Consider the following 70,911-nt stretch of genomic DNA (forward strand, 5'->3'; position numbering starts at 1 on the left):
CAGGAGGGAGATGATGTAGGCGATCTTGACCCTTTCAGTAGGGAAGTTGCTGGGTTGCAGCTCAAAGTGAATCTCACACTGATTGAGAAAACCTCGGCAGGTCTTGGGGTTCCCATCATACTTGGTGGGGACAGACAGATGAAGGCGAGGTGCAGCAGCCATTACAGGAGGATGAACTGGACTTGGAAGTTCTCTGACAGGCTCAGGGCCACTGAGAGTGGTCTGTAGCTTATCCAGCCGGGAAGACAGATCTTACAGACAATGAATCACTTGGCTCTGCGCAGCCTCTTGCTGATCCAAGCGAACAGCCAGTTGCTGTACAGGGCTGGATGGTGATGCTTGGCTTGCGGCTGGATCCATTTGGCTAGTGCTTACTGTCACACCAGGGGGCTTAGTCGGCAAGACTGAGACCTCTGGTGGGGACCTGGACCGGTACCTGAACCGGGGAGATTGGAGAGGACCCTTGCGCATGAACTGCGCGACAGTGCACCCAGAGCCAATAAGCAGTCAGAGGTAAAAGTACAACCAGATTTATTATGCAGAAGGTTGTAACGGTACAGGCAGTAAAGTATGCAGGAGTAATGACAGTTCATGCAGATTGCAATACTTTACAGATGTGATGGATGTGGCATCGATGGTGGAACATCGGATGGATATCGGATATGGAAGATGACTGTGGGTCCGGAATGACGGACGGGAGATGACTGTGGGTCCGGAATGACGGACGGAAGCAGAAGATCCGGAATATCGGACTAGCGATGAAACATCGATGGTGGATGATGCTGGAGCATCGGAAGGACCAGAGTCCCGGAGCTAGGTTTGGTCGCTGGGCTGAGAGGCAGGATCACAGGCGGTGGAATAACCTGGACTTCACAAGAGATGGAACAACCTGGAACACACTGCAGCATGGAAGACAACACCAGCAGAGAAATACACTTGCACGGAGACAAGGACAGCTGACCATACACTGGAGACAACTGAAGCACTAGCAATGGTTCTGAGAGCTCCCAGCATACTTATCCCCACTGGGTGGCCAGGATTGGCCGAGGAAGTATGACAGGGAGATCAGAACCAACAGGATTGGACAGCACAGACATGTGACTGGGAAGAACATGGCAGCCCCCATGTCTGCTATGGCGGGAAAGTGTGTTTGTGCACACCATGCTGGATACTGGGAGCAATGGCGGCGGACAGGTGGATTGCCGTGCACTGGGGACTGTCATTGGGAGACAGGACGCCGGCAGAGATGACGTCTGGACCGCAAGCTGAACCTGCGGAGGCACTTAGCCGGTAAGAAAGTCTGTCTGACAGCTCGGATCGTGACACTCTCGCTTTTACAGTTCCATTGTAGTGAGGATCTATTTCTATGTTATACTCATTGCTGATCGCCATGTCGCTTCTAGGTCCTCCCATGGCTGAAAATTGAGCATCAATCTTTATTCAGAGATATAAGCAAATGCAGTGGCTGTACATAAATCTATGTCACAGCTGGTTGTATTCAGATTACTACTGGAGGGGTCTAAGATCCACCACTTGTGTACGAAGATGCAACCATTTGGACACAGATTGGTCGATCATCAACCTTCTGAGTAACCTAACATAGTCAAACAGCATAGCCGTTGGAAGTAAGACACTGGGACCATGTATACTGCATAGAGGATCCCATTCACAAGGTGTAACATGTCTCTGAAGCGGTGGTGGCACGCCTGTTTTAGATAGAGATGTGCGGCGGCCACTTTTTCGGGTTTTGGTTTTGGATCTGGATCTCCCTTCGTGTTTTGGATCTGGATTGGTTTTGGCAAAACCACCCTTGTGGGTTTTGGATCTGGATTTTTATGAAAAAATGCTAAAAATGGCTAAAATAACAGAATTTGGGCCTGTTTTTGCCCCTAAAGTATTATTGACCTCAATAACATTAGTTTCCACTCATTTCTAGTCAATTTTGATCACTTCACAGCTCACAAAATTGTTTTCATTTACTGTAGTTGGACCAAAAGGGTATACCGAGGTAGCTGGATGACTAAGCTAAGCGACAGCAGTCGGCATCACATACATGTGGACCTTACACTTCCAACCTGGCAGAGCGGCACTGCAGGGGCAGACAGGGTGGCAGTTTAATAAACTATCCCAAAAAAAGAGAAATGCTCCAATACAAAGAGGTATCGGCCTTGTCATGACTGGTGGTAGCAGCTTCAGCACTTCTATCAGGTTGCTGATCTCCCACTATTTCCTCCTCCATCATCCTCCAAAAATGTGTTTTTATTTTATTTATTACTTTTATTTATTTTTCTTACTTTACACTGGACACAGCCTGTCACACTGGACACAGCCCCTTGGACACTGGACACTGCCCCTGGACACAGCCCCTGGACACTGCCCCTGGACACTGGTCACAGCCCATCATCCTGGACACAGCCCCTGGACAATGGGCACAGCCTCTGGATACATCTCCTGTACACTGGACACAGCCATCACACTGGACACAGCCCCTGGACAATGGACACAGCCTCTGGACACAGCTCCTGTACACTGGACACAGCCGTCACACTGGACACAGCCTCTGGACACCGCCCTTGGACACAGCTCCTGTACACTGGACACAGCCGTCACACTGGACACTGCCCCTGGACACAGCCCGTCACCCTGGACACAGCCCCTGGACAATGGACACAGCCCGTCACCCTGGACACAGCCTCTGGACAATGGACACAGCTCCTGTACACTGGACACGGGATGCAGTTAATTTGCCGGCGGTCGGGATCCCGGCGGTCGGAATCCCAACACTGGAATCCCGACCGCCGAAATCCCGAAACTTTCTCCCTCCGTGGGTGTCCACGACACCCATAGAGGGAGAATAAAATAGCGTGCCGAGCGTAGCGAGGCACCGGGCCCGCTGCGTGGCGAGCGCAGCGAGCCCGCAAGGGGGGGCGATCCATGTCCCCCCCTTGTCGGGATTTCGGCGGTCGGGATTCCAGTGTCGGGATTCCGACCGCCGGGATCCCGACCGCCGGCAAATCGGATCGGATCCCTGGACACAGCCATCACACTGAACACTGCCCCCTGACACAGCCCGTCACCCTGGACACAGCCCTTGGACAATGGACACAGCCCGTTACCCTGGACACAGCTCCTGTACACTGGATACAGCCGTCACACTGGACACTGCCCCTGGACACTGGACACAACCCCTGTACACTGGACACAGCCCCTGTACACTGGACACAACCCCTGTACACAGCCCCTGGACACTGGACACAACCCCTGTACACAGCCCCTGTACACTGGACACAGCCCCTGTACACTGGACACAACCCCTGTACACAGCCCCTGTACACTGGACACAGCCCCTGTACACTGGACACAGGCCCTGTCACACTGGACACAGGCCCTGTCACACTGGACACAACCCCTGTACACTGGACACTGCCCCTGGACACAGCTCCTGTACACAGCCCCTGTACACTGGACACAGCCCCTGTACACTGGACACAGCCCATGTCACACTGGACACAGGCCCTGTCACACTGGACACAACCCCTGTACACTGGAGACTGCCCCTGGACACAGCCCCTGGACACTGGACACAGCTCCTGTACACAGGACACAACCCCTGTACACTGGACACAACCCCTGTACACTGGACACAGCCCCTGTACACTGGACACAACCCCTGTACACTGGACACAAACCCTGTACACTGGACACAGACCCTGTCACACTGTACACAGGCCCTGTCACACTGGACACAAGCCCTGTCACACTGAACACAACCCCTGTACAGCCCCTTGTACACTGGCCACTGCAGCCCCTGTACACTTGTGTACAGCAGCCCCTGCAGACCCTAATCGAGTGAGCAGCAGCAAAATAATATATTATTATTATAGCACAGCACACAGCACAGAGCACAACCACCCTCTTCCCTCCCCTATGCTGGAGTAAAGATGGCGGGGCGCGCGTGCGTCTTATATAGAATCCAGATCCCGCGAGAATCCGACAGCGCGATGATGACGTTTTGCCTCGTTTTCGGTCCGGAATTTAGGCGGGAACTCCCGAGCCAGACTCGGATCGCGATATTCGGATCTGTCTGATCCCGGAGATCCGGACCCGCTCATCTCTAGTTTTAGAGTCAGCACTCCCTGTTTTGAGGTAATTTTTTAAATATGAAGGTACGACGTGAGACACCCTCTATTTTTTTCCTTTTTGCATTCTGAGTGCCTTTGAAAAATATGAAGTATTTCGGACAACTCCAACCTGCGCCCCAAGATGCTTAAAAAAACAGGAAAATTGCCTAAATTCTCAAGAATTTTATTACTTTTGAAAAATACAAATCATCTGAAGTTTGACTCATTTGGGGTATTAGCCATCCCAAAATGTATCTTATAACATAAAGGACAAGAGTTGACATACATAGTCAGACTAGAACGATAAAATATTACAATAGAAAGCTAATATGTTTGAGCCATGATATGGCGAAAAATCATTAAAATCACTTAAAGTCTACCAACAGCGCGTCTTTGGTACTGATTATTTTTGCTCATCGTGTGTATTGGACAACCAAAAAGAAGGTCTTGGAAGTATTTTTTCTTGTTTACCTGACTCGCTCTGCCGTCTTGGAAAAAACTTGAGCTTGTTTGAAGGCCCCAGTCTCATCCCACTTGCTTGGATCGCTGTCAAGAAATTCCACTGGCAAATCGTGCCTTTTGAAAAATTCTATTGAATTTGAGTCCACAAAGTCACTCATATTTCCGGACAAAATCTGAGGCACGTCTGGAACTATCGTTAGGCGCAATTCCTGGTAATTTCCACAGAATGGCGAAGGGCCAGTTTTTATCTCTTCACCACGTATTGCTGCCACCATTCTTCTTTTCATGTGTAGAGAGAAAGAACAGTCCAGCAAGAGCCAATGCTGCCCATTCATGTGTTAGGTACCAGAGATGATTGCTAAATTTCTTCACAGCTACTTTCGGGTGAACTACACCTTAAGCATCCAACGTTCGAAAGAATAGCAAATTGAGGTAAGGGGCAGCAATAGCAGATGGTGCAGTGAACCAGGCTTTTTTTTTATTATTGTGAATGGGTACTGAGTTTGAACCTTATGTACCAAGCTCCAAAAAGGGACGCTTTTTGGAGCTTGGTCCTAAAGGTTACCGGTATCTGGCCCTGATGGTGTTATGCGGGGTACACACCAGGACGACCCGCACATCGTGAGCGGGTCGCCAGTGTTTCTTCCGACCCGCTCACGATGTGCACCATGAGCGGGTCCGATCCGATGGCAACCCGCACCCGGGAGTATGGTCATTTCCAGATCCTACGTGCTGCAGGTAGGATCTGAATAACGACCGACCCGCGGGACCGCGCATCGGATCGGTCCACACCAGGATAGAAAAGGGCCCAATCACCACACAATCTACATCCAATCGGTCAGAATTGGATCTAGATTGATGGGATCGGACCCTTGTCGTCCTGGTGTGTACCCAGCATTAGTCGCTTTATGCCTATGGAGGCATTGTCTGAGGTGAAAGCTGTTATGATTTCTCTCCTGCAGTATTTGTCCAGCACTGAGGAGGTGCACATGGCGCAGTGCCAGTCACTGCGCAGGAGTCTTGCTAAAACACGACAGACTCTGCTAATGTGTCAGGAAGTATTTCACAGGGACAGTGCTCTATAGAAAGCATTGTCCCTGTAGAAATTGTTAGTAAATAGTGTGCGTGATCAATAAAAAAAGAAGGGCACGGGTTAGAGTTGTACTTCATATTTTGCATGGGCTCTCAGAATAGCAAAAGGATAAAAATAGATGGGTCCCATCGATTTTTCGGACCTTCGATTTTAAGGGACACCATACCACTGCCCCATTACTGCCAACAAACTGTAAAACACTTTGTGAATAAATCTTCACGGCAAACACCTGGTTTCTTCCATGGTGTAAGTAAGATCCTACAAAGTAGCACACTATTCTGATTCATTTGTTACTGCTCTAAGCCGTAGATGAAACCAGCAGCACATGCAAAGTCTGGTAAAAACGGCAAGATATATCCAGAATTGTGTGTTTGACTCATACTACTATCCCCCTGCTCAGCACAATTCCATTGTCAAACTCTGCACTGGCTTCCTATAATGTTCAATGTACAGTTCAAAATCCTAGACGTAAACTACAGTAAAAAGCTCTCAGCAATCTCCCTGCATCTATTTCCTAATCTCCGGGTGCTCTCCCAAATACTGTTCCTTCACTCTATACATTACCACCTCCTCTCTTACCTACACATTTGGTTACTCTCTTGGTGCGCCTTTTCATGGGTGCTTCCTTGCACCACCAGCCACACTTGTTCTGTCAGTGTAATGGAAAAGATATTTCAATCAAAAACTATTGTGGGTGGATGGTGTGTATCTTACGTATCTTAAGTTTAAATAACATCAACTATAACCAGTGGTGGCTCCTACCTCTTTGGTAGAGGGGGGCTGCCTCTGGCCGCAGGCACCCCTGTCACCGCCCGCCGCTTTCCTCCTTTCCTATGATTGCAGGTGCCAGGACTGGCACATGCGCAGTACAAACATATGTACTGCGCATGTGGCCAGCTTCTATGGGCTGCTTCGGCAACAGCCCATAGAAGGAATCTTGGTCCCGGCACCTGTACAATATAAGTTACAGGCACCGGGACCAGCGTGTGCACTGTACCGATATAGGTACTGCGCATTTGCCGTTTTTGCCCGGCAGCAAGGCGTCCCGGAGGAAGGGAACACCTCCCAATGGGACTGCCTTGGTGACTGGCAGGTTAGACTTCCAATAGGAAGTCACTGCCAGTCACAGTGATGCCAGAGCAGTCTCACAGACTGCATCTGGCTTCACTACAGTGGTGGATTTTACCTGGGGGGGGGGCTGCAGCACTGCAGCCCATAGGTAAAAACCGCCACTGACTATAACACAATTATGTGGCTATATGGACACATACTATGTACTGAACAATTCTTAATGTTCATAGACACCCCAGAAATGTTGCCAGCCCAAGCTAGGTCTATATTGAGCAATCTATATAAACACAGCATATGGCCCTTTATACAGGAAATGAGTTCCTCCCTTAATTGAAAACTGTCCATTCCTCTCATCATCCATGTCTGTCCCCTTCCTTGTGTGTATATATATATATATATATATATATATATATATATACACACACACACACACACACAACAGTAGATCATTGGGAGATCTCAAGCATACCTCGACTTCTGAGAGAGCAGGATATTTGTGGTGGTTAGAACATCATCATCCCCGCCACGCTCCTAGACGGTTTTCCCTCTATACCAGCTGCCAGCTGGCAGTACATGAGGTGGAGAAAGGGTTGTATTCATAATCACTTCTTACCACTTAATATTAATATAGCCAGTAAGCCTTAGATGCCTGGTCCATTGCAGTATACAGCAACAACATATTTCCAGGCCCTTAGTTCAGTGTTGTCACACTGATATCTCTAAGTTCAGAATATTATTTGATATTTATTTATTTATTTACAGTTTCTTATATAGCGCAGCAGATTCCGTTGCGCTTTACAATAGAAATGTAAGTTCTCATGAGCAGGGCCCTCGCCCCTCGTGTGCTTTTACTTCTCTATACGGGATACGGTCATTTGGTCTACTACATGTTGGTCGACAAGCATTAGGTCGACACCACTAGGTTGACATGAGGAAAGGTCAACATGGGTCTAGGTCGACAGGTCATTAGGTTGACACAACCATTAGGTCAACAGTGTCTAGGTCAACAGTCAAAAAGTCGATGGGGTTTTTTGACATGTGCCGACGAGCCTACCATCCACTAGGGCGTGGTGGGAGAATAAAATAGTGTGCCCTAAGCTTTGCGAGTGAAGCGAGCGATGGGAGGGGATGCGGTGCACTGGAAACTGTGTCCATTTTGACTGTTTCGAAATTCAATAAATTAAAATTAAATAAATAATACACAGCAAGATGGGGGGGGGGGAGACAGCAAGATTAAGGAACTTACTCAGTATCAATAAGGAGAGAGATCGAATAAAAGAATATCTAATGCTGGAAAAATAACAATGGAAACCTTAGAGTAGGTCAGGGTTGCCGACTTTCAAAAAATCTTCTCCGGGAAAAGCCCGGAGAGGAACCTTGCATTACGAGTTTTGGGGGTGGGGCTTAACTATGACGTCATTAAGCCCCACCCCCATTACAGCAAATAGCCGAAATAACTGAAATCCATGGAGGGGCGGGGCTAAAATGACACGATTGTGCCGTTTTAGCTCCGCCCCCTCCCCTGAGACCCGCGGATTGCAGCATATAAATGCCGCGATCGTGGGCTCAGTGGGGGTCTCCCTGATTCCGGGAGGGTTGCCCACCCTTCCGGGGGCCGGGAGGAAGGACCCGATTTTCGGGAGACTCCCGCAAATTCCGGGAGAGTCGGCAACCCTGGAGTAGGTCTTCTGTGATCCTCATTTTGAAAAGGTTAGGTGTACATTCTCTCTCTCTCTCTTTCTCTCTATATATATGAATACGGGGGATGGTGGCACTCGTATAGAAAAACACACCAGGCATGTTTTTTTTTTTAAGCCAACGTTTCAGAACCAAGTGGCCCCTTTATCAAGGTGCATGGAACAACGGATTGTTTCATGCACCTTGATAAAGGGGCCACTCGGCTCTGAAACTTCAAAAACCCATGCCTGGTGTGTTTTTCTATACGAGTGCCACCATCCCCTGTACTCTTACATTATGACAGCACCCCTGTCATCTGGAGGGCACCGTCTTATTTAACACTTTGTGCTTTACCGTTCTCGTAGAGTGCCGCATCACAAGATTTCTATCTAGATAGATAGATAGATAGATAGTCTTAAACTCATGCTCCATCTCCCATTATAAATTCTCGTGTATAGTGGATCTTTGTTTCTTACTTATCGATGATTCACACGTTTCATTGAATCCAAGCTATATTTACCGTTCAGCACATCACACAGCCCAGAACGCACACACATGAAACCAGTACTCGGTGTAATTCCCTAACAGTGACAATTTAGTAAAAATAATATAGTTAAGTTACCGTCAGCTGTACAGTATGGTACTTAAAAGAGAAAAAAAAAACACATTATTATTTCAGTACTGAGTCATAGGTCATATAAGCTTAATCCTGGTCACGGGCCGAAGCAGATTAAGGACCTCTGAATTAAAGAGTAATGTAAAACACATGTGAATGTGTGCTTTGTGTAGTGACAAACCTCTTATCTACGCACTACCTCGTATACTAGATATAGGATATGCGCTCACCGGCCGTGTTTCTGCCCTATGGACGTTAAAACATAACACACACATGAATGTTATATTATCAATAGAAAAGGGGAGAATTTTTATTAAAATGTTATTTACAACTACAGATATTTTTTTTGTGTCGTTGGGATTTACATTGTTTTTTCTGGGCACATTTTCCTTATCATCGGTGTTGATATATTAGTAAAATACAATAGAGAAAATGAAGGCTAAATTCTATGTGACAAAAATAGTTCTACAATACACTGGAGTGCAATGTTCTACTGTAGTTTCCACAGTTAATTATTAACCCTTTGAGTGCCAAATGATTTTGTCAAAATAGGTATGAAAATCGGCAAGCGAACATTTTTATTCATCATAATGACCTTTAGGGGGAAATTTACTAAAGGAAATTTGTAAAAAAATAGGTGTATTTGTATCCAGAAATACACTTATTTTTGACATTTACTATCCCGAAAATACGGCAATTCGTATTGATAGCACATCAATAAGAATTGCCGTATTTTCGGGATAGTAAATGTCAAAAATAAGTGTATTTCTGGATACAAATACACCTATTTTTTTACAAATTTCCTTTAGTAAATTTCCCCCTTATTGTCTACCTTACATAGTAAATATAATCTTTTTTTTTACACAACATTTTTTTATTTGAATTTATATAACAAATGTGAGCGACGCTGGCATTTATAGCGGATCTTTTGCGCATCTCTCACAGATTTTTACACTCAAAGGGTTAACATTATCGGCGCTCTTAAAAAGTGATTGAAGCAAAAATAACTTAAAAAAAATAATATCATAATACAGTTAGAAATAAAACGAAAGGTTTCACAAATGTTATCTGAAATAGCAGTCTATTTACTAAAGGTAGAAAACACATTCACCTGAGATAGGGGTGCTCTCCAGCAAGAAAGAGCATTGCCCTTATTACCTTCTTTAATTAACATTTATGACCACTATTCAATATTTTGTCAGCCAATAATAATGGTCTGGTAGCGCACATTTTAACCGATGGTCATAATTGGAGCTATCCAATTACATGCCGTTTTTATCGGCCAAAAAGGACCCGCAGTTGTGTGATAACACATGGGATCTGGGATAACTTCCCTATCCATGTGTTATCGTGGGCAGATGGCACTTATCTAATATTATGCTTCAGGTCCCTGAGGCACCACCCGAAGCATAGCCCTGATAAGTGCCATGTACTGGGGCTAATCGGATAGCCCCGGCCAAATCCATTAGCTGCGGCCTATGTGTTGAAATATAATTGTATCATTTTTAATATGTTTTTTGCTTTTTCACATCCGATCCAGACTTATTCATTTGTACTCTTTCTCCACAATCCAATTAAATGAAGGTTTTAACCCTGCCGAACAAATGTATATTCTTACGGTGAACATAGAGGGTGAAATTTAATAGGATGAGAGATTCAAAAAGTGAGAGATTTGGTAAGAAATCTCCATTTTTTTTTTAAAGCGGCAATCATTTACACTGCAATACCAGTTTGATTTTTAAGTGAAAATGATTGCCGCTTTAAAAAACCTGGAGATTTCTTACCAAAAACTCTCACTTTCTGAATCTCTCATTCTATTAAATTTCACCCATAGTGTGACTCAGTAATGTACACTAATGCACTCGCAGCTACGTTCCCTTATGCCGGGACTGTACGCAAAATATACAAACGTCTCAGCTGGCAGAATATGTATTCAGACACCCACCGGCGGTATAGCTAATCTCAGCAACTGTGTAGAAAGACACCGCGTCAATGCAGATCCTTTGATAATGGGTATTCCGAGTAACCCTATTTTTACACAGATTGGGCGCATGTACTGAGACATCAGAGCCACTATTATTGCGTATGGGATTGCAGAAGCAGGCAGCTACATTCCCTGGAAACGTCTGTTTTATGCCTGACTTTTCGCCACCGATCCCAAACGGTCCTTTCCTATCAGTCAGTTTGAAAAAGTGGGCAAGTACAATAACGGAGTCTGACGCATGCAAAATCGTCCGATAATCCTTCATCAGCAAAAACATCATCATAGTGTACAACTATATGACTCAGGCCTATAATCATTACTTTGTCTGTCAAAAAAATAAAATAACCCACAATAATCTACAAACTATGATACAACATAATATGTAAGGAGTTAACAAACCATTATATTCAGAATAGATTAATGCTTTGTTTTACATAGAAAGGGTCAGTGTCTCTTAAAGTGCCCACAGGCAGTATGATTATCGTGCTCAATTAGAACTTTTTAGCCCTGCCCCCTCCTAGGAGAGCTGCAAATCACAGCGTTTTAGTGGAAAAAGGGCAGGGCTTAATCATGTCAGCTTCTTCCCCTGCCATTTGGGGCTCCCTTCCGGGCTTCTCCCGAAGCAGCATTTAGCAAAGTAGGCAAGTATGAGTTCAAATAGATTGTAGTTCAAATCTTACCCAGTCCCCAGTGTACAGTCCAAATTGTATAGCACAAACTGTATGGCTCAAATCACACCTAACACAGATCTCACTGAGGGGTAGATTTATTACGCTCCGTGAAGTGATAAATTGTCTGGTTTTTATCACCGACCAATCAGCTCCTACTTGTTATTTTTCAAACCAAGCCTGTAACTTTACAGTTAGGAGCTGATTGGCCGGTGATAAAACACAGACACTTTATCACTTCACCGAGCTTAATAAATCTGCCCCTGTGTTTGGGCACCATTAGAACCAATACATTGAAAGCATTTCCTGAACTGCAGCCATTAGCAACCCGCAGTAACCTTGTAGCTGATTGGCTAAATATAATGACATTGCGTAAAGCACAGAAAGATGCTGTCATCAATGGGTAACAGGTATTGAAGCTGGTCTCTGTGGGGTTCAATTACAAAGATGGGAATTCTACTGAAGATAATTGTTACTATAGGCAACCAGATTCTAGCTATTATCTTCCAGAAGGTGCTAAATAAATAAGTAGATTGTAATTGGTTGCTATGGGAAACATCCCCATCTTCAATAGAACTCCATCTTAGTAATTAAACCCCCTATATATTTTACCAATGCCCCTCCAGCAATTGAGGACTTTTCAAATCTTGTCACTCCATTAGGACTTGTGAAGAACTAGATAAGAAGTTGGTTAAATAATTTAGGTGTAGATAAAACATTAGAAGTCTAAATGGCTGTCAGATGTGAGGCTTCGTGAATGTTCCTGTAAGCCCCAGGAAATCTATGTGTATTTCCTTCTTCATGTTTAGCTCTGTCATCTTGCAGCTGTCATTCATCATAATGGCAAAAGGACTGCAGATCGGTGAAGAAAGTGCACTTCTCCTAAAGACACAAGTGTGTGCTGCGCTTACCTGAGGGCTGATGAGGTCAATGTTAACGGAAACTGTTACACCAAAGTGTGATTTCAGGTGGCCCATAACAAGCTAATGAGAGGATAGGAGAGAAGTGAAGACTTTGACAAGTTTAGAAGGGGATCTATGGAGCCGTTGGTGAGGGAACAGTGACATCTGGTGGGGATTATGTGTCATTATGTTTCATACCAGTTTTCTGCTATTTTGGTTTTTACGCAAATAACGAGTTGCAAATGTTCCATTGTGCTGTGACCAAGAACTGCATACCCTCCAACATGACCCATTCCATTAGGTACAAAATGCTCTGTTTCTGGACTTCCCTGCCAGTGGCAGTTGCAGCTGTCAGGCTGCAGCACAGTTCAATATTCAAAAAGGGGAGCCACACCTAATGCCACTCCAAACATCACTGTCCTGGACATACTGGCAGTTGATGTGACCCCCCTCTTTGAATACTGGACTGTGCTGGAGTCCAAGCTCTGTAACTGCCACTGACAGGGAAGTCCAGGAACAGAGCATTTTGTACCTAATGGAATGGGTCATGTTGGAGGGTATGGAACTGGGGATTTCAGTGCTAGACTAATCATAAAGCAGCCAGGGTGCTTAGCTACATAGCCAGTGTGCGGTACACTGTGACCCACTGGCGCCCAGTTGTCAGTGATTGGATTTGCAATGCAATCTGGGTGTGATATTAGGATTATTACAGACAGGGCCTGGGCCTCTGAAAGAAAAATACAGCTGGAAATACAGACCAATCTGTAGGGCATAGGCTACAATGGTCTACTGCTATTTGTAGATGGTGGTAGCTGTGGGAACTAATATCGGTAAATATTGGTAAATCGGAAGCACCTGCGGGTGAGAATGGATGGATACCTGCTGCATACATCTAGATCGGGGTTGCCTACTTTTCAGCTGCCCTCTCTGGGAGAGCTAGCCAAAGAAGGGGGCGGAGCTGATGGACATGCCGTGAAGGGATCGTGACCAGGGGCGGAGCTGAAAAACTGTGCTGTATTTGAGGTTGTGGCTATTGCAAACTCGTCATTGTGGACACACCTAACGCATTGCAATGCGGGTATTTCAGGTAATGCAGAGCGGGGCCACAATGAGCTGTAATGGTTACCTTATATAGAAATATAATCTTTTTTTACACAACATTTTTTATTTGAATTTATATAACAAATGTGAGTGGGCATAAGTCAGCGGTGTTATGGAAAAATGCATATCCGGCAGGAAGCTGACGTCACACACCCTGGCCCTCCACTAAAATGCTCAGACATGCCTAGCGTTTTCCCGGACACTCCCAACGTTTTCCTAGGCACGCCTGCGTTATTCTTAGCACTCTCATGAAAAGGCCGGTTTCAACCCCCAGGTGCCTCCCTGTCAATCACCTTGCAAATGGCATGCGGATATAAAAAGTAGCAAGATTTTCTTGCGGCATGGCTTCGCGAATGCGTACTACTGGCTGTACGCACGTGCAGTGCATCGATAATTGTCCACCATGCGGATTTGTGGCCATGTGATCAGGTTTGAATAACTCCCACAATATGTGTCAGATACAGTGGATCATATACAGTGTCAGTTACAGTGTGCATCAGATACAGTGTGGGCCAGATACAGTGCAGGTCAGATACAGTGTGTATCAGACACAGTGCAGGATATGGGGTATATTCAATGCCAAACTGGCAAACTATGACGGCGAGAAGTGCCTATTACTCGCCATTATAGCCCGCCCTCAGTATTCAACCCACCCCTTACAGTTACCGTTTCCACCTCGCTGTTTCTAAAAGATGAGGTAGAAATAGCGAGTTCAGCTTTTAAAACAGCGAGGCTGGCTGCATTAGCGGCGAACCTCGCCGTTCGGGGGAATCCTCGCCAACAGAGGGCGGCAAGGATGTCCCCGGAACATAGAATAGGGCAAACGGCCATCTAGGGGGTTAAATGGCGAAGATGGCTTGTTTTCGGTGATCCTCGCCATAAAAAAAACCTCACCGCCTGCATTGAATATACCCCATAGTGTGGTTTCAATACAGTGCGGGTTGGATACAGTATTGGTTGGATACAGTGCAGGTTGGATACAATGCGGGATATAGAGCAGGTTGGAATAAATGGGAAACCGCTGATTGACTAAGAGCAGCGACATACGGCTCTCTCAGCCAATTAGCAGTCTCCCATTGATTTCAATGGGACTTTTGACATCTCCAGCCTGCCCTGTCCCCCACCGCTCCTTGCTCCGCTCTTTCCTACAGCAGTCAGGCACCTCCCCGCTCTGCAGACTAGGTGTGTGTCAGCAGAAGCCCCCACATTGAAGATGCACTAAGACGATTAATGCATTGCTGACACACTCCTATTTACAACTCTGACTAGCACCAACATATTTTGTTGTGTTTTACATTTGTGAACAAAAAAAGTATACAGAAAATGAGAGCAGGAAATAATAGACAGACAATGAGGTAGGAAGGTCCCTTCTGTAAGCTTACACAATATTACACAAATTAAGAACACAAAGTAGACAATTTAAGTAAGTAGTTAATGTGCGAAATTTAATAATGTTTGTGACCAGTGATAAAGCTTATTTACCACTAGTAGTAGTAAATGAGCCACTGCCCTTTGTAAACCGATGATGCCTCACAAATTTGTTCACCTCAGTGGCGTAACTACAAACATAGCGAGGCGGCGGCCTCCTCTTGCATCCAAAAAAAGGTCTGCTGTAAGGTGGCGGACATTTTGTGTCACTATAATATGCCCTTTCTTAGGCTTTATGTTTTTCTACAGGGATAAGGGATACCACCACCTGTCCAGTATTACCCGTACATCCGGTATTACCTGTACAGTCCAGCAATTAAGACCAGATTAAGAGTCTGGAGGGGTGACGTTGCCGGAGTATACCATGTTCGGGATTAGGCAGCGAGTAGCTGTAGTTACCACTCCAGACTCCGGATGCCGGTCTTAATTACCGGACAGTGTCTAGGTTGACAAACAAAAGGTCGACCACTATTAATCGTCAAAAGGTGAACACATGAAAAAGGTCAACCTGCATTAGGTCAACATGGTCAAAAGGTCGACACAGGCAAAAAAAAGTCGACATGGGAAAAGTCAACATGTTTTTTATGATTTTATTAAATATCCTATGCCCACTATCCTAGTGGGCATAGAGGGAGAATAAAATATACCTCCCAACTATTTTGATTACAGCAGCACAGTCCTGCTAATTGGAGACTGTCTCACTGGCCCTCCCACAGGTGATAGAGTCTCAAGTCACAGACGGGGAAGGGGGGCAGTTGGGGGAAGGGGGGCAGTTGGGGGAAGGGGGGCAGTTGTGGGAAGCCGGAGATTATGATCACTTAAGAGATGCAGTGCACCTGCGCACGACATCTCTTCAGTGCAGAATGGGAGGGTGCTGGGCACGCCCCTGAAAATGCTTAAAACGGGGATCGCTGCGATAAGCCAAGCCCCCTTTACAGAGGAACTGCAAGTATTAGCCCTGCCCTTTTTCAGACTGGTTGCGCCTTCAGCGCAGCAGTCCTGATTTGGGGTTTAACCATACTTGCCTACTTTTGTGAATGTCTCTCCGGGAGAAGCCTGGAGTGGAAACACAAATGCATACCTCCCAAGTGTCACGATTTCAGCGGGACAGTCCCGATTTTCGGGTCCTGTCCCACTGTCCCACACGCGGCCGGCATTGTACCGCTGCGGGGGTGGCAGTTGGGAGCCCCCCCAAGCTGATTGAACAGCGTCTATTCGTGGCCGAAAATGGGGCCGCGGCTAATTTGCATAAGCCGCGCCCTCATTTGCATATGCCCCGCCCCCTTTCCGGGCTTCGCCGCGCGTGTGTCCCTGTTCCAGCAGCCAAGAAGTTGTGAGGTATGCAAATGACAGGGGGGGGGGGGGGTGTGTGAGCGGAAGGCGGATGTTGCGAAGCCCCCCTTGTCCGGGAGGGGGTGGGGGCTAAGATTATGCTATTTGCATCATTTTAACCCAACCTCCTCACCGGGGAGGGAGGTACAGGCAGAGGCGTAGGGAGGGCGGAGCCACTGGAGCTCACGCTCCGGGCGCCGATTGGTCGAATGGTGCCGCCGGCCCGCCCCCCCTCCGCAAATGATCTGTGCACTAGATAATACTAATAATAGTACTAGCGGGCAGCGTGCGCCGGCGGCTGCCCTGACCGGCACCTGCCTCCTGCCCTGCTCACCCGGTCCAAAGATCACGGACGGTGAGGCCGGGCGTCTAACTCACTGCTCTCACTCTAAGTTGCTGCTGCTGCAGCTCAGGACGGCTTACCGGGCAGCGCAGCGCAGAGAGCAGATTCCAGAACTCCAGACTCCTCCCAGAGTCACCTGCCCATGCTACCCTCCTCCCTGGCTACAGCAGCATCATCAGAACATCCCAAGCCCTGGCTGTAGCCTGGAGGAGGAGAAAGTTTTCTGCTGCTGCCCGTGCCGCCCTGGACCTGCTGCAATCATTTATCTAAGGATCAAGGTGAAGGTGGATTTTTTTTTTTTTTTTTTTAATACAGCTAATTAACGATGTTCTAAACTTGGTATCTCTCTGGCTTTTTCTGCCGCCCTGCTGTATATATCTTTATGTGTATATATATATATTTATTTACAGCATCTTACATAGCGCAGCGGATTCCGTTACAGTGTCTTATATAACGCAGCAGATTCCGTTACAGTGTCTTATATAGCACAGCAGATTCCGTTACAGTGTCTTATACAGCGCAGCAGATTCCATTACAGTGTCTTATATAGTGCAGCAGATTCTGTTACACCGTCTTATATAGCGCAGCAGATTCCGTTACAGCGTCTTATATAGCGCAGCAGATTCCATTACAGTGTCTTATATAGTGCAGCAGATTCTGTTACACCGTCTTATATAGTGCAGCAGATTCCGTTACAGCGCCTTATATAGCGCAGCAGATCCCGTTACAGTGTCTTATATAGCAGATTCCGTTACAGCACCTTATATAGCGCAGCAGATTCCGTTAGTGTCTTGTATAGCGCAGCAGATTACGTTACAGTGTCTTATATAGTGCAGCAGATTCCATTACAGCACCTTATATAGTGCAGCATGTTCCATTACAGTGTCTTATACAGCGCAGCAGATTCCGTTACAGTGTCTTATATAGCGCAGCAGATTCCGTTACAGCACCTTATATAGCGCAGCAGATTCCGTTACGGTGTCTTATATAGCGCAGCATATTCCGTTACAGTGTCTTATATAGCGCAGCAGATCCCATTACAGTGTCTTATATAGCAGATTCCGTTACAGCGTCTTATATAGCGCAGCAGATTCAGTTACAGCACCTTATATAGTGCAGCAGATTCCGTTACGGTGTCTTATATAGCGCAGCATATTCCGTTACAGTGTCTTATATAACGCAGCAGATTCCGTTACAGCACCTTATATAGTGCAGCATGTTCCATTACAGTGTCTTATACAGCGCAGCAGATTCCGTTACAGTGTCTTATATAGCGCAGCAGATTCCGTTACAGTGTCTTATATAGCGCAGCAGATTCCGTTACAGTGTCTTATATAGCGCAGCAGATTCCGTTACAGGTTCTTATATAGCGCAGTAGATTCCGTTACAGCGTCTTATATAGCGCAGCAGATTCTGTTACAGTGTCTTATACAGCGCAGCAGATTCCGTTACAGTGTCTTATATAGCGCAGCAGATTCCGTTACAGCGTCTTATATAGCGCAGCAGATTCTGTTACAGCGTCTTATATAGTGCAGCAGATTACGTTACAGCACCTTATATAGTGCAGCATGTTCCATTACAGCGTCTTATATAGCGCAGCAGATTCCATTACAGCGTCTGGTACTTATGTATTATCTGGACTCCCATGTTAAATGCACCCCATTTTTTCATACCCCTACTATTCAACTACGCATGGAGTTGATTTTATATAGTGTGGCGAGCGCAGCAAGCCACCGTGCCCGAAGCGTGGTGAGCGCAGCGAGCCCCGCGAGGGGACGCGGTCTCATAAGAAAAACAGGAGTCCAGATATTACATAAGTACCCAGCGTCTTATATAGCGCAGCAGATTCCGTTACAGCGTCTTATATAGCGCAGCAGATTCCGTCACAGTGTCTTATATAGGGCAGCAGATTCCGTTACATTGTCTTATATAGCGCAGCAGATTCCGTTACAGTGTCTTATATAGCGCAGCAGATTCCGTTACAGTGTCTTATATAGCGCAGCAGATTCCGTTACAGCATCTTATATAGCGCAGCAGATTCCGTTACAGCGTCTTATATAGCGCAGCAGATTCCGTTACATTGTCTTATATAGCGCAGCAGATTCCGTTACAGCATCTTATATAGCGCAGCAGATTCCGTTACAGCGTCTTATATAGCGCAGCAGATTCCGTTACAGCGTCTTATATAGCGCAGCAGATTCCGTTACAGCGTCTTATATAGCGCAGCAGATTCCGTTACAGTGTCTTATATAGCGCAGCAGATTCCGTTACAGCGTCTTATATAGCGCAGCAGATTCCGTTACATTGTCTTATATAGCGCAGCAGATTCTGTTACAGCATCTTATTATAAACACAGCGGTGCCATTAATTAACCAGTGCTATCTAAGCCCAACAGCATTCCAAGACAGCATTTTGTACCATAGCTAGGGCAATTAACCTGATAACCTTTCTGCTCACAAAATACAAACTTGCTACAATGTGTGGCAGCAGGTCTGCCACATAGTTGATTTGTTGCAATTTCAAGCCACAAAGCAAATGGATTATTAACTGCACTGTAAATGACAGCCAAGGGAGAAATTAAAATTGTACATATGTAAATAATACCAAGATAAATTTTGATATGTGTATATATATATATATATATAAGAAAGTTGTTTTTTTGCTTTTTCCGAAATTTTGAGTTACGCTGACCCATGATTATAATCCTTATCTCAAAATTAATTGAGAACACACCAACAATGCCTCTGGGTTAAAGGCATTAAGGATATATGACGGTCAGCTCTCATAATTAAATGTATATTTACACATATCAATCAAATAGTTAATAAATCGCCAGGACAGATTAAATTTAAAACTTAAAGTAATTATTAATTTTTGGTCATTGATATAGACACTCAGCAAATATATATAAAAAAATCACAATAAAAAATTCATTAAAACTTAAAATGTACTTTTATTGAGCAACTTTGAGATTGGGGTATTAAGAGTGCACCCCACCCGAGTTTCTTTCCCTTTTGTTTTTCTTGTTAGTCTTATATAGCGCAGCAGATTCCATTACAGCGTCTTATATAGCGCAGCATATTCCGTTACAGCGTCTTATATAGCGCAGCAGATTCTGTTACAGCGTCTTATATAGTGCAGCAGATTCTGTTACAGCGTCTTATATAACGCAGCAGATTGTTACAGCGTCTTATATAGCGCAGCAGATTCCGTTACAGCATCTTATATAGCGCAGCAGATTCCGTTACAGCGTCTTATATAGCGCAGCAGATTTCGTTACAGCATCTTATATAGCGCAGCAGATTCCGTTACAGCGTCTTATATAGCGCAGCAGATTCTGTTACAGCGTCTTATATAGTGCAGCAGATTCTGTTACAGCGTCTTATATAACGCAGCAGATTGTTACAGCGTCTTATATAGCGCAGCAGATTCCGTTACAGCGTCTTATATAGCGCAGCAGATTCTGTTACAGCGTCTTATATAGTGCAGCAGATTATGTTACAGCACCTTATATAGCGCAGCAGATTCCGTTACAGCATCTTATATAGCGCAGCAGATTCCGTTACAGCGTCTTATATAGCGCAGCAGATTCCGTCAGTGTCTTATATAGCGCAGCAGATTCCGTTACAGTGTCTTATATAGCGCAGCAGATTCTGTTACAGCGTCTTATATAGCGCAGCAGATTCTGTTACAGCGTCTTATATAACGCAGCAGATTGTTACAGTGTCTTATATAGCGCAGCAGATTCCGTTACAGCGTCTTATATAGCGCAGCAGATTCTGTTACAGCGTCTTATATAGTGCAGCAGATTACGTTACAGCACCTTATATAGTGCAGCATGTTCCATTACAGTGTCTTATACAGCGCAGAAGATTCCATTACAGCGTCTTATATAGCGCAGCAGATTTCGTTACAGCGTCTTATATAGCGCAGCAGATTCTGTTACAGCGTCTTATATAGCGCAGCAGATTCTGTTACAGCTTCTTATATATCGCAGCAGATTCTGTTACAGTGTCTTATATAGCGCAGCAGATTCCGTTACAGCGTCTTATATAGCGCAGCAGATCTAGTTACAGCGTCTTATATAGTGCAGCAGATTACGTTACAGTGTCTTATATAGCGCAGCAGATTCCGTTACAGTGTTTTTAAGTTTTTTATTTTCAAATGTAACATGCCAACACATGTTAGCCACGCCCCCAATTTATTACCGGGGGGGGGGGAGCGAAATATGCCCTTGCTCCGGGCACCATGACACCTAGCTACACCGCTGGGTACAGGAGCTACGGGGAGCATGTGAGAGATTTGCCCACCTTCCCCGGGGGCTAGAATTGATTAACAAAGTTGGGAGATATTAATAAAATAGTGTGATGAGCATGAGGCACTGTGCATAGTCCACAATGTCGACATAGACACAATTAAAAAAGAATAAAACTCATGCCGAACTTTTTCATGTCAACCTTTTGCTTATGTCGACATTTTTGGTGTGTTGACCTAACAACCCAAGCCTTTGTACTTCTACGTGTGCTGTCATGTAGCGTCAAAATTGCTCCGAACTCATTGCGCAGGCGCAGTGGACCTTTCCCATCCGCGGGGAACTACAACTCCCGGCACGCCTTGCGGCACATGCCCGCTGTGCTGCTGAAGTCTGGCTCTGGCGCGTCCTCCCGTGTCATCGCGGACATGGCCGCCCGCATAGCATGGCTTATCCGAAGGGCTCGGCCAGAGAGGGTTACCGGCTGGCGGAGCCTGTGTGATGGGGGTGAGATCCGAATCTCAGGAGCAGGGACTGTCTGACGGACCGCTGCGTAGAGTGTGGTTATGTGCAGTGGAGGCTAATAGCATGGCCCCCCTATACTGTTTACACTCTCCGCTGCTGTATGGGGTTACCCGTAAACTGCTGTATGAGATTCCTATACATACTGTACGTTCCCTGTGTACAGTGCAAGCTTTGCATCCTATCCCTGCTCTGTCAGTGTACCTAGCGGCATGCTGCCTGCGAGCAGGGCATGCACACTGCAGGGTCACTCTTACACACTCACATGCTAATTTATTTTTATATATATATATATTTTTAGTGATTACTCTTACAGGTCAATATATGCTTAATATTTGCGGTTAACCCGTTTTCGGGGATTTAGCCGCAAATATTACTTCATAAATTGATCTTACAGTCACCAGCAGCAGGTGACACATGCATGACCTTGCCAAAGTCACCAATAGTACTGTCAGGTTTAGCTAGTACCTACATAGCCTGTGTACAGTGCGACCATTATCTCCAAGAGCAATGCATCACTTATGGTAGTTGTTAAATGCTAGTGGGCTAAAGCCTAAAGGACCTTTCACGCCCTGGGGGAGGAGCAAGGCCGGGGGGAGGGGCTTTCTCCTTGACTATTTACACCACCATTGGTTGCCTTTAGTAACCAGATAGCAAGCAAAGCGGCGCGAGCCCACTTAGGTCCCTTATTCCGACCTTGCTCCTCTCTCTGCTCCCTCTCCTCCCCTGTCATATGACAAGGTCCCTTAGCCCACTTGAATTTAGACCTAACCCATCACTTATACCCCTTTTCCTCTGCCACTGGCTCAGTGTAAAAGGGGTTGAGTGACCCTGGTAGCTGTGTATGCAGAGGTCTGTCGCAAGGGAGTGTCTGTGAATAACGTGCAGGGCAAACATGGGTTCAGTGTAAACAGAACTGACCTGGGAATAACCAATATCTAATGCGGGGTACACACCAGGACGACCCGCTCACGATGCACATCGTGAGCGGGTCGTCAGTGTCTCGTCCGACCCGCTCACGATGACGCGGGAGGGCACGACCCGCTCACGATGTGCACCGTGAGCGGGTCCGATCCGATGGCGACCCGCACCCGGTTCTATGGTCGTCATTGAGATCCTACCTGCAGCAGGTAGGATCTCAATAACGACCGACCGACCCGCGGGACCGCGCATCGGATCGGAATCGCTCCACACCAGGTCAGAAAAGGGCCCAATCAGCACACAATCTACATCCGATTGATCGGAATTGGATCTAGATTGTGCTGATCGGGCCCTAGTCGTCCTGGTGTGTACCTAGCATAAGGTGTATTGTAAACGGGGTCTTACCTGGGTTGGAATTGTGTGTGTAAACACGGGCCAGATGACCTGGTTACCATTTAAAAACAGTACTCAGACCCTTTTCCGCTGAGCTGTGATTCGGGTAGATACGGAAATAATCTGGGTGGAAAAAGGGGAATTAGCAAAGTAATGAGGATTATTGTCTGCCTGGTTGGGAGAAGAGACATGGTAGTAGATTTTAACATGTTCTCTATGCAGACAGTTTGCTAGCGTAGTTTATATCTCTATTGCTGAGTTACTGCTTCTCTCTCTGCTATATTGCCTGATTGTATAATTAGTGTATCTGAATAAATTCCATGAGAACACATTGTCAGCAATAGATACAAGTTATTAACATCAACAACCAATGATTTGGGACAGTAAAATGTCCATGAACTCAAAGGCAATTCCGGTTTTACGATCAGTGATTGTAAATTTATCAGTGATTCCTAGTTGAGGGCTGAACAGAGCCCTGGAGCCAGGGAGGCTCTGCTACTAAACAGTGATGGCGGAAAATGTATTCTCTTTTTTAGCTATTTCTAATTTTCTCAGTGGGTGCCTGTTTTCTTGAGGATACGGTCATTGGGTCACCAGCAAGTTGTTAGACAGTCATTAGGTCGACATGCATTTAGGTCGACATGGGTTAGGTTAACAGGGTCATTAGGTTGACATTGGTTAGATCGACAGTCAGTCAAAAGGTCGACATGGGACTTTTCAGTTTTTTGAGTCGACAGGCGGTATTTCATGCCCATCCACTAGGGTGTGGTGGGAGAATAAACTAGTGTGCCGAGCATAGTGAGGCACCGAGCCCGAAACATGGCGAGCAGACGCGGTGCACTTTAACCTGTGTACATGTCGACTGTGTCAACATTGGGTAAAAAAAACAGAGAAAAAAAACCCATGTCGATCTTTTGAATGTCGACCTTATGACCCTGTCGACCTAATGATCGTCTAACAATTTGCTGGTGACCAACTGATCCACCCCCATTTTCGTAATACTTATTCGGTCAGTGGGTGCATGTTTGATGCGTGGCTCCAAAATTTAGCATAATTACTTTCACTCCTGTCCTACTAATCAGTTTGCCCTCCAGCTGCTGGGGAACTACACATCCCAGCATTCCCTGCCACCGGTTTAGCATGCCTTAATAGCAAAACTATGGCAGGGTATGCTGGGATATTAGTTCCACAGCAGCTGGAAAGCCGCATGTTTAATACCCCCAATGAAGGGAGTCCATGCGTAGATGGACTGTTTTGGGCCATTTGGGACATAGTCAGTCAGCAGCATTTTGGGCAAATAACCTCATTAGAGTCTGCTTTAGTTGTGATTTTGTTTTTTTGTAATTTCCCAGCCCCCACCTCCCCTCCGACCAAATTACTCACATTCACAAATCCAGAAGTGCAGAGCATCCTGAAGAAGATAACGGGTCTGAGTTTGGACAAAGTGTTCCAACCGGCCAAGCAGGAATCCAAACCACCCACTTATAAGCTAATGACACAGCAGCAGTATGAAGAGGTAGGTTGGTTATAGGGGTGCCGGATAACTCACCGACAGTTGGGATCCAGACGGTTAGTATACTGACGTCAAGATCCCGACTGTTCAACTGCCTGAGAGTCAGACCAACAGGGGTTATTTTGTCAGAGTACCGGGGGCTGGGATTCCGATGTCTGACCGGGATACTGACCATCAGCCAGTCATACCACATCTCCAGCTCTACAAAGCTGTAGAGGTGACTTTTTCACCCCCTCTTGCAACACCATGGTCCTGCTGTGCTCCTCCGCTCACTGATCACAAGGTTTTATTTACAAGTGCATGGTTATAGCCCCATGTGTGCAGCGATTGTGTATCTTACAGGAATGTGGAGCTTTACACACAAACAGATAATATGGGAGCAGGTGACCATAGATCGTTTGCTCTCAAACAGACAAAAATCAGACATTATGGTTAAATCTATTTGATTTAATCATTTTAAATTAATCATTTAGAATGACCATTTTCCAACATTTCAGAGCAAATGGTTGATTGTCATTTCATTTGCTCCAATACATTACCAGATTTTTGATCCAACCAGAGGGATTGGTGCGTACACACTAAGGTTGTGTACACACGGTGCAAATTGGCGGCTGCCGACTGCATTGAGCACTATTGCCCTCGTTCCGACATAGTAGAAATAGACTGTGTCTATTTCTACTACTTTAGATCCCGATGCTGCGCCGCGCATGATGCAATTTGTACTCATTTGCTACTGATTTTGACTACATAGTCTATATCTGGGGTAGCCAACCCTAGTCCTCGAGAGCTACCAACAGTGCATTTTTTGCAGGTCTCCTCACAGAATCACAAGTGAGCTAATTAGCTCCATCTGTGTATCTTTTAAAATGTGTCGGTGATTAATGAGTGCAGCTGTGCAGCAGCTAGGTTGTCTGGAAAATGTGCACTGTTGGAAGCTCTTGAGGGTTGGCTACCACTGGTCTATATCAATAGTGCAAATCACATACGATATTAGAGGTGCCCCTGAACGAATGTTTTAGACTGAATGATCTCGTTAAAGAGATCATTCAGTGGCATCATCGGGTCCCACTCCAAACATACAGTACAAAGAGGAAGGGGTGACCCAGAGGGAGCGTGTATTGTGCATGGTTCCTCGCCCGGGCAATATTTTAAATAGCTCTCAGAAGGGCCAAAATGAGCAATATCATTAAATATATTGCATAGTGTGTATCCAGGAGGGTTAGATAGTATTATCGATATTTAAGCAACATAAATAAGGTTTGTTTTCCAGACATTACAATGCAATGCCAATCCAACTTTAACTGATAATCCTGTTCTATTTTCTCCTGTCCAGTCCATCCGTGCCGCTGACAAGCTTGCCGAGCAATACCTGGAGATGCCACCGATGCTCAGCGAGCGCACACCTATAAATGAAACCTTAGCTGTGGACGAGATCCTTTCTGGTACAGAAACGGCAAAACTTGTGTTCACTGACATCACGTACAGTACACCGCGCCATGTGAGTATATGTGGGCTGTGTATCCCTAGTATCGAACACAGGTTACAGAATAGGAAGTATAATAACATCAGGTAGTATAAAGCAGAGAAGGGGAACCTTAGTGACTCCAGCTGTTGTTGAACTACACATCCCAGCATGCCCTGCAATGGTTTTAACATGGCCAAATAGCAAATCTGCAGCAGGACATGCTGGGATATTTAGTTCAACAGCTGGAGGGCCAAAGGTTCTCTATCCCTGTTATAAAGTATAGATAAGTTAAAAGGGGTTCTCAAACTCTGTCCTCAGGACCCCACACTGTTCACGTTTTCATGTATTCCGCTCGGTGGCTCGCTCCGCTCGCCACACTATCTAAGGTCAACTCCACGCCGGCGTGGATAGTGGGGAAATGAAAAAGTCGGAGGACGCGTACCGCCGCCGCTTGCCACGCTTCGGGTTGGCGTTGATAGTGGGGGCCATTTAACATTGTAAGGTCCTTACAATTGTACAGGGTGCTTGTACAATAAAAAATCGTATACCATCGCATTGTATGGCATACGATGCGATACGATTTTTTATTGTACAATATCACATCGCATCGTATACCATATTTAGGCTTATGGTATAAGATGCGATGGGCGCCGTGCTAGGAAACAAGTACATCACATTATATCTATTCTTGTATCTAGCAATTGGAAAATTTATAAATAAAAAGGTACTTATGTAGTAACTGGGCTGCCGATTTTGAAATCGGGTCCATCGCATCGCATCGCACCCGACCATATCGCATGCGATGCGATGCGATGCGATGCGATGGACCCGATTTTTCCATAGGATTCAATGTTAAAATGGACTGAGTCCATTTTAACATGGAATTCAATGGGAAAAAGGGGTCCTTTTCATACCCCTACTATCCAAGTGGGCATGGAGTTGGATATAAACCTGTGGCGAGCGTAGCGAGCCACCGAGCCCGAAGCGTGGCGAGCGTAGCGAGCCCCGCGAGGGGACGCAGAATACCGTCCCCTCGCGGGGCTCGCTTCGCTCGCCACGCTTCGGGCTCGGTGGCTCGCTACGCTCGCCACAGGTTTATATCCAACTCCATGCCCACTTGGATAGTAGGGGTATGAAAAGGACCCCTTTTTCCCATTGAATTCCATGTTAAAATGGACTCAGTCCATTTTAACATTGAATCCTATGGAAAAATCGGGTCATCGCATCGCATCGCATCGTATGCGATGCGATGCGATATCGCATCGCATCTGATTGTATGCCTTAACTTAAGGCATACAATCAAAAAATCGGCAGCCCAGATACTACATAAGTACCAATAAAAAATATATATTTGCATAATGGAAAAAAATTGAATACCCCTCTTATGCTGCTTTCACATTACAAAACCTGCTTAGACCCTGTATTTAAAAATTTTCTTAAAACTGGTCAGAACAAGTTAAACCCCTTTAACATTGCATGTTGTAAACGGTATATTAGTTTAATTACCATTTTTGTACCTTTCAAATTGAACCTGTTTCACCCATAGATATATATACAGCTGGTCCCGCTCCATGCATATCTAATGAGCGGGACCCACTCCATGCATATTTAATGAGCAGGTCCCCTCCCCCTGCATATGTAATGAGCAGGACCCGCTCATTACATATGCACAGGGAGGGGACACGCTTATTTAATATGCACTGCGCTGCACGGAGTGGGTCCAGCTCATTAGATATGCAGGGGGCGGGACCAGCTCAGTGCTCACTGCTGCCTGGGTACTAAATACCGGTTCAGACCCGTTCACACTACACACAAAAAATGTAGGATCCTTCTTTTTTACCGGTTTCAAAAACCGGTTTTTTTGGAACTGGTAAATTCACTAGGGCTCTTTCACATCGCAGCTATTACCGTGAAGTATCAGAGTGTTCATATAAATATATAAAGGGAAGAACAGTGAAGTATCAGAGTGTTAGGTAAGTGAAAGTGGCTGCTTAGTGTTCAAAAAAGTGAAAAAAGATGTGTGAAGGTGTTACATAAATAAAAAAAACAACCAGTGATATAAATGTTAACAGCACGCAGCAGTGTGCAGGGCTGGGGAGAGAGGGGACAGACCCAGGCCTCTCCATCAAGCTTGGGTAATTGGTACCTGCTCCTCTCTTGGCAGCTGGACCCAAGATACACAATAATACATTTTAATTATTAATCCCAATCTTGTGTGCAGTCAGTGGGATAATTGAGAGAATAAAGTTTGTTGGGAATGCTGCTGGTGCCCATTCTGATGTCAGATGAATGCGACTTCTGTTTGGTATGTCACATTCACATCTTACTCATACCTGAACGTCATATGTTTCTGTTGACTTTAGGAAAGGTTTATTGTGGTAAGGGAGCCGAATGGTGTCCTACGGAAAGCCACCTGGGAAGAGAGAGACCGAATGATCCAAGTGTATTTCCCCCGTCAAGGTCGTAAAATATTCCACCCTCCTGTCTTTCGAGAGGAAAACATGAAGGTGAATACAAGCAGATTCTGCTGCTACTGCTGTCTATTGTGTGTCATGAACGGCAAGTAACAGTCTTGTCTTCCTTGCAGCGTCTCTTTCAGGAAGATCGGCACGAGGAGCTTCTGAACCGTTGCAATGTGCAGTATGAACCAGATTCTGCTGAATATATTAAGGTATACCTCTTTTACACAGCATGTGGTCCTCGTAGCATCCATACAACCCTTAATACTTGTCTTTTTGTAGATAAGAGACCAGACATATGAGGACATTGACAGGCAGAGAAAGTATCATTTGCTTCGTTCCACACGCTACTTTGGTGGTATGGCGTGGCACCTATGTTCTAAAAAGAACATCGATGGACTTCTTATAGATATGCTTCAAAGAGATCTGTAAGTTTCTAAATGACTTAAAATCATACTTGCCTACTTTTGAAAACTAGTTTCAGGGAGATTATAGTTGATAACAGAATTTTGCACAGCGCCCCATTCAGGGGGCGTGTCATGCTCCACCCAAAGGGCGCCAAGTGCCATATATGGAGAGATTGTGAACATGGCACCTAGAAGCGTGGGTTTTAATTAGAAAATTACTTATATCCAAATGTAGATGAGCCCCAAAGCCGTTAGTAAGAGCTACTATACTACTAGTGCTGGGAAATGGTGCTGATGAATCAATGTAAATGTAACTACCTCTCATTCCCTTTTTCCCCAAAATATTTAATGGTGTAATGTGGGCTAGGTGAAAATGAGGGAGATTGCTAGACTAATGAGGGAGAGAGGGAGATTGCTGCTGTGTCAGGGAGTCTCCTGCAGAATGCAGGAGGGGAGGTAACTATGATGTAACAGTGTAATGTGGACTAGGTGACATGAGGGAGATTGCTAGACTAATGAGGGAGAGAGGGAGATTGCTGCTATTTCAGGGAGTCTCCTGCAAAACGCAGGAGGGTAGGTAACTATGCTTAAAATACCCTCATAGGTATTACTGTACAACTATAGTGACTTCTGTCCCGGCCTACCTACTGCAAATAAACACATTAGACACAGGAAGGAGGGGAGGATCATCCAGTCTAGTACCGAGGGCTTTCTGTACAGATACATCTCACTTTGATGGTGGTGGCTATCGGAGTCCAGCTTAGAAGCCTTTTAAAGCGCCCCATTTCAATAGCTATGGGAGCATGGGTTATTAATCGGGCCTGATATACTTTAGTTTTAAAATGATTTATCATAAATAGAACCCTTAAGTCCAGTGCTTCTGAAAACTAGTCCTCGCTATACAATAACTGCATGTTTTTTATATTTCCGTCATGGAACACAGGTATTCATTACTGACAGACACAGTTATGCACATCGCCCATCTGTGTCTAAGTATTTCATTTGTGATTGAAGAGACCGGCAAAACATTCTTTGTTAGTGTGTCCCGAGTACAGGATTTAAGAAGCACTCTACTAGTCTACCACTGATGCTTACAAGTGCCATGTATACATGACCTAAGAATTCTTCATTATTCAATGAATGGTTGCATTGGTTTATTTTATATAGTGTTTTCAAGACATTGTGTGTGCTTATTCTAGCATAGAGGATGCAGTCTGTTTGGTGAGGCTGTATCACATGATGCATCCGGATACGGAGTGTGCAAAGGAGTCAGAGGGGGCTGATGACCGAGAACTTATTAAGGTGATGTACATTATTATCAAGGAACATGCAAGCATTATCAATGCTGGTAAATATATATATACAGTAACACAAGTTATCAGTAAGAAAACCACGTAAAGGCAGGGCACAAAGATGGAAAAAACCACCATGTAACCTGTGGCCTGTAAGTACCATGACAATAAGTCTGCCTATGTCCTGGAGGGTCAGAACAGATCAACTATACCTTCTCCAAAATATTCACCAACATAAACGTGATTATTAAGGACCAATAGTAGTGAATCCACTATGATGTGAACAGGGCAGGGGTGCAGGGCCAGCATGCGCAAACTCGAAAAAAGGTGCATGCCTGGCCGTTGATGTCCGTAATACGTTTGGATATGCTGGTCTTCACCAAAGCTCTCATTTAATGTGAAGCTCATGTGCACAGCACGGACAGGCTGTGTCCTGGGCATGGTAAGGCAAAGGACTATCGCAAAGTGAGTTTTCTTGGCCTAGCAATCTAGGAAGTCTGAATAATGTCCGACATACTCAGGCTGTAGTTACAAATTAATACGGTGACCTAGAACTGTGATCACAAATGCAGGCAGGAGGTGATATAAACCTCCTGCATTTGCATTGATAAAGGTGGGCATACATCGAGCCGATTTGGACCGATTGCGATCAATCGGCCCGATAAATCGGACCAAATTGGTTCTTCATGACATGGGGTCGGGTCCCGTGCGTATCGGACCCGGCCCCAGGGGTCAGACCGGCGGGACATACGAGATCAGATCAGTCGGGGTGGACGGCGGTGACAGTCAGTCTCCACTGTCCAGCGCCGTAGCGGGCGGGCACTGCAGCCGCGGCAATTACAACTTTAAAATAACATGTCAAATGACTGCCCGGCTAATGATTGGCTGAGATAGAGCACTCTCAGCCAATCAGTGGCCTCCCTCCGCGGCTGCTGTGGCTGAGAGTGCTCTATCTCAGCCAATCAAAAGCCGGAGAGTCATTTGACATTATTTTAAAGATGTAATAGCCGCCGCTGCACGCCCACTACGGCGCTGGACAGTGGATACTGATCTGGTCACCGCCGCCCGCCCCGACTGGTCTGGTAACGCTGCTGCCCCACTGCTCCTCACCGCCCTGCAGCTCCCTGTTATTTTTTTTACACGTGATAAATCACATGCGATTTATCACATGTAAAAAATGGTACATCAAAGTCCTAATCGTATGTGAGCCTCCCGGGCAGCTCGGAGGAGAATTGGGTCCGACTTGTCCTTAAGACAAGTCGGCTCTATGTATGGGGGCCTTAAGAATCATATATGCTAAGCCTCTGCGAGCAGCTTACCATATACAATCCAACCTGAATTAGCCCCTTGTTCAATTGCCATCTCCCTGTAGCCTTCAGAGCCATAATCTTTGACAGCTGGAGCAGTAGTCCAGTATCCACTTTAGTATCCCAAATTTATCCAGGGCGTTTATTTTTGATGTGGTCAAAATCCTGATGCCGGAATCCCGACACTTTCTCCCTATATGGGTGTCCACGACAACCATAGAGGAAGAATAAATTAGTGCGCCAAGCTTAGCGAGGCACCGGGCCTGCTGCGTGTCGAGCGCAGTGAGCCCGCAAGGGGGGTGATCCACGCTCCCCCCCCCCCCCCCTTTGTCGATCGGGATTTCGTACCAATCATGTTTATTTATGTACATAAATAAATAAGATTGAGAAGGTTTGATTCGTAGATTTTCCAAGTATTACATAACTTCAGTAATTTATTTATATAGCGCTCTTTCTCCAACAAGACGCCATGGTGCTTGTAGTATGGTTGGAATAGTAGTTCTGAGACGTTTCTATGCTCCTATGATGACTGTCCTTTATTATTTCACTCTTGGCAGATGTTTGTGAAAATGGAGGCACAGAAGCCAGGATACATTGAACTCGCTCTGCAGGCATATCCAATGACAGAAAGTGGTGCAGCGTCTTCGTGACAGTAATGATTGGGTTATCTGGCATCACTTCAGTTTCATGAAGTAGTCTGTCAGACCAGGAACAGCATCATCTAAGCGTTACCCTGCAGCTCCAATATATATTTCTGTTATCCAAGGGGGCTGTGGACACTCACTCCCTCCCTCATTCATTCGTTTCCTACGGCTATAATATGTCCCTGCAATATTACTTTCTAAATAAATATATAATGAAATTCAACAGTAGTGGTTTTTATTCTAACTTTCTATACTTACTTTCTTATGTTATAAGTATTTTGCACATCCCTATCTCCATAGCTGTGCCATTGAAGGGAACGGGAATCATAGCGTATGCACTACATCGCTAAAGATGCATGCTCACATGGGTCATTAGCAATGTCTGTACGTGCTGGACAATGGAGGATATCGCTAGTGTAAACCATGATGTGGAATGCAACTTGGTCCTCTACTCCACCGATGCCTACTTCTGAAAAATCATCAACTATTTAATTGGTTTGTGGTACAAAGGAATTTTGGCTTTGCCTTTTGTTAACAAAGGTTATGGCAGCCAATCTTTGCCACAGGGGATCTGCATTCTGCTTTACTTGGAATATCTATGTTAAAAATAGATCATGCCAGACAAACTTAATTAGTTTCTACGAAGAGGTCAGCAGATGTAATCCTTCTTGCATTTGACACGGTACCACATAAGAGGCTGTTATGGAAAGTAGGTAACATGGGGTAGTGGTTAATGGGAAATTTTAGAACTGGAGAAAGGTAGAAAGTGGTGTCCCACAGGGTTCAGTATTGGGTGCCACCTTGTTTAATATATTCATTAACGATATAGGTGATGGCCTGCAAAGTAAAATTGCAATATTTGCAGATGACGCAAAACTGAGCAAGGAAATTAACTCAGAAGGCGATGTGGAAGCACTGCAAAATGACTTGTATAAACTTGCAAGGTGGAAGATGCAATTTAACGTAGATAAATGCAAAGTAGTTCATGTTGGGAGCAAAAATGCTCATGCTACTTATAAATTAAATGAGGTTAGTATTGGGAGCTCTGCAGGGGAAAGGGATTTAGGCATCATAAATGATAGAATGGGTAATAGTGAACAAACGCTAGTGCAGCAGCAGCAAAGGCTAACAGGACCTTGGCATGCATTAAAAACAGGTATGGAATCAAGAGAATATACAAATGAACTGGAATTTGGTTCAGAGAAGGGCAACTAAATTAATATGGGGTCTTAAGTCAATAGATTATAAAAGACAGGCTAATCAGGCTGAATATTCACTTGAAAAATGAAGACTGAGAGTTGATATGATTAGTATGTTTAAATACAGGATGGGAAATCACAAGGAGCTTGGAAAGGACTTATTCAGTAACAAGGCTGTAATTAGGATGCAGGGGCATGCACTAAGAATTAAAGAGACAAAATTTCATACAAAATTATGAAGAGGTTTCTTTTCTTCACCGTGGGAGTTGTTAAGTTCTGGAACCCTGCCAGAAAATGTGGTAACAGCAAACACAGTAAAGGATCTTAAAATAAAACTCAATGCATTTATGGGCACAGTGAATTATCTAATTATTCGCTAGTCTAATAGTCAATTAGGTTGAACTCCATGGACTAACATAATGTTTCAACCTAAATTACTATGTTACAATAAGACTTACTGCAGACATATGGTTGGATAATTAATTGGTGCAAATCCAGCTTGGTTCTGTCTCAGGAAATGCTCCATATTGGGGCTGTTTTAGACTCCGAATTCTCCATGTCTTCTTGAGGATTCTAGGGAAGCTAGTGTCCACATTCACAATGGAATATTTATACAATTACAGGTAAAGTAGTGCCATATGTCACAGTAAGGGTGCCCTACCAGGCAGGTTTCTCATACACTATAACACCATTTTCCAGGGGCTTTAAACGAACAATGACACCGAATAGAGCAGTCATGTAAAGTTTGAGTAATCAGATATTTAAGCCCACAGCTTTTAGAAGACCTGTGAAATCAGGGATGACTTACTGGAGAACAATATCTGCCAATAAGCCAAATACAGGTGGCAATTCCAGATAATTAACAGATCGAATATGGATTGTGATGGAAAATGCTCTGGAAGATTGCTGCTCTCAGCCTCCCTGCAATGGTATCTTCCAACCAAACCAGCAGTGCCCAATATTATCAAGTGGCTTCCCCTAAGACTACGTTCTCAATCTGGAAAGTGCTCCAGAGTGTGGAGTTCCTGGAAGTAATAGAGATCTGCAACTTGCAGCCCACTAGCATGGGGTCTTTATTGAGAAAACTATTTGAAGAATGAACTAACTATTGTTCAACTGGCACATGGGCAAGCTACAGCTATATCCACTGCAGTTTTGCCATTGCCCTATCCTCCAGCTGTACAGTACAGTCACTTCATAGATGGTGGATCCATAATCAAATAAACAGCATCTGTACCATCATGATATTATAGGATGCTACTGGCTTTTCTGTGAATATTTACTGAGTTAGGTAAAAACGTATATACGAACATACTTGACTGTGGCAAAAAAGTGCCCTATAGGGACATGGCTGCATATAAAACTTATTTGGTTGGCGTGGAAGGGGAGAGTAGAGGTAACAGGCCAATGTGTGCCAAGCAGGACAGGTATGAGAAAATGATGCATACAATAGATGTTAGCAATAGCTTTTATTTAGTTAATGAACAAATATCAATTGTTGAAGTTCAGACAGAACATAAAAATTGGAGAGCAGCTAACGAGGAAATGTACAAGAAGGTGCTACTCCCCATAGCCGGTGCCTGGATATCTGGTCTGTGGGACGATGGAGAGCCAGCTGCAGTATGGCCGACAGATGAAGGAAACTGGTTTGGTCACTTAAATACAGTTCTGACTATTACATATTAGTCAGAGAGTTCATCATCTAGGTTTATGTCTGTTGTGTCAATATCATCTAATTCCATGTTGTCCAAATCCTCCTCCAAGTCCAAGAAAGTCTAGGGGAGGAAAAAAAAATATGTAGACACACAGCAAAGATTAGACTAACACCTGATGACATAAGCAATCCTCCAGACCGCTGCAGAAAACACTTAAAATACCATTAAACACAATGTAATACATTTATATTAAATAATGGAGGTACAATATATTACTTAACCGTTTTGAGTGCGAACGTTGCCGTGAGCGATCCTCAAAATATCCACTAAAAATGCCAGCATAGCTCACAGCGACTGTTCTCTTAGTATAAATAAATAAAAATACAGCCAAGTAAATCTATTTAAGTTTAGTTAAATATTGCACACAAAAAAAAAAAAAATGCACTAAAAAAATAAAATAAAGCAGTCGCTTTGAGCGGCGCTGGTATTTTTAACAGATATTTGGAGGATCTCACAACATTGGCACTCAAAGAGTTAGTAAAAGGTGGGTTGCTTGGCAATTGTCACACCTATTTGGACAAATCCCCTTGGCACTCACAGGTTTCATATCAATGTGAAAATTCTGTGCAGCTAAAGCAGCGTACTTACTGGGGAGACGGGCAGCCCAGATTGTGCGCACACACTGGGGCGACTTTATTGACGTCATTAGCATAATACAGTATGCTAGCAATATTGTTAGGTTACTTGTGATGTTTGTGTATTACTGGGCATAACTGCTACGGATTCTGGTATTTTATTTGGAATTCCCACTACTGCTGCTGTAGGTTATGGGGTTACTGGTAGTGTAAACTGCTAATACACTAATTGAAGTACTAACAAAAATGTAACATCTATTATTGATGTTTATATTTACTTATTTTAAGTAAAATGAAAATACCAGAAAAACATGATAGAACCCGTTATACCCGTTTCACACTGCAGCTCTAAAACGGTATATTGATGATTTTTTTGCCTTTTTAAATGGTTAGAGCTGCAGTGTGAAAGCACCAGTTTTAAATTACCGGTTCAAGAAAACCGGTAATTCAAAACAGGTAAAAAGAAGGGTCCTACACTGTTCAGACCCGGGGAGCAGGCATACAAGCTGGCAAGTACCAGGGGAGGGGGGTATATTACTGGATTACCGTTTTTGTACCTTTCACAACGGGTTCAATGTGAAAGGCACAAAAACTGTAATTAACCAGTAATATACCGTTTACAACACGCAGTGTGAAAGGGTCTTTATGGCTCAGACCCGTTTTAAGTCCCGTTTACAAATACCGGGTCTTTACCCATTTGTGCAGTGTGATCGCATTAGAGTGAGTCATAGACCAGGGTTGCCTATCTGACCCTCTCCTACAGGGAGAAAATGCTCTGTTCCTGGGATTCCCTGGTAATGTAGGATTGCCATCTCCTGTGGGGAGCTAGGTAATTGATAACAAAGGTGTTTCACCACAGGTGATGGCAATCATACATTACCAGGGAAGTCCAGGAACACAGCATTTTCTCCCTGAAGGAGGGGGTCAGGTAGGCAACCCTGTCATAGACCCATATATAAACTAGAACAGTGGTTCTCAAAGTCGGTCCTCAGGTCACCAACAGGTTCACTCATTACAGACTGACACATTTTAAGAGATCCACAGGTGGAGCAAATTATTTCAATTGATTCTGTAAGGAGGACCGACTTTGAGAACCTGTGACCTAGAAGATTGTCCACCACTTGCACAGAAGCCAAAACTGGTGGCAAGAGCAACAAATCAGAGAGCTGTAGTAATCATCTACCCATCACTCACCTTATCTTCTGGGATTTGGGAAGATGGTATTACTGGGGCTGAAGGCAACGAGACGGGGACTGAAGGTGCAGGAGCTGCTGGGGGTGGGGTTACATCTCTCTCTTGTTCCTCTTCCTACAACAAATAAATATAGTAATCATGTACAAATGGAGAATTATACCACCCAGTCCACCTACCAAGACTTGACACATTTTATCCTTATTCATTTAGTACAGAACACTACTGCTGTAACTATGAAGGGAGATGTCCAATCAGCTTCTAGCTTTCAATTATGCAGGGCATTGTATAAAATTAACAATAGAATCTGATTGGATGCTAGTCAAATTCTACACCTGTCCTCTTTAGACTGTTTTCTGTACCTTCTCTTATATCCTGGTAGATATGGGTGACCTGCTTGAATCATTTATGGGTTAGGACTTATGTCTTTTAAGATACAAACCTTTTAAAAGGTTCCAGCCCTGATCCTTTACTTTGTCAGTGGTATAAATAGCACAGTAAACACTTGCTTAGACTTTTCATCAGGGTAGTAACCCTCAGAAACGCACAATATTGTAGATAGATGGCTAATTGAAGGCTATAGCTTTTACAGCAGATTAAGGGGGAGAATCTCTAAATCAGAAATGCGGTAAAAACCCCGTTATCTGGGTTTTTACCGCATTTCTGTATGCTCTATCGTGCCCCTCCGCAGTGGCAGCGCTGCGGAGGGAATCGCCAGCAAAAGGCCTTTTGCTGACTATTACCTGTTGAAGGCTTTGGGCTTCTTACCGCAGCGTTACTGTGAGGGATCCGCAGATGGACTCCCGGGTCGCAGACCCGGAAGTCCAGTGCCGGCACCGAATCGCAAGGGACAGCCCTTATAGCAAGAGCTGTCCCTTGCATTAATAACTGCATTAGAGCATATGCCGTTATTAAGAATGCGGTGGCCGGCGAAGGGGGGCGATAATGGGCAGCGGATGTTAGAACATCCCGCCCTTTACCAGTAATCATGTGCATGTTCCCATGCTGGATTACAATTATGGATTACAGTTTTACAGGTCATGTCATAGAACTCACCACTGCCGCTGGCTCATCAGATGGCACACAGATGGATACTTTTGCTTCATCCAGGACGTTCCGCTCTTCATTTGGCTAGGATGACACAGATTACGTTACCATTTACTAAAGAGACAGCAGGATAAATCCTTACATGCAAAGTCACCAAAATCAGCGCACAGCGTATAAACGGCAATAGGGCAAAGTGACACATTTCACCACTGTGAGAAGAAACATTACAGTTGTTAGGCAACCTTCTATGTCACAGGCAATGTTCCCTCTAATTTTACGAAGGCTGTGTGCGGCAAAAGATATTGGCTGTGCAACTTTGGAAGGAAATGTAAATTTTTGTGCGTCACTTATATATAACTGGAAAACGACGTTCAGCATTTGTGTTAACTTAACTTCAAAATGATACTAAACATTGCTGCTTTGTGCGCTCTGTTGTAATGTCTGTGCGCGCGCACATGCGCACAGCTTAGAGGGAACACTGGTCACAGGTTATATTTGTATTTTCAATGTAAAATTATTTAAGCATGATGTTCATGTGAGACATACAAATGACACGTGTTCTACTCACAGTCACATGGCGATATTCGGTAGCCGGCCTGAGCGCGCTGCTGTTCTCCTTTAGAAACTGCTCTCCCACAAAGGCTTCCTTTAGGCCAGGGAAGAGATTCTCATACTCTGTTGGATCTGCCAAGGAGTCGGCAGCTTTCTGATTGATTTTAGATAGGTTCTCCTTCCATAGCTTTACCACCCTAATAACAGACAATGGCATCATACATCTCAGTGATGGCAATATCATCCCTTCCACAGAGCACTGTATTGATACTCTCTCATGGACTAGAACACCAAGCATCTATCAATTATCCCATATCTGTTTAATGAGAACCTATTTTTTTAATCTTCTGTATTTGTGCATGGCAATCTCATGGCGCCCACACGGCGCCCACACATGCACACAACCAGTCACTGGACCATACTACTTAAGCACTTTTTTGCACCACAACATCTCTCGCTATGGTGTTAATATTGGCTTCAAATACAGGTCTTGCTATAGCAAATTATTCTTACTAAAAATACAACAATGTATCATATTACCGGGACACCTGGCTCGGCAGGTAGGTTCTTGCCAAGAATGCAGCTTCAGGGAGACGACCAGTGGAAATCAGAATTTCCAGGCATGTGTCGAGCCTGGGAATAAAATAAATTAGTGAGAACATACAGTGACACAAAGGGGGCAAGTGAGTCAGCGGCGGAAGCAGGTGGTGTTGGCGTTCCAGCCGTTTCCAACTTATGGCCACCAACATTGCAGGTCGTGTGTCCCACAGAGCTGCACGGAAACATCTGCAATGTTGCTGTATAGTAATTCTCAGGACAACTATTTCTATACTTTGCCATCGCACATCCCCGGGCACTGCATATGGGGCAGAGCTTGTGAAATATAAGGGAATTGTGTACTAGTATTTGCAATGATACTTACGGAGAACCAGGAGCTACAAATTAATAAAAAAAACAACAACAAGATGCGGTACAGTGGTAAGAAAAGCCCTGCGTGCACTTACTTCCCAAGTAAAAAGTAGCTCAGAAAAGCCACATTGTTCTTCCCATCTCGCTCAGCCCCTTCTGCCAGCTTGTTTACCATGGTGGCATTTCCCGAAGACGTAGCTAACAGCAGGAGACCTCCATAGTCCTGGGCATTGTGCAGACATTCTTGAGCAAGCCCAAACTGGCATTTGCTGATGGCCAACTCAGCCAGCTGCTTCCATTTCTGTTCAGACTACAGGGTTCAGTAAAAAAAAAAGGCTTTATTTTGAAGAACACAGGAGCAAAGCAGGCAAACCGTTACTCCCTACCCTACTATTGAAGAACACAGGAGCAAAGCAGGCAAACCGTTACTCCCTACCCTACTATTGAAGAACACAGGAGCAAAGCAGGTAAACCGCTACTCCCTACCCTACTATTGAAGAACACAGGAGCAAAGCAGGCAAACCGCTACTCCTTACCCTACTATTAAAGAACACAGGAGCAAAGCAGGTAAACCGCTACTCCCTACCCTACTATTGAAGAACACATGAGGAAAGCAGGTAAACCGCTACTCCCTACCCTACTATTGAAGAACACAGGAGCAAAGCAGGTAAACCGCTACTCCCTACCCTACTGTGTTCTTCAATAGTAGGTAATAATAGACAAGAATACTGGCACAGACTGTATGAAAGCACCTCACCTCCGCCTCTACTGCCAGCTGGTATGCAATCTTCAGCTCGCCCAGCTGCAGCGCCAGCTCGAAGCGATGCTCAGGATCAGTAGACACAGCCAGTGCCTGTTGTTTGAAGCCCTGCAGAATGAAGAACAAGTGAGTAAGAGACAAAACAACTCTTGTAAAACAACTGATGCCTAATATCATACTACTTCCATAGAGAACAGTCTGCCCATTACTGCATAAATAGAAGATATTCTCACCTGTTTCTCCAGAAAGTGGGCTACACGGGTTCGCTGTTCTTTGGATATGGTGGGAAGCACTTTGTCAGCCATGCCGAAATCTCTTCTCATAACAGCTGTCTGATACTCTAGAACGGACACCAGCAAAGAATAGCTGACGATATTCAGTTCTTTGTCTCCCAGATACAGGCGATTATCTTTAGGGATATAGCCCAACAAATACATGGTCCTGAGGAGAGAATGAGGATGGAGATCATATAGTGACACAACACGCATAGCCTAAAGTGTATGGAGATCAAATATATGCTGTGTACAGAAATAACAAACACGTCAAACAGAAGCGTGCAAACCAGAATGTGTGTCTGCCAGGTCGGCTACATTGCAAAGGCCCATGGGAAAGAACTTCCAATGACCGGATTCTTTCTTTAGGCTAAACTGCAAAGTGATTGGCCGCCATAAAATCACATTACTTTCTGGCTTGTATGGCTGTATCACTGAATGAGGAAATCCCTGGTTCAGTCCAGGCACACAAATATTACGATAACCAATACCATTTTTTGTTTTTAGGATCATCAAAAATCAGATCAGAATGAATCAACCATTGCCAATGTGAACCCATTCCTGGCTAATGTAGGAATCTGTGAAAAACGTGGTCATTTTTGGCCAATTTAGAGGTAAGAAAAGACTGAATATTAACGTTATTGGCTTAATGTCCGGGTTAAAAACCTGCAGCCAACATATTTTTATATTCAGTTACAAGACCAGTAGAAATAGGTGGTAAAAGATGTGCGACATGTATGTAGGGGTGTTGTTTTGATGGGAAATGCGTTTTTGAGCTTGCAGATGGGAGTTTCAAGGGTTGATTTACAATTTTAGACTAATTTACATATAACACAACGGTACTTGTTTCCTAGCACGGCCACAATCGCGGGCATCGTGTGCCTTAACTTTAAGGCACGCGATGCCCGCGATTTCCCCATAGGCTTCAATGTTAAAATATTTTAACATTGAAGCCTATGCGCGTCCGACGCGATGCCCCCGATTTCTCCATAGGCTTCAATGTTAAAATATTTTAACATTGAAGCCTATGCGATGGACCCGATTTGTCCATAGGCTTCAATGTTAAAATATTTTAGCATTGAAAATGAGTGCATTTAACATAGGAAAAAATGGGAAATGGCCCAATATGGGCCATTTCTCATTGGGTATGGCCCCGGCATATGTGTGTAAAAAATAATGGCCCCCCATTGTGACCGCCACCCCCACGATTGACGCGAACCCGAAGCGTGGCGAGCGCAGCGAGCCCGCGAGGGGCGGCGGTGCGCGTCCTCCGACCTTTTCATTCCCCTACTATCCACGTCGGCGTGGAGTTGAGAATATAAAGTGTGGCGAGCGTAGCGAGCCACCGAGCCCGAAGCGTGGTGAGCGCAGCGAGCCCCACGAGGGGACGCGGATACCTGTCAAGCCCACGAGGGGCGTCCCTCGCGGGCTTGACAGGTATCCGCGTGCGCTCGCCACGCTTCGGGCTCGGTGGCTCGCTACACTATATATTCTTAACTCCACGCCGACGTGGATAGTAGGGCCATTTACCTTTTTTTTCTATGTTAAATGTACTCAGTTTCAATGTTAAAATAATTTAACATTGAAGCCTATGGAGACCCGATTTCTCCATAGGCTTCAATATTAAATTATTTTAACATTGAAGCCTATGGAGAAATCGGGTACATCGCGTCGTGTGCGTTTTGGTATGCACCCGACGCGATTTTTTCCAACACGACCACCACGATATAAATCGTGGTGGCCGTGCTAGGAAACAAGTACCAACACAACTTTCAAAATCACTATAATGTACTATAAAATACACTTGCTGGCTGTCAATGTTACATAATTAATGAACGTTCCACACTCCAACCCTTTGCATGCTCTGCTCATCACCACTCTCACAGCCTGTCGCGCTGCCTTGCCATCTTATTTGCCATTTTTTGGTGTTTCATAATGAAGGGGGTTATTCAGACTTGATTGCTGTTGGGCAAATTTGTAATCCGTTCGAATGACTGCACATGCGCATAGATCATGGCGTGCATGCACTGGCCCAGGTACAACAGAAATAGCAAAAAATATCTATTCGCAATTTGACAGACAGGAAGTCGGCGTTCGGGGAGGTGGTGAACACCGGATGTTTTTTGCGAGTGGCAGAAATCAGTGTCTCTGTCACGCAGTTGTGGAAGGGCCACACTTACATTTGCACAAACTGGAGAAATCATTTGATGGTTTGGGAATTGCTTAAGGATGTGCGACAGGATAGCGGATTGTGAGAATTTTGCACTTCACTGACAGATTTGCACCGGGCAGGTCTGGGCGGCGGCTATCTACTCACAGTCATCTGCAACTTTGTTGATGAGCGATAAGGTTTTAATTAGGCCTGAAGTCACTACTACTGTACAAATCACAACAGTCGCACACTGCAGAATTAATATGCTACGTTCACACAATGCATGCAACTTGCACAATGCATGAAAATAGCAATGTAATACACTTTAAGAAAATAGCTTGGGCAATGTAAACCAAGGAGCACTGGGCATAGAACCTACAGCTTAATTAATTGATCTACTATATTTAGTATTAAAACCTCCAGGAAGGCCACTGACCATTTGATTTGGACCGAATATATATATATATATATATATATATATATATATATATATATATATATATATATATATATATATATATATATATATATATATATATATATATATATATATATATATATATATATATTCTCCAAAGGGACCGGCACTCCGAATAAACCAATAAGTACCTGGTTGCCTTCCCTCAGCTCCCGTGGTTCCAGGATTTAACAAGAAGAGTCCAGGATTGTTAAATCCTGGAGTGCCGCCCTACAAACATTGCTATATATATATATATATGAAAAACCTCTTTTTCCTGCACCTTGACAAAGGGGCTAGTCCCCGAAACGTTGGACCGCTTGAATACACTTGTTTCAAACACCCATTGAGTGCCGCTGTCTGAGTATATATTTCTATACCACCTGGCTATATATATATATATATATATATATATATACATACACACACACACACACACATTGTAGGGGCTCTGCACACACTAAATTAACTGATAATAAATAGTGGAGATTTGGTTCATGAATTGATCAATGCATTTAAGCCTGCAGCCGCCGTCACGGGACCCCACCTTTCTGCAGGTCCTAGCACTATCGCTCAATATGGCTACAATACACATAGCTATCACATCAATGTTTGATTCAAACATTGATGTGATAGCTATGTGTATTGTAGCCATATTGAGCGATAGTGCTAGGACCTGCAGAAAGGTGGGGTCCCGTGACGGCGGCTGCAGGCTTAAATGCATTGATCAATTCATGAACCAAATCTCCACTATTTATTATCAGTTAATTTAGTGTGTGCAGAGCCCCTACAATGTCTGTTTAAACAATGTGGTCACAAGCCATAGGGCACCCCAAAACTAGGAAAGGTGAGTGCCAATGTTTAGTGTATAATATATATATATATATTGTAGAAGCTCCCCTGACCGAATTATATAAGAGAAGGCTGTGGAACTACAATATCCACAAAGTTAAAAGGTCACAGACCCCTCCCCCTCATTGTAGCAGTTTATATCAAATAAAAAACAGCAAAGTCTTAAGGGGCATACACATGTAGAGATCTGTGCTAAGCAATTTTGCTAAGCAATTTTGCTGGTGTAAAGATCTCCTATGCAGAGCACATACACACGCAGAGATTTGTGCTAAACAATTTTGCTAAGCAATTTTTCTTAGCAATTTTGCTTAAGCAAAAAAAGGCCGGGTAGTTGTTCAGAATGAGAGATTGCGATCAGTATCTCTCATTCTGTACACACAGAGAGATTTGCAGTCATTTGCTAAGCAATCTAACTAGATTGGGACTGCATGCACTGAGTTAGTTAGCAAGAGATATTTAATCTCTCGGAGCATACACACGGAGAGATCTGTGCTTACTTTCTAAGCAATCTAGTCAGATTGCTTAGAAAATAGCACAAATTTGCTCCGTGTGTACACCCCTTTAGTTCACTATAAGTAATCTGGTCAGTCTCTACCATCTGTCTCTGTAAACTTAGGGGTGATCATTGATGCAGAAACCTCACTCACCTGTCCAAGTGTGCAATGGTAACAATCTCTCCTCCTACATAATAGTTCAGTCTGTTTACAGTGCTGGTGTAGATGAAACAATCTCCAACCCATAGACCAGTTTTCACTATCTCCTGAATCTCGCCAAGCACCTGGGAAGTAAGAAAAAGGATCCCAGTGACGGACTTGATACAACCTAATAGTTATCTTTCACCTGGTTTACCAGAATTTACATTCCGCAATTTGTAAAATTAGAATGGTCTGTACACAGTTAGAAAACACTTTTCTCTAAACGGGAAGGGTATGCTTCACATTCCAGTAATGGCATCTGGGGACAGACTCCTGCTGATATTGGTGGGAGGAGGTCAATATAATGGCATCAGACCGATCAAATGCAAAAGGGTTAATAAATGTTTACATAAAATATTGGTTTCCTATAGTTATATGCAGGCATGCCAACATCTGCTGCGATGTCTCAGCAATGCCAGGTAATTTATATGACCCAGACCTTTACTATATAACACTGCAATATACTGGATTTACAGAAGTCTCTTAAAGCCATATGGTTTGTCAGATGTGTCAAGTAACAAAACGTAAGTACTGCATACCTCAAAAGCATCCTCTATGCCATCCTCAGAGACCCCCTCGTGCGTTTCTTGGGCGGTAGCTACTTTCTCAGACATGTATTTGAGGATGAAGAAAGATTCCTCTGTAGCGATGCAGACCAACTCTCCCGAGTCAGACCAGAAGATCTGCCATACAATAAGAATGGTTATAGCGTAGAACAGAAAGCACCACATATTCCCTCTCACTTAACAAGCTCTATACAAGTCTGATCATGTACTACACTGTTGCTGTATTCTGCCTCCATTCACAGAGGTTGCAATATTGCACCGGAAGTCACGCCAACTCACGTGTTTAGGCTGAATCTCTATCCTCCGGATAAGCTCAGCATTCTCCCAGTCATAGAAGGCCAGACCATTAACAGACCGGACTCCAAGCAGAAATCCCCCATAGATACCTTAGGAGAAAAAAAATCCACAAACTTATTGAACTGAAAGAAACCACCATACGCTTAGATGGCAACAGTAAAGCATCATCATAACACTACAGGGGTAACATTTAAACTTAAGGCCAGATAGATCTGTATAATGTACTGGCTCAACTAATCCCTACAGTGGCCCACAGCTTACGGAGCCATTATATAGTAGTCTGATTAGGTTCCCCTTGACTAGGACCCCAAAGCTACTTTAAATGAATCAAGGTAAGAGTTGGTTGTGAGACTGCGCACTAAGTGCAGATGTGCGGGGTTAGCTGCTAGAAAAGTGCAGAAGATCAAACTGCAGAAGTAAGAGATAATTGAAGGAATTTCTGCGCTTTACCCCTATATATAATGATAAATGGACATGAAAGCTTATTTCTCAAAAAGCTTTTTATTGGTGCAAAAAACAACAAACAAAGTGATATAGACTGATCAGTGTCAGGTATATACAGTGGATTGAAAAAGCACGTAAGAATGTCTGTGTCACAAAGCTGTGACCTTTGATGCTTAATTCTGAGCAGTGAGGGCTGGCCTGTCCCGGTAACCTGCTGAGGGTATCCCCTGGGGCTCTCTAACTTCGTCACTAATGATGTAATGCTGGTTGGGACGGTAGTTAGTCTGCACGGTTAGGGGTTCAGTGGGTTGGTCGGGACGGTCAGGAGCAAACTGATCAGTGGGGGGGGGGTTTTGAGTATAATTGCCCAATTCAGTTCCTGGTGTGGAGGACTGGATAGGGTGAGCGTGGTCCTGAGGCAAACGGTAGCGGGGGTAAGTACAGTACGTTGGTGGTTGGTGAGCGTGTGCGCTGGGTGGCACCGGAGGACGGCGTCCCTTACCTCGGGTGGTGCACCCGCGCTGGCTGTGTCTCGGTCCCTCGTTGCTGGCGGCTTGCTTCTGTTGCTGGAAGACCCGGGCTGCTCCTGCAGCTCCGGGTACACGGTGCTTCTACGCTGGCTGGTGTGACTTCCGGGTCGGGCGATCTCGCGAGATCTCGTCCGCCGGGAGCGTACCTGTCCAAACGGAGCTCCGTGTGCTCGACTCCTCAGGGTTGGAGGAGACTTGGGTGTAGGAAAGTATGGGTATGTCTCCGACGCGTTTCGGCCCGTGGGCCTTCTTCTAAGGAGTTAAATTTAACTCCTTAGAAGAAGGCCTACGGGCCGAAACGCGTCGGAGACATACTCATCCCAGTACTTTCCTACACCCAAGTCTCCTCCAACCCTGAGGAGTCGAGCACACGGAGCTCCGTTTGGACAGGTACGCTCCCGGCGGACGAGATCTCGCGAGATCGCCCGACCCGGAAGTCACACCAGCCAGCGTAGAAGCACCGTGTACCCGGAGCTGCAGGAGCAGCCCGGGTCTTCCAGCAACCAGCAACAGAAGCAAGCCGCCAGCAACGAGGGACCGAGACACAGCCAGCGCGGGTGCACCACCCGAGGTAAGGGATGCCGTCCTCCGGTGCCACCCAGCGCACACGCTCACCACCCATTAACGTACTGTACTTACCCCCGCTACCGTTTGCCTCAGGACCACGCTCACCCTATCCAGTCCTCCACACCAGGAACTGGGCAATTATACTCAAAACCCCCCCCCCCACTGATCAGTTTGCTCCTGACCGTCCCGACCAACCCACTGAACCCCTAACCGTGCAGACTAACTACCGTCCCAACCAGCATTACATCATTAGTGACGAAGTTAGAGAGCCCCAGGGGATACCCTCAGCAGGTTACCGGGACAGGCCAGCCCTCACTGCTCAGAATTAAGCATCAAAGGTCACAGCTTTGTGACACAGACATTCTTACGTGCTTTTTCAATCCACTGTATATACCTGACACTGATCAGTCTATATCACTTTGTTTGTTGTTTTTTGCACCAATAAAAAGCTTTTTGAGAAATAAGCTTTCATGTCCATTTATCATTATATATAGGGGTAAAGCGCAGAAATTCCTTCAATTATACTTTAAATGAATGTTCCACAGTTAACAGAAACCAGCATTGCAGACTTCAGCCCAGGAGAGGTTTCAAGTGTAAAAGGCGCTTCAATGTATTATATTGGTATAGGTCTTTATACTGAAGAGGCGGTAGGACTTACTATATTGCAGACCCAAATGACAATTTCTGCACTGCTGGCTAAAAATATTGGTTATCCCAACATGTGGGATACAGGGAGGCTTTCACCAGAGTTATGGGTTCACATGAACTATCCTGGTGGGTCCCCGCTGAGAAATTATGCATTAGAACTTCCTGCACTAAAACACCAAGTGCAGTCCTGAAAATCCCAAAAGACCCGATTCAGAGGTGCACATAGTGGTGATCCCAGACACAAACGGACAATGTTTTCAGTGTACGCATACGACAGAGTCAAACTGCCCATGAGCTCCATTGGTTACCGCACAAAGACGCAGATCCATACAACTTTGTTTTAGCAATTGGTTACCCAGTTGAGGAAGTGCCCCGACGCCAATGGCCATGTTCAGACAGAGAACCTGCTCCTCCATAGGATTCAATGGAGAGACTGATTAGCACACGTAGCAGTTTGGCAACTCAGTAGGAAGCCAGCGGTTGCAGCATTATCAACAACACAATAGAAGCTGTGGAAAACAATGGAGTCACCGCTGCAACTACGTGATGTGGCTTCAGCCTTCCCTATACTAAGGCCGGTGCGCCATCAGGGATTTGGGAGAACACATACTTTTGGCTGACTTTGGCGTGGAGTTCCACAAGTGAAGAGTTAGACTAACCATTACCTTTATACAGTTTCAATTTAGTATTGCACCGTCCTTTATCAGTTCACCCAGGTGGGGGAAATGTATATGTACCAATGTGATCCACAAGAAACACATATTGCGGCAATGCCCTTAGACATTTCATGTGAGTACCGTGTACACAAAGGCACTGTTCACATTCCTATAATGTAAGGTTTATAAATGAGAAAGAAAAGCCTTTTACAGACAATGCCTATGCGAATTTCCAGGGACCGACCTTCTGCTCCGAAGTCTGGTTTGAAACTTTTCTTCTCCTTGAAATTTTTGAAAATCTTCACTACACTGTTGCTTTCTCGGATTGCGTATCTATAAGTGACAAATGACAATGTTTTAGTATTACCACATGAAGTAGCAGCACCCGGGATTCTTAATAATGTAAGAACAACAAGAGTGATGCGGAGGGGAGAGAAAAGTGGAGGTGCACCCACTAAATGGGTCACTGTCCAAACAATGAACATCATCAGTGGCCATATAGAATAAATTACCATTCAGGAAGTGAGAGGAGAGCATTATAGTTCTGCCCCCTACCTAGATCCCAAGTGCTTTGCTCCATACATGTTCCTCAGATCTTTTTCATGCTATGGACCACACTTAAGTGCAAATCCAGTTAAAGGGTGCAACTATATCTCAGGACAACCTATACTGTAATATTGCTTAATTGGGATGAATCTTTTTGAACGTTTTGAATGCAGTAAAAAGAAAGTAAAAAAAAGTTTATTAGGTACTTGTGAGTTATCTGGGCGTCCGATTTGGGTACTTACGATTTGCATGCGATATCGCATACGATATCGCATACGATATCGCATGCGATTTACGATTTGCATGCGATTTAACATGCGATTTGCATAAGATTTGCTATTCATTTCATTACCCCACTATCCCCAAAGTGTGTCTATCAACGTGAACCCGAAGCGTGGCGAGCGCAGCGAGCCCGCGAGGGGCGGCGGTACGCGTCCTCCGACCTTTTCATGCCCTACTATCCACTAGGGCGTGGAGTGAGAATAGAATAGTGTGGCGAGCGCAGCGAGCCACCGAGCCCGAAGCGTGGCGAGCGCAGCGAGCCCCGCGAGGGGACGCGGACACCTGTGAAGCCCGCAAGGGCACGCGGATACCTGTAAAGGTGTCCGCGTGCGCTCGCCACGCTTCAGGCTCGGTGGCTCGCTGCGCTCGCCACACTATTCTATTCTCACTCCACGCCCTAGTGGATAGTAGGGCATGAAAAGGTCGGAGGACGCGTACCGCCGCCCCTCGCGGGCTCGCTGCGCTCGCCACGCTTCGGGTTCACGTTGATAGACACACTTTGGGGATAGTGGGGTAATGAAATGAATAGCAAATCTTATGCAAATCGCATGCTAAATCGCATGCAAATCGCATGCGATATCGCATGCGATATCGTATGCGATCTAGTACCAAAATCGGACGCCCAGATAACTCACAAGTACCGTTTATTACTTTGCGGTGACCTAACATAACTTACTCAGAGGAATCGTGGGCCCACGCAAACTCTTGTGCAGATCCAAAGCTCTTGTTCCTCAGCGCCATGGCTGTGTAGATGATGTATTCTCCGTCTCCACACACCACTACAAACCTAAAACAAGAATGGAACAGGCTGCTCAATATTTGTGCCACGCAAGAACAAAACGTAAGAAGCCGGTCTCTCTGCACAAAGCAGCTTCTGTCACACTGGCTACATATAGTATATCTTCTAGTCTTGTCCTCACCTCCCATTTGGGTTGTGTTGGATGGTCTGGGGATAGATTTCACAGCTGCCCATGTCCTTCACGGCTAGCGGGAGCCTCTCTCCGTCTTTAATCTCGGTTTCGCCCATGGCTTTAAGGTTGGCCTGCTGTACCTCAGAGTGCTTGGCCCAGATGATCTTTCCATTTGCATCCATGGACATTGCTGGCTCCTCACGACCCAACTAGAGATAAAGAGGTGGTTTACAGTCACAGAGAAAGGGGAAGTTCATAATAAGATCTAAAATCCCTTATTGTTTGCAATGGACCCTAAACTTAACATTTGCCAGAGTTTAACCCAGCATGTCTTGTGTTCACGACACTAATTACCATACATACAGGATGAGTGTGCAACGATTTGAATAGACAAAAAAAAAATATGTAATGACGATCTTCACGGCCGTTCTATCTTACTAAACCTGCAAATGGTAAATGTTACGGTGAGCTGTGGAATTCAAAGAACTTTATAAACCAACTGCATGTAAACTGGAAGAGATTATGCTTATTAAGTAAATGGTCTACTTGCTTATAGACTTCATTAGATCAGTCATTTTTATTTGCAATCACCAATACTTTTGTTTCTCACCTTAACAATGATGCTGCCCTCATCATAGCCCAGTGCCACGTTGTTGGAGCCCCGGAGGCCAGACACACACCAGACCCGTTCCATGCCATAGTTCAGAGTACTCTCCAGACGGTAAGTACTAGAATGCCAGATTCTCACAGTGCCTAAATAAAAATACATGTGAATTATGGGAAGTTCCTTAAAATGGACGGTTTATTACAGGAGGTAGGGTACAGATGGCTCTCTAAGAAAAAAAAAAAAAAAAACATAATTTCCAAAAGTATGTGACTGTGAAATATATATTTAAATTTCCTTGGGGAAAAAAATAAATAAATAAAAAAAAAGAGACCTTAAAGGGAAATTTTGTGCTGATATTGAAGCGGTTGCTCCCCCCAAAAATGGCAAAAGTAATAAAACGACTAGGAGTTAAAAAAATGTTGTGAGAGGTGAGAAAAACATACGTACCATCTTCTGAACCGGTGATGATAATGGGGAGCTCAGGGTGGAAGCTGACACAGGACACATTCTGAGCATGGCCTTCCAGAGTCTGAACACACGTTTTGTTCTGAGTTAAGAAAAAAAAAACAGAAGAATCCCATAAGGTTAAGTGTACACAATCAGTGTTTTTAAAACACCTAGATACAATTGTATTCCTTTTTCCACCATAGAAGTGACAGAAATGATGGGGGAAACCTAGGATGTGGTCTGTTATGAACTATAGGTGTACTTGATAAAGAGCAGGTTTCGTGATTCAGTACATCCCTTGTTCAGTCCCTATGTCAGAAGTACAATGGTTATAAACAGAGTATCAGCCTCTATGTATTTGCCATGCAGGTACTGTACTCTATGGAAGAGCTGCACACGATCACAGCCAGAAACATAAGGGGAAATTTATTAACACACCAGCCAATCAGCTCCTAAATATCATTTTTCAAACCAGCAAGTAACTTGACAGTTAGGGGCTGATTGGCTGGTGCATCATCACTGGCCACTTTATCACTTCGCCAGGCTTAATAAATCTGCCCCACGGTCTGCAATTCAGGTAAAGAACACAACTAAGAGCAGATTGTGTAAGAACTTGCTGAAATTAGGGACCGATGATTTCCTCAAAATATACACAAATTCCTCACTCTCCCATTGCTAGATATACTCAGATTTGCAGTGACAATGGTGTAATACAGGGCACTGGCTTACTTGTTACAGAGGCCAGGCTATAGAAGGATGTATAATATTATTAAATGCATGCGATAGTGACTGACACAGACAGTTCTTTAGTTTCTGTTTATTCCACATAAATCAGTGCGAAATAGCAGACTCATCATCATCTCACTGGCTTCATCTGTCTAAATGAATATAAATTGATTAGACAGCACATTTCTATGCCATTTATTGTAGGCTCACCGACCTGGTAGTCCCAAATCTTCACAAGTCGGTCATCTGCTCCAGAGATGAGGTAGGGTTTGTCACCTCCGCTATAATAGTCAATGCAGTTAACCCCTTTCTCATGTCCCTCCAGGGTGAAGTTGGGGGAGGACGAACCGAGCTGCCAAACCTATGTGCAACAAAGATGTGGTGAGAGAGTGATTTCAGAAAGACAGTAAGTAATCCACACAATACCAATAGCCCACAGTACGGCAAAGTACAGCACGACGCAGTGACAGGCACAAGGCTGGCTTACCTTTATGGTACGGTCCAGTGAGGCACTTGCAAACTGGTTATTGTCCTTTGGATTGATGACAATCTGCATGACATAATGTGTGTGTCCCTCAAACACCTGGGAACAGGACCATTTCTTATCCCAGTCCCAGAGCTTAATCAGCATGTCATCTGCCAGAAATAGGAGGAAATGTATTGTTAGAATCTTCTATTGTCCAAACAGCTTTGTGACCAGATCAAGGACAGAATAGACAATATGAAGAGAATAAATAAGTGGTGGGAATATCTTTATAAACTAATGGGGAAGCCTCAACTTGCTCCCATATCTTGCACTACAGTGTGTATTTGAGGACACAACTAGTAAATTCCCCATGTAAATGGAGTATGACTAGGAGTATAGTATTTGTTTGCTTTATTAATCTTTCTCAATCATATTCATCCACTAGAAATTACACTTCCCAGAAGAGAGACATCATCTCTAAACTGTCATCCCGGAACCTACCATACAGTAGCATTAGACTGTGCTCATGCACAGTCTAATGCCGGGCAGCATCTGAGTGCCTGCTCAGACGCTGCCTGGCTTCTCTTGTACCCGGCTGTACGACTCTGCGCAGCGTGATGTGTTCAGAGGTCACGCTACCGCAATACCGCTCCCAGCCACACCGGCCCATGTTAGTAAAGGTCTTGCTGGCCAGGGTGGTTTTTGTATTAGGGAAGCCAATCCTGGGATCAAGCATTTTGTAATCCCAAATCCTGGGATTGAAATCCCAGATTCTGCGACCTTCACCAAGGAAATCAGTCTACATAGGCTGTGTAATGACTTGAATTGTGATACTGAACAGCAGAGTCTACATTTTGGTTGGCTGTCTGGGGTCATGATAATGCAAGCCACAATACACCCCATATATTCACATTGACCTTCTATGGGTTCTCCCAGAGACGGTGTTGAAAAACAAAGCAATTATGCCTTTATACTTGTCTAACACCTGACTAACTTCTACTGTCCTTGCATCTCCCATAGCACAGGTCTGTATACATGCTTAGCAAGGTCTCAGAAGTCTTACCACTGCTGGTCAGGATGTAAGGCTGAGTAGGATGCACAGCAATGCAGCGGATGTAATCAGAGTGAGCCTCGAACATGTGAACCCTCTCCAAGGTGTTGTAGTTGAACACTCTAATCTGCATATCATCCTAAGAGAAGAGCAGAACAGCGTCATACACAACACTTGTCTCAGAGACCTACAGCACATGTAGTTACTGTGGTAAATGCATATAGGTCACCATTGTATTTACTGAACAGAGTCAACAAAAACTATTTTGCTTATTCACTTTATCAATTCAATGGGGGTTATTCAGAACTGATAGCTGTTCTGCAAATTTGCACAGTGACCGATTATGGAATGACTGCTCATGTGTACAGATCGCAGTGCACATGAGTAATGCCAAACTGCAACAAAATGCTGCAATTTTTTTTAATCATAAGCCGGCCGCTGTTTCACTGACAGAAGGGCCTTAGGGGGTGGTAACCGGGTGTTATCTGGGAGTCTTAGGGAAATAGCAGGCATGTCCAGGCATTTTCAGGGAAGGCTTGGGACGTCAGCTCTGGCCTCGATCCGCCTGAGTCGTGAAAGGGTCAGGGTTACGCACAGACTGGGAAGCGTACTATGATGAATGAGTTGTGAACGGATTTGCAGCCGTACATCGATCGGCAAAATTTTCACAAGCCGTTTGCAGACTTGCATAGAGCGGGTTTTCACTCTGGTGGGGAGGTGGTTATCTGATTGCAGGACGATCAGCTCTGAATAACCCCCAAAGCATGCATCCAGTTGGCACCACCTAATAAGAGTTCAATGGTTTTGTGTAGAACTATAATACTTCCCCCTGCGGCTTATTGCTAGGAATTCTGGCGTTATGGTCTGAATGGATCCAAGATGGAATATCTGATAATAATCTGGCCAATATAAATTAGTGATGAACTACAGAAAAATATACAGGTTCCCACTCACTGCTCCTGAGACGACCCAGTTCTTCCTGGCTACAAACTTTGCCGCTCTGACAGGCAGATCACATACTTCAAAAGTTTTCACCAGAGTCTGAAATAAAACAAATAAATATTTGAGCTGTATCTAATGTGCAATAGTGTATTGTATTCATGCAGCATAAGGTTATATCGTATTACCTGGGTGTCGTGATTCCATACACATACGCTGCCATTGTAAAGACTCGCCAGCATCCATGGCTCCGTAGGATGTAAATCAACACTTTTTACTCTGTCAGACCGAGCGGTCAGCTTCCGCTTTATGTCAAGTCGCAGAGGCTGAAACGATAAAAAAAAAAATACACTTTTTCAACTACAGAATATGAAGGAGGTATCCAATTTTCTGCTGATAAAAACAGCCTGATACTGCGAATTATGATTATGACCGACCATTATTATTATTGTGGCATCCAATTAGATGCTGTTTTTATCATCCAAAAAAGGACCTGCAAACATGTGATGACACATGTGATCCGGGTGAAGCTCCCAATCCAATGTCTTGGCTCTGACGGCTGGCTATAACAGCTGAGGCCCCCCAAAGCATAATCCCTAAGTGGGGGCATCATGGCTAATTGGAAAAAACCAAGCAAAGCTATTAGCAGCTGTAAATGACCACTACTAATAGGATAACCCCATCTCCTCCATGTCACTCATGTTTTATACATTTGCATTATTCATTCTGCTGTTGATAAAGTAAATTACCCCTGGTACCAATAGTAGGGCACCATACATCTTCCAGATACAACATTATTTTGCAGACCACCTGGCAGGTCAAATGCATCAGGTGACTCAGCAGAGATGACATCACATCACATTTAAAAAGAGCTCAATAGGCATGAATTGTGATTGGCTGCCGGCGGTTTTGACACATACCGGTAATTCTGAAACAAAGCAATCGATAACAATGCCAATAAAAAGAATAAAAATTGGCCAACACATAGGTATAAATATTTGGGTTGGTCTGTCCCGTTTGTACCATGCGCAATGGGAGCCAGGGTGTGTGACCCACAAAACAACATCCACCTGTGACATATGGAGAGGGCAAGTTTATAGGGGATGCAGTTACAATCCCGGCGGTCGGAATCCCGGCGTTCAGAATCCCGACCGCCGAAATGCCGACACATTCTCCCTCCGTGGGTGTCCACGACACCCCTGGAGGGAGAATAAATTAGTGTGCCGAGCGTAGCGAGGCACCGGGCCCGCTGCGTGGCGAGCGCAGCGAGCCCGCAAGGGGGGGCAATCCATGTCCCCCCCTTGTCGGCATTTCGGCTGTCGGGATTCCGGCGTCAGGATTTTGAACGCCGGGATAAAATGCGGTATCAGGTGCAGGGCATAATTTTACTCTCCGGTAATGGGCGGTATAATGCATCATGCCCAACAGGTGCAGGTAGCAAGGTTGGGGAGATGGCAGCCGTCACCACACTGTAAGACGCATGCCCTAAATTTACTGCAGTGCAAGCACACCTCTTACACCTGTCATCACTACACTTGTTGGTAGGTAGGTATGTATGTATATGTTTGTAAAACTTGTTCACCATTTAACTGTAATGGAACTGCAAGTCCCAGAATACCCTGCTTATGTCTATTCCAAATCTACACTGTATACAATGAGGGATTTGCAGGCTGGCTGTCATGCACATATAAGCTGTTCCCCCTGGACTAGACCCATGAGAGGCCGCAGCGCCCCGGTGTCACTCACCATCTCTCCGGTTCCTCCTATACGTTGCTACTGCCTCTCACTGACGTGGAGCTTCCGGGAGTCCGGGCAGCAGATCTCGCGAGAGTGGCCTTTCCGCTTCCGCTGTATGATCAGCCTCCGCGACGTGGTGCGCCATCTTGTGACTGGCAGAGGGAGGAAGACAGTGTGACGTGGCGTTATTATTGCCCCCGCCGCGGGCGCGAATCCATGCTGTGACTGGCAGATATATGACATCACTTTCTGGGTGATATATGAATGAGGTGGTGCTGCTGTGTGGCTTGGGATTATCGGTATAAAAGAGATCCATATGCTTAAAGTGATGCTCACTGAACTGTTATTAAATATGGAAGTTATGGTGGATATTTAGTTTTCAATAAAGCACTGGGTTGCCTACCTGACCCTCTCCTTCAGGGAGAAAATGCTCTGCACCTGGACTTCCCTGGTAATGTATGATTACCATCACCTGTGTTGAAACACCTTTACCTAGCTCCCCACAGGTGATGGCAATCATACATTACCAGGGAAGTCCAGAAACAGAGCATTTTCTCCCGCATGGAGAGGGCCAGGTAGGCAAGTATGCTCTGCAATAATGCCTGATACATTCTTCAGCTTAACAAGACAAAGTGAATGTAACTGAAAGTTTGCGCGAAAGCAGCTGTAGGGGTTTTTTAAACTCGATAGGACTAACACCAATAGTCCTCAAAGATCAACAGAAATGTGATTATGAGTTCCAACAACAGTCCACAGCTCTGAATATAAAAAATGTGAAACATTCTCAGCAATGCTCAGACTGCACAAGACTGATTGACAGCATGGAGCAGAGCAAGGCAGAGCTGAATTAGCAGGACAAACCAGGGTTTCTTAAAAAATTCCATATCGGGGAATCCAAGCCTGTTATATTACAGGAGGATTTGAACATAAAGAATGGTTGCCTACCGAGTCTCTCCTTCAGGGAGAAAATGCTCTGTTCCTGGACTTCCCTGGTAATGTATGATTGCCATCACCTGTGGGGAGCTAGGTAATTGATATGAAAGGTGTTTCACCACAGGTGACGGCAATCATACATTACCAGGGAAGTCCAGGAACAGAGCATTTTCTCCCTGAAAGAGAGGGTCAGGTAAGCAACCATGACATAAAGATACCTTGATGTGCTTGGCTCCTGTCTTAAACAATGTGAGTGTGGTACGTCCTTTTCTGTGGGATTTTTTCTTGATTCTTTAACACAAAGATACCTTTATGAGCTTTCTCCCTCCAGGGCCGGTGCAAGGCACCGGAGCGCCCCAGGCGAGTCGGGGTGGGGGCGCCCTGGTGCCGGGGGGGGGAAGGTTGGTACCTGTGTAAAAAAACTTGCGTCCCTGCTGAGTGCTGGTGCGTGCAGGGGTGTCCGTGCCGCCGGGGGAGCCTGCGGCGCTGTTATTGTGTATAAGCTTGTCGCGGCCGGCGGGGTCCCTACAGTGAATAGAAAATAAGGTACTTATGAGTTATCTGGGCGCCCGATTTTTTGATTGTATGCCTTAAGTTAAGGCATACAATCAGATGCGATGCGATATCGCATCGCATCGCATGCGACCATCGGATGCGATGACCCGATTTTTCCATAGGAATCAATGTTAAAATGGACAGAGTCCATTTTAACATGGAATTCAATGGGAAAAAGGGGTCCTCTTCATAAACCTGTGGCGAGCGTAGCGAGCCACCGAGCCCGAAGCGCGGCGAGCCCCGCGAGGGGACATAGAATACCGTTCGCTCGCCACGCTTCGGGCTCGGTGGCTCGCTACGCTCGCCACAGGTTTATATCCAACTCCATGCCTACTTGGATAGTAGGGGTATGAAAAGGACCCCTTTTTCCCATTGAATTCCATGTTAAAATGGACTCTGTCCATTTTAACATTGATTCCTATGGAAAAATCGGGTCATCGCATCGCATCCGATGGTCGCATGCGATGCGATGTGCCCGATCCGACCCGATTTAGAAATCAGGCGCCCGGATAACTCATAAGTACCGAAAATAACTAGCGTTTCCCGCGCCGCCGCGCGCATAGCGCTAGTTATTTTCTATTCACTGTAGGGACCCCGCCGGCCACGATAAGCTTATACACAATAACAGCGCCGCAGGGTCCCCCGGCGGCACGGACACCCCAGCACTCAGCAGGGACGCCGGGGACGCAAGATTCTTCACAGGTACCACAGTGCTGGGGGTGAGGGGCGAACTGCCGCCCTCCAGGTGCCGGCGCCCTAGGCAAATAACAAGAGCTGCCTAGTGGTGGCGCCGGCCCTGTCTCCCTCTCCTTTAGATGTGAGTGGGGGTACGCTAATACATACCTCCCAACATGACCCTCTCCAGTAGGGACAAATGCTCTGTTTCAGGACTTCTCCCTTAATTATGATTGCCATCACCTGTGTTGAAGAACCTTTCTCATCAATTATCCTGTTTGAAACAGGTGATGGCAATCATACATTAAGAGGGGAGTCCAGAAACAGAGCATTCTGTCCCTCCTGGCATGGGTCATGTTGGGAGGTATGCTAATATATGAGTCATTTCATATTATTTACACATACATTGGAGTTCTGTGAGTGTACATTGTCTCCAGTGATTTAATAAAGAAACCTTTCCTTCTATCCATCAGAGAGTGCGTGGGGATACGCCTATACCAGTGGTAGCCCACCCTAGCCCTCGAGAGCTACCAACAGTTCACATTTTCCAGACAACCTAGCTGCTGCACAGATGCACTCATTAATCACTGACACATTTTAAAGATACACAGATGGAGCTAATTAGCTCACTTGTGATTCTGTGAGGAGACCTGCAAAACATGCACTGTTGGTAGCTCTCGAGGACTAGGGTTGGCTACCCCAGGCCTATACTCTTAAAATTATTGGAAGGGTCAAAATCAAAAGAAACCTTTATGGGAACATATAATTTATTATTGATGTGAGTAGAGGTACACCCCTCTAAATCAGATTCCTGATGGTATACAACCTAAAATAAACCTTTTGATATAATACATTTATTACATATACGTGTGAGTGGGGTACGCCCTCTTTTTCACAGTCTTAAGGTGGCCATACACACACAGATTTATCTGCAGATCTGGCTGGTTGGAACAAAAACCTGGTTATGGATGAGAGCAAATGACAGTTGACCATTTGCTTGGAAATGCTGGAAGACAGAAACACAGAAGGCTGAATAAGCCTGAGGTGACATAAACCACTGAGGGTTCTCCCAGGGTACACTCTGCTGTTGATCACATGCTATTGTAATGAGGATGGGCACAAGGCCTATCAGAGCAGGGGGAGGGTTTAGACAGGGTAGGAATGATCACGAGTTTAGAGTGACCTCCCTCTGTTCAAGAAGCCCCACCCACCCTTCCCTATTTCTCTTCCTCTTCGGCGGCGGTAAAGAACGGTCATTCTTTAAGAACTCTGTATGTGTGTAGATAGTGGGGTGCACTCTCCCTCGACATCGATTGTCATGGGCCATGCTTCTGTCCGGGGAATGGCCGTCACCGCCAGGCCTGGTGGCTGACCAGGGAGAGTGGTCACCCAGCGTTGTATGTATGCTTAGTGATCTTTAACCCCACCTTTCCTATAGTGACCGTTCTTTAGTGCCGCCACCATTCATAGTCTTAGTTAATTGTCAAAATAAATTTGACATTCTTTTTGAAACGCCAGCACTTTGTGTCGTGTCTTTATTTTAAGTTAAGTTATATAAGGTTTAGAGTTAAGTTTGTATTTAGGTGTATCAACCGTAGGGGTGGGCCAGGGGGATACCCGATGGTGAGTTTATGAGAAACTGTCACTCATCCATAACCATGTTTTTGTTCCAACCAGCCAGATCTGCAGATAAATCTTACTAGTGTATGGGCACCTTAAGAACACTTAAAGAAATAAAAAAACTTTTGATTTGGATTTCTCTTTAATCATAAACTGTATTAAACATTGGCCAGTATTCAATGCTCTGGATTCACCGCTTTTTTCGACAAATCGGGCTGTTTTTACTCTCTGCGGTGAATGTTTTCACTAAAAATCTGATTCACCCTATTCAACGATCACTGTTCGCCGAAAGCGAAGAGTGAATGCTGGCCAATTCTCCGTTTCATGCTCGCTGCAATTCGCTGGTGTATTTCAATGGGGTTTTGAATCTAATTCGCCCAGAGTGTATTCAATGCTAAAATGGAGAACTGTTTTCACCATGATTTTCGCTGAGTTTCTCCGTATTGCATTCGCCATCTTTTTAAGGTGAACTGGAATGTGTTCTTTTAAAATAAAGGTTTAAAAGTTTTCTTTTTATTTTTGGTGTAAAAAAATCAGTTATTTAATTATTTGAAGGGTCTTGCTATTTTTTTTATTGGACAAGCATCACATAAATATATATATATATATATATTTTTTGGTACTTGTGTTCTAGCACGGCGCCCATCGCATCGCAGACCATATCGCATGCGATGCGACGCGATATCGGCCGATGTTGTACAATGGCATACAATTTTAAAATTGTATGCCATTGTATATGGCATACAATGCCATACAATGCGATGCAATTATAAATTGTATAAGCACCCTAATGGGTGCTTACAATGGTTAAATGCACCCCCACGCCACCCCCAAGTATAAACGTGAACCCGAAGCGTGGCGAGCGCAGCGGTACGCGTCCTACGACCTTTTCATACCCCCACTATCCACGTCGGTGTAGAGTTGAGAATAGAAAGTGTGGCGAGCCCGAAGCGTGGCTAGGGGACGCGGATACCTTCACAGGTATCCGCGTCCCCTCGCGGCCTTTACAGGTATCCGCGTCCCCTCGCCACGCTTCGGGCTCGGTGGCTCGCTGCACTCGCCACACTTTTTATTCTCAACTCCACGCCGACGTGGATAGTGGGGGTATGAAAAGGTCGTAGGACGCGGACCGCCGCCCCTCGCAGGCTCGCTACGCTCGCCACGCTTCGGGTTCACATTTATACTTGGAGGGTGGCGTGGGGGTGCATTTAAGCATTGTAAGCACCCATTAGGGTGCATAAAAGCACCCATTAGGGTGCTTATACAATTTAATATCGAATATGAGTTAAAATCGCATCGCATCGCATGCCATCGGGTGTATGGCATGCGATGCGATTCGATTAAAAAATCGGCCGACTAATTATTGGGGCGCCGTGCTAGTACACAAGTACCTATTTTTTTTTACATACCATATGCAGGAGGGGGGGGGGCGCTGCTGGTCACAGTACAAATGCTGTGCTGCTGATTACATTACATATTTGCAGGGGGCGCGGCTGATCTCACATAAGGGCTGCAGGGACCACCTGCCCACTGGTGGGTGGCATGCAGCGGAGTCTGGCAGAGCAGGGTCAGGTTGGGTAGTGCTGGCAGGTAGGGGGTCCCTGCGGTGTATGTGAGTTCAGTGGCGGGGTCCCTGCGGCGCATGGGAACTAGTAGTTCCCATGCGCCGCAGGGACCCCGCCGCTGATCTCACATATACGTTGCAGGGACCCCCTGCCCTGGCTGGTGGGGGACGTCTGCTGTCGGGTGGCCAGTGGCAGCTCTCTGCCAGAGGGTTATTATGCTCCCTGCTAGGTCTTCGGGAAGGGGATTGAGCCGGGACAGGACACTGCCTCTGATCAGTTGGGTGACGGGTCCAGCAGCAGCAGACCTCCGGCAGCCCCAGCGATGTAATAGCAGATGTCAGCACTGGGGCTGTGTCACACGTAGCCGCGACGGAGCGCGGCGGGTACAGTACTCACCCGTCCGCGCCCGCCGCCGGCTAGCGTGTGCAGGCTCCGGTCTGCGGTGTGCGGGTAGCGGCAGCTCTGGGTAGGGATGGCAGCAGTAGTGGTGCCGGGAGGCCGGCGTCGCCATCTTGGTTGAGGGCAGGAGACAGATTGGCCCAGAGTGGAGGTTCCCTCCTCATCCTGTGCTGACAGCCAATGGCAGCCATCCCCTGGGGATATAGGGGATCTGCCTAGGCTGTTCAGTGTCAGTGCAATGAGTCTTTGGAGTCATTCACAACTCCTAGCTGATTCCCGGATCCTGGCTCTTTCTCTCCTGACTCTGGTGCCTTGCTCCCTGCATCTTGCTACAAGGAAGTTTTCTCCTGACACCAATGCTGCAAGTCCTACCTAGTGCTTGTTCCTGCTTGTGTCCCAGAATTACCCTGCACAGCTTCCCGCTGTCCTCCTTCATACAACTCATTCATTCCATCATCTTTCAGTCATCCGGATCCATTTCTTCTGTCATCAAATCAACCTCCTTCCGGATCCTCATCTATGTACTCTGGCTCACCAAGTATACGTTTCCAGATTTCCCTGCCCGTTATTAGTATTGTGCTGGACTCTATTTAATTTATTCCAACTGTCACTTAAAGAAGTATTTGAGTGAAGTTTATCATTTATGAAATCCGTTATTAAACCTGCACGTTTCAATCCTACTCCTCCTGGTCCGTCTCCGGTTCCTGTGCACCACACGACTCCATCCAGCCCTTTAGCCGTGACAGTTTGCACTGACCCGATGGAATCGGGTGAAGCACAGGCCTCCATGACGGATGTTCTTCAAGGCATCATGGCTCGATTGGAACAAGTAGAGACTACCCAGCGTCAAGTGGCTCAATTTCTTCAAACCCTGGCTTCCGAACTCAGATGGAACGAAGAGGCTCTCGTTTCTGCCTTCTGGAACGGCCTAGCCGGGCGCATCAAGGACGAGTTAGCAACTCGCGATTCTCCTTCCACCCTGGCTGAACTCATTTCATTATGTAACAAAGTCGATCTGCGACTCCAAGAACGCCAACTTGAGAGGAATCGCTCTGATCGCCTTCGCCCTCGATTTCCTTCCAATGTCGCACCAGCCTCCAAACCAACCCCGCCTCCTGCGGTGTCAACAGATGAGCCCATGCAAATCAACCGCTCCCGTCTCTCTCTCGAAGAGAAGTCCCGAAGACGGCGAGAGAATCTATGCATGTACTGTGGCTCCTCAGCTCACTTATTGGCTTCCTGCCCGCTGCGGCCGGGAAACGACCGCTCCTAATCTCCCCGAGGGAGGTCCGATTAGGAGTCTTGCTTCCATCTCCCTCTTCTTCTGATTCCACCATTCCGGTTACCCTTGTGTGTCCCCAAGGGAGAAAAAGAGTTCAGGCCCTATTGGACTCTGGAGCAGCGGGAAACTTCCTTTCTTCTTCTTTTGTTACCCAACATGCCCTGCCTGTGCAACCCCTGGATCACTCGCTGGTCCTCACTGCAGTGGATGGGAGTCGAATTCGTAGTGGACAAATCACCCATCAGACCACCCCGGTGACACTGCTCATAGGAGCTCTACATCAAGAGACCCTCGAATTCTTCATTCTTCCACAGTCCTCACACCAAATGGTCCTGGGCCTTCCCTGGCTCTCCAAACATAACCCACACATCGATTGGACCAATATGGAGGTCAAGGCCTGGGGAACAGATTGCCAGTCTACTTGCATTCCTCAGATCCTTCCGGTCTACCAGACCCATCCACAACGTGAGGGTAACTGTCCTTCATCCTCTTCAGCTCCACCCTTGTCGATACCCGCACCATATCGTTCATTTACAGATGTATTCAGTAAAGGTGGTGCCGACACCCTGCCTCCTCACCGTCCTTGGGACTGCCCGATAGAGCTGGTGGCCGGGAAATTCCCTCCTCGTGGCCGCATCTATCCCCTGTCGCTACCTGAGACTGAGGCCATGTCCTCGTACATTCAAGAGAACTTAAACAAAGGTTTCATTCGACCATCTACTTCTCCGGCCGGGGCCGGGTTTTTCTTTGTGAAAAAGAAAGATGGCGGTCTTCGGCCATGTATCGACTATAGGGGCCTGAACGACATCACCATTAAAAACCGCTATCCCTTACCCCTTATCGCAGAACTATTCGACAAGATCAGAGGGGCAGCAATCTTTACTAAATTGGACCTGCGAGGGGCCTACAATTTGATCCGGATCCGTCCAGGTGACGAGTGGAAGACGGCTTTTAACACGCGCGACGGCCACTATGAATACCTGGTGATGCCCTTCGGCCTTTGTAACGCCCCCGCTGTCTTCCAACAGTTTGTAAATGATATCTTTCGGGACTTGCTGTACCACTCCATCGTAGTCTATCTAGACGATATACTCATCTTCTCTCCAAATCTCCAACTTCACAGACAGACAGTGTCCGAAGTCCTACGACGTCTTCGCCAAAATCAACTGTTCTGCAAGTTGGAGAAGTGCGTTTTTGAGGTCACGTCCATTCCATTCTTGGGTCACATTCTCTCCGCCACTGGGATAGAAATGGACCCAGAGAAGGTGAGAGCCATCCAAGACTGGGCAGCCCCCACAACACTCAAAGGAATTCAGAGATTCCTAGGGTTCTCAAACTATTACCGGCGATTTATCCGGAACTTCTCTACTATCGCTGCTCCCCTCACTGCTCTCACTTGCAAGGGAGCTGATCCAAGCCGATGGTCGCCAGAAGCATCCTCTGCCTTCCAGCAGTTAAAGAGAGCATTCATGACGGCACCAATCCTCCTCCAACCAGACCTCGACAGGCCCTTCATTCTCGAGGTGGACGCATCCTCGGAAGGGATCGGGGCCATCTTGTCACAAAAAGGTGAGGATCAAGAATTACACCCTTGTGCCTTCCTCTCCAAAAAATTCCTCCCAGCAGAGAAGAATTACCCCATCGGGGAACAGGAGTTGCTTGCAGTCAAAACTGCGTTAGAGGAGTGGCGATACCTTCTGGAGGGGGCACGACATAAGATCACCGTGTATTCAGACCACAAAAATCTGTCCTTTCTTAAACAGGCTCAGTGCCTTACTGCCCGCCAAGCCCGTTGGGCCATGTTTTTTGAACGCTTTGATTTCCAAATTAAATTCCGACCTGGAACCACGAATACTAAGGCAGACGCTCTATCCCGCTCCTTTGAGACGACCTCTGACCTAGAGACACCTCCTCGTCCAATCCTCGATCCGCTGGTCTTCGCCCAAGTAACCGTACAGCCATCTCCTCCTCCAGGTAAAACGTTCGTTCCCCCCGAACTTCGCAAGAAAATATTGTCATGGGCACATTCTTCCCGCTTCGCAGGGCACGCAGGAGCACAAAAGACCTTGATGTTCCTGTCACGTTCTTATTGGTGGCCAACCATCCGCCACGACGTAACCAACTTCGTTGCCTCTTGTGTAAGATGTGCTCAGCATAAAGTGCCCAGAACAACTCCCGCTGGTCCTCTCCGCCCTCTAACCATTCCCACAGAACCATGGACCCATCTGTCAATGGACTTCATTTGCGAACTACCTCCCTCAAAAGGTCATACCGCAATCTGGGTAGTGGTCGACCGATTCTCGAAAATGGTCCATTTTTTCCCACTAAAAGGTCTCCCCTCTGCTCCAGTCCTGGCTCAGCTATTCATCTCAACCATTTTTAAACTTCACGGACTGCCCAAAGAGATTGTATCCGACCGCGGAGTACAGTTCGTTGCAAAGTTCTGGAGAGCTCTCTGTGCCGCGGTACAGGTCAAACTCAAGTTTTCCACTGCCTTTCATCCCCAGACCAACGGCCAGACAGAACGGGTGAATCAAGACTTGGAGGCCTTTATCCGACTGTTTGTCTCGTCTTCCCAAGATGACTGGGTGGATCTTCTCCCGTGGGCAGAATATATGCATAACAACTCCTATCACTCTTCCTCCGGAACCACCCCCTTCTTTACAGTATTCGGCAAACATCCACGATCTCTGGATTTCTCAGAATTATCCTCTTCCGAAGTTCCTGCAGCAACCACTTCATTACAACGCTTTGCTAAAATCTGGTCGGATGTCCACACCGCTCTTCTTAAATCTTCCGCCCGATACAAGAGGATGGCAGACAGGAAAAGAAGGGCAGCGCCCAGATTGAAAGTCGGAGACCGGGTATGGCTGTCTACCCGCCATATACGCCTCCGTCTGCCCTCTATGAAGCTGGCTCCCCGGTTCATTGGGCCATACCCTATCATCCAAGTCATTAATCCTGTCGCTTATAGACTTCAACTTCCTCCTTCCCTAAGGATTTCGAATTCCTTCCATGTGTCCCTCCTCAAGCCTTTAAGGTTGAACTCTTATCAAAAGAAGATTCCCAAACCGCCCAAGATTAACTCCGAAAGTGGGGCTGAATTCGAGGTAAGACGCATTATAGACTCTCGTTGCCGCAATTCTCGTACCCAGTATCTGGTGGAATGGGTTGGGTTTGGTCCCGAAGAGAACTCTTGGGTGGATTCCATTGATTTGCACGCTCCAAAACTGGTAAAGCAATTTCTCCAGAGAAATCCGCACAAGGCCCATAGGCGCCCTGGGGTCACCCTGAAAAGGGGGGGTACTGTCACACGTAGCCGCGACGGAGCGCGGCGGGTACAGTACTCACCCGTCCGCGCCCGCCGCCGGCTAGCGTGTGCAGGCTCCGGTCTGCGGTGTGCGGGTAGCGGCAGCTCTGGGTAGGGATGGCAGCAGTAGTGGTGCCGGGAGGCCGGCGTCGCCATCTTGGTTGAGGGCAGGAGACAGATTGGCCCAGAGTGGAGGTTCCCTCCTCATCCTGTGCTGACAGCCAATGGCAGCCATCCCCTGGGGATATAGGGGATCTGCCTAGGCTGTTCAGTGTCAGTGCAATGAGTCTTTGGAGTCATTCACAACTCCTAGCTGATTCCCGGATCCTGGCTCTTTCTCTCCTGACTCTGGTGCCTTGCTCCCTGCATCTTGCTACAAGGAAGTTTTCTCCTGACACCAATGCTGCAAGTCCTACCTAGTGCTTGTTCCTGCTTGTGTCCCAGAATTACCCTGCACAGCTTCCCGCTGTCCTCCTTCATACAACTCATTCATTCCATCATCTTTCAGTCATCCGGATCCATTTCTTCTGTCATCAAATCAACCTCCTTCCGGATCCTCATCTATGTACTCTGGCTCACCAAGTATACGTTTCCAGATTTCCCTGCCCGTTATTAGTATTGTGCTGGACTCTATTTAATTTATTCCAACTGTCACTTAAAGAAGTATTTGAGTGAAGTTTATCATTTATGAAATCCGTTATTAAACCTGCACGTTTCAATCCTACTCCTCCTGGTCCGTCTCCGGTTCCTGTGCACCACACGACTCCATCCAGCCCTTTAGCCGTGACAGGCTGCTGGAGCCAGGGCCATAACTGGGGGGGGGGGGGGGGGGGGGGGGCTGGGGGGTCACGTGCACCGGGCGTTGGAGGGGGGGGGGCGCTAGTGTGAGATCCTGGCAGCGGGTCCGGGGACGGGCAGCGGGGTCCCGGGAACGGGCAGCGGGGACCCGGGGACTGGTGGGTTAACTCCGGCTCCTAGCGCTGCTGGGCGGTGGGCGGGAAGCAGATTTTGAAAAGACTTGCCGGACGCTGACAATCAGCGTCCGGCAAGTCTTTTCAAAGTCATCAGCGCTTCCCGCCGCCAGGCAGATAGCGCTAGGAGACAGAGTGAGTGAAGGCTGCCTCTACACCAATCCCTGGACCCCTGGACGCTGCCTACCCCCGCTGGCTGCACACAGGTATGTTGGCAGCAGGTGTCCAGGGACTGGTGTAGCGGCAGCTTTCACTCACTCGTCACTAGCGCTATTTGCCTGGCGGCGGGAAGCGCTGATGATTTTGAAAAGACTTGCCGGACGCTGATTGGCTGAATTCAGCCAATCAGCGTCTGGCAAGTCTTTTCAAAATCTGCTTCCCGCCCGCCGCCCGGCAGCGCTAGGAGCTGGAGATTACCTACTCCAGTCCCCGGACCTCCGCTGCCTGTCCCCAAGGCAGTCATTTGGTGTGTGTGTGTCCCCCTGTAAATAAACCCCTATGTTCTGGCGTGCAACCATTTTAGAGGAGACACTTTAACCCCAAATTACGGTGTACCCCCAATAAGATAATAGAGAAATCCCCACTGACTGGAATCTTTGCGATAAAGAAGACACGGATCACCTCTGACTGAAGATAATGACAAACGCTAGGCAATGTGTGACGAATAAGCTGCACTTACACATGATTGCGGAATGCATACAGCACCATTAATTGGAATAATGGGTCCGTACAGGAATCAGCCTGTAGTTGCCAAATACAGCATGAATGTTCCACATGCGGCCCTCCAGCCGCTGTAAAACTACATACCCCAGCATGCCCTGCTACATATTTACCATGCCCTCATAGCAAAACGGTGGCACGTCATTCTGGGATGTGTAGTTCCATAGCAGCTGTAGGACCACATGTTGAATAGCCAGGCTTTACCAAATGACTGCCGCCCTGGGCGCCGAAACACCTAGTTTTGGCCCTGCTGGACCCATCCCCAGGCTGTGCAGGGGCTCCTGGTGGCATCAGCGTGCTCCCCCGCTGGGACTCCGCTCCATCCCCAGCAGTGGCAGTGTAGCCACAGCAGCAGGGGAGAGAGCCGGGACCGGAATTCGCCGTAGGGGATCATTTTCGCTGCCCCTGACGCATACCTCACAACTTTCAGGGCAACGGAGGCGGGATAGAGGGGCGTGTCCTATACTCGCTGCTCTCCCATGAGGTCACGCCCCCATTTTGACACTATGGGGGCATGACCCAGAGGCTCTGAGCCTCTATCCATGCCACCAGCCCAATGGCTGCGGGAATAGACGTTTATTCACTGCTGCTCAGCATCTGACAGGGGGGACTCCCAACAGCCCCCCCTCGCCATGGGACACTGCCGGCCACGGGAGGGACGCGGGAATGTCCCCGAAAACCGGGACATTCCCGCGGTTTTCGGGACTGTTGGGGGGTATGCTGACACATTGAATAGTATGGGCTGGCAGCGAATTGCAGGGGACAGTGAATCACGGTGAGTGTATGGCGAATCCAAAACAGGATTCACTGCCGTGCGCTCGCCGGAGCATTGAATTCCCCCATTGTGTTTTTTTTTTCACAATTCTATGTTAAATCTAGAACATTCACTGAAAAATTGGACCCCACATTCTGAGAAACTCCTTCTTCATTGAAGAGAATTGATGAACTCACTTTTCCTTGTTTGGAAACGTAGAAGGGAAGTACCCTTTTTTTTTTTCAGTGCACATTGGATTGCTTGCAGCTCATTAGATATTCACTGCACTGGTCCCACTCATTACATATGCACGAGTGGGATATGTAATGCATGCCACCCACCAGCAGGCAGGGACCCCCTGCCTGCTGGTGGGTGGCATGCAGCGGGGTCTGGCAATGCAGGGTCAGGTCGGGTAGCGCTAGTGGGGAAGGGGTCCCTACGGTGTATGTGAGATCAGCGTCGGGTCCTTGCGGCGGATGGGAAGTTCCCATCCACCGCAGGGGCCCCGCACTGTGCGTATTTTCCGTGTGATGCACACTTCCGCGCAGTCAATATTGCAAGGCAAAATAGTATGTGCATGCAGGTATTTTTGGACTAAATCGCACAACCCTGTAAACCAGCCCCCTATTTAAATCTATTACTATTGTAGTATAATCAGTATCGTGTGTAGTTCAATTTGCATCTAACACACATTTCACCGTGTGTAGTCCCCATAAAGCAGCCGCACTGGCTGCTCTGAATTTTGATCTGCCTGTGCCATGACATGCATATACACTATAGTCAGGGCCAGCTGTAGTCCTTACCTTCCAACATGACCCATTCCAGGAGGAACCAAATGCTCTGTACCCGGACTTCCTTGCCAGGGCAGTTGCATAGGTGGGGCTGCAGCACAGTCCAAATTTCAAACAGGGGAACCGCACAATTTTTAACAAAATACACCTAGATCGGCAAGTGGTTTTCGCTGGACCACGTGTTTTCTGGCTGTCAGAATGATTCAGACAGTCGGAGATTGAATAGCTCTGGTGGAATTGGACGATATATTCAACTGTCTGAAATGTTCCAACAGTCAGAAAAAGAGATTGAATACCCCCCTATAAGCTATAATGCCTAACGCTATCTCATTTGTTGTGCTCAGTCTTTAGTAAATTGCAGACACTGCAGATCAGTTTCTGTATAATTTAAGCAGCAATAAAGCTTGATAAATAAGTGTCTTAGCAATATAGGAGTTATATACTGTAGTTATCTGCTGAATACCAACTGCCTGGATTTCAGCAGCATAGTCTCCGGATTTACATTTGATTTAACATTAAAAGGAAAATATATGTTTTTGCATTACTAAGACACCACAACACATTGTTTTGCCCCCATGAACCACCTATTTTCAAAATGCAGTAAAGAGGTTTTATTAGATATGTCTTTAAGTGCATTTTCAACCTTCATATTCATTTTGTTTGTTTCCTACATTTTCTCCCATGTTTCTTTGGATTTCAGCCATGCATTTATATTGTGAGCGCAATTGCATACCCTCCAACTGTACCGATTTAGCCGGTACAGTACCGTTTTTTAACGGTCTGTACCGACTAAATCCAAGTGTACCGATTGTACCGTTTTTTGAGGGGCTTGGGCGACTCCTCGCTTCTTTTTCCCCTTGACGGGCAAAGGGAATCGATTAGGACCGGCGCAGATGGAAAGAACAATGTATTCATCCTATTCTGGGGCTTCTGCACCCGTTCCCAGGGATGCAATGCGGCGGGTCCCAGGGTGCAGTGCGGCGCGTCATGACATCAGGCAGCCAGAGAGTGAGACTCCCGGGCTGAGAGCCGCTGGTGGAGGAGCATATTCTCCTATAGTCTGGACGCAGCTGTGACAGGACCGTGGAGATGAGGGGAGCGCTCAGCTGTATGTATGTATGACCTGACGGTGCTGGTCTGCGACGGCTCTAGTGCGCTGCTCTTTTGGGCAGACCAGCACCGTCAGGTCTGGCTGTATCTGTGCCCACTGCCCAGGGGAATATATCCTATACCTGCAGCAGTGACCCGGTGAAGTCTCCCTCCAGCCGTTTTGTGTCTGTGGCCTGTCGCTCTCTCCGCTGGGGCCCGCCGGCATGGTGCTCCGGGCTGCGCTGTCTCACTAGCGGGCAATGCGATCATCAACTGTGTCTTCTCGCAGACCAGCACCGCCAGGTCAGGCTGTATCTGTGCCCACTGCCCAGGCTGTATGTGCCCAGTTAAATGTACTGTGCTGGGCACATAATACACAACAATAAAAGTGTTTGAAATGCACTTACAGTATAGTTAACATATCTATATTGTAGGATAAAAAATGCCCTGTACATATTCGGAAAGGAGACGTGGGCAT

General features: G+C 46.0%; 2 protein-coding genes across 2 annotated transcripts; one reads left to right on the forward strand and one right to left on the reverse strand.

The window, feature by feature from the left end:
* Positions 1-21,401: 21,401 nt before the first annotated feature.
* Positions 21,402-32,196, forward strand: MRPS22 (mitochondrial ribosomal protein S22). Its single transcript, XM_083178305.1, has 8 exons — positions 21,402-21,557; positions 24,239-24,402; positions 25,733-25,897; positions 28,228-28,371; positions 28,452-28,535; positions 28,606-28,751; positions 29,930-30,032; positions 31,887-32,196. The coding sequence occupies exons 1-8, from the start codon at positions 21,422-21,424 to the stop codon at positions 31,977-31,979; spliced, it is 1,035 nt and encodes a 344-aa protein (XP_083034431.1). The 5' UTR covers positions 21,402-21,421; the 3' UTR covers positions 31,980-32,196.
* Positions 32,197-34,626: 2,430 nt separating this feature from the next.
* On the reverse strand, positions 34,627-55,936 carry COPB2 (coat protein complex I subunit beta 2). Its single transcript, XM_083178304.1, has 22 exons — positions 55,779-55,936; positions 54,221-54,358; positions 54,048-54,134; positions 53,106-53,232; positions 52,064-52,212; positions 51,791-51,937; positions 50,851-50,950; positions 50,407-50,549; positions 49,806-50,005; positions 49,562-49,672; positions 48,302-48,390; positions 45,195-45,301; positions 44,889-45,032; positions 44,302-44,432; positions 40,155-40,362; positions 39,919-40,029; positions 39,257-39,471; positions 38,793-38,885; positions 38,269-38,449; positions 37,710-37,784; positions 36,657-36,770; positions 34,627-34,947 (listed from the first exon to the last, which is right to left on the reverse strand). Exons 1-22 carry the CDS (start codon positions 55,779-55,781, stop codon positions 34,855-34,857), a joined length of 2,766 nt encoding a protein of 921 aa, XP_083034430.1. The 5' UTR covers positions 55,782-55,936; the 3' UTR covers positions 34,627-34,854.
* Between the last annotated feature and the right edge of the window lie 14,975 nt (positions 55,937-70,911).

Source organism: Crinia signifera, chromosome 3 (assembly GCF_055691185.1).
Source record: "Crinia signifera chromosome 3, ASM5569118v1, whole genome shotgun sequence".
Taxonomy (NCBI): Eukaryota; Metazoa; Chordata; class Amphibia; order Anura; family Myobatrachidae; genus Crinia; species Crinia signifera.

Excerpts from the sequence above, each read along its gene's own strand:
- COPB2 (XM_083178304.1), bottom strand. Across the intron at positions 53,233-54,047 it reads ACTGGGTCGTCTCAGGAGCA|GATGATATGCAGATTAGAGT; the intron begins GTGAGTGGGAAC and ends CTCTTCTCTTAG. Across the intron at positions 38,886-39,256 it reads AGCTACTTTTTACTTGGGAA|GCTCGACACATGCCTGGAAA; the intron begins GTAAGTGCACGC and ends TTTTATTCCCAG.
- MRPS22 (XM_083178305.1), top strand. The coding sequence starts at position 21,422 with ATGCCCGCTGTGCTGCTGAAGTCTGGCTCTGGCGCGTCCTCCCGTGTC. Across the intron at positions 21,558-24,238 it reads GCGGAGCCTGTGTGATGGGG|CCCCCACCTCCCCTCCGACC; the intron begins GTGAGATCCGAA and ends GTAATTTCCCAG. Across the intron at positions 24,403-25,732 it reads CACAGCAGCAGTATGAAGAG|TCCATCCGTGCCGCTGACAA; the intron begins GTAGGTTGGTTA and ends TCTCCTGTCCAG.